Here is a 72089-nt window from a genome sequence, read left to right on the forward strand (position 1 = left end):
AGAATGCTTTTAGTCTTCTTAATAGCAGCATCAGAAGCTAGAAAATAATGGAGCAACATGTTCCAAATCTGAAGGGGAAATTGTTTCCAAATGAGAATTCTATACCCAGCCAATCACTTAAGTATAATAAAGAATAAAATATTTTTTTTCTAGAAGAGATAACTCCAAGCAGATAAAATTTATAGAATACTTGGTTTGCTTTAATGTAACTACAGGGAGTGGTCAAGGATGATTTAGCTACATAAAACCACAATACAACTCAGAAAAGAATTATTAACTCCAGAAAAAAATAAACATTATGCCAGAACAGAAAATTTATCATAGTACACATATATGGCTATGCTATGAATAGCATAGATAGATAGATAGATAGATAGATAGATAGATAGATAGATAGATATAGTCATAAAAAATGTAAGGGGTGAATATTGATCTAACTCACCAAAATGATCCAATTATTTGGGGAGCATTGAGTAGAGGGGAGGATATACAATGTGTCTGTCTACAGAAAAGCAGTGAAAGGAGAAATTAGAGAATGCTTAAATCCCCCCCAAATGGAGAGGTAATCGAATAAGCATGTTAGAGTTCTGAAAGCCAGTAGCAAAAGAAATATCTACAAGAATTTAAAGTAACTATCTACGAAGAACACAGCGCAGGGCACTGGAGGCAGGAGAATGCTAGGATTCATAATAAGCCTTAGGAAATGACTTGACCCTTTAAGCAGTATGCATGCTAAAAGTTTAAACTTAACATTCAATTCTTTAAAATCTCCACATAAACCCCATACCAGGGTCGGGGTGCACTGGGAGGAGTCTTCTCCAATACCCCCTGGAGCTTACACCTCTTTCCCACATTCCAATGTCCTGTTGCTGCCTGTGAATTCTGATCACATATCCTTTTTAGAGAGGCATTTAGATCACTGATTAGCTTAGTCAAGTGGCTCTTGCTGGGGCTACAGGAGGTATTCTATTACCTTTCATTAAATGTCAGTTTGATTAGCTTAACTGTGAGGGCAATGCTATTATGGCCTTTGTCTCCAGATTCTCAGGGGAAGGTCTTCTCTGGGATCGAAAGACTTGGACCCTCTAACTCCACCTTGGGTGATTCTGGGCAAGTTATGTAACCTCTCAACTGTAAAAGAAAATATAGTATCAAGGCTGCCTCATCTGAAATGAAATAATAAAGTTCGTAGCCTGGGGTCTACACACACAGAGTTCTGAATATAATCGTCTAGTTCCTGCCACTCTAAGGGCACACCATATGGAGAACCCTATGACAGCCACAGCCTGGTCAGGATCAACACAGGGCTGTCCACAACAATGTCCACAAGAGGGCACTATTGCAACTCCTCCTTTACTAGATTGAGAAGCTAAGACTGAGGTTATAAATAATCTAAGATCATACAATTGAACAGAAAGTTAGGAATCCAGCCAGGACACTTCCTCCTGGTCCCTAAATAGTTATAATTTCTTTGTTATGGCAGCCAGCCTCAAAGACAGCTGCCAATGACCCTATACACTAGTGTTCACATCTTGTATTACCTCCTCCACACTAAAGAAGGCTGACTTTGATAACCAATAGGATATTGCAGAAATGACACGTGACCTATGAGGCTAGGTCATAAAAGACACATGGTTTCTGTGTTGTCCTCACAAATCATTTGCTATGAGCAAAGTCAGCCACCATGTGTGAGGACACATGGCAAGAAACAGAAACAGCCCTGGCTGGTTTGGCTCAGTGGATAGAGCGTCAGCCTGTAGACTCAAGGGTCCCAGGTTCAATTCTGGTCAAGGGCATGTACCTGGGTTGCGGCACACCCCCTGCAGGCTTGATCGCCCCCAACTGCCCTCCCTTGCAGGCCTGGTCCCTCCCAACTGCACTCCCCTGCTGGCCTGATCACCCACAACTTCCCTCCCTTGCAGACCTAATCCTCCCAACTGCCCTCCCCTGCTGGCCATCTTGTGGTGGCCATCTTGTGTCCACATGGGGGCAGCCATCTTGTGTGTTGGAGTGATGGTCAATTTGCATATTACTCTTTTATTAGATAGGATAGAGGCCTTGTGCACGGGTGCGGGCCGGCTGGTTTGCCCTGAAGAGTGTCTTGGATCAGGGTGGGGGTTCCCTTGGGGTATGGGGTGGCCTGGGCGAGGGGCCTGTGGTGGTTTGCAGGCCAGCCACGCCCCCCTGGGACCCAAGCGGAGGCCTTGGTATCTGGGATTTATTTATCTTCTATAATTGAAACTTTGTAGCCTTGAGCGGAGGCCAAGGCAGGCCAGAGAGGGCGGAAAGTTTGGCTTCCTCCATCGCCAGGGAAACCCAAGCCTCCTGCTCGCTCCGTGGCCGCAGCCATCTTGGTTGGGTTAATTTGCATACTCACTCCTGATTGGCTGGTGGGCATGGTTTGTGGGTATAGCAGAGTGATGGTTAATTAGCATATTACTTTTTTATTAGATAGGATTTGTCCTAAGGAAAGGTGGAGATATATACATCAAAGGCCAGGGTTAGTCTACAGAATCCATTGTCAGAATGGGGAATTGCCTTTGGCTGTTCAGGTGTTTGGCCAACAAGAGGCAATAACATGTAGATTAAGATGCTCGAGCTGTCTGGCAGCAAACAATCATCCTTTTCAGGTTTGGGGAAATGCCTCCATCCATTCCCAACAGGTGACAACATATGTGACTCAGCCCTTGTTGAGTCCCCAAGTTCCATCAACCTTTCAATGAAACTCTTGCAATCATGACATGCTGGAATTGGCTTCTGGCACCCATGAACCAAGAGGTCACTGGTTTGATTCCCAGTCAGGGTACATGCTGGGGTTTCCAGCTTGATCCTCATAGGGGGCATGCAGGAGGCAGCTGATTGATGATGTTTCTCTGTCACTATCCCTCTCCCTTCCTCTCTAAAGATCAGTAAAAACATATTTTTTAAAAGTGAATGTCTATTGCTATTTAAATCACTTCGATTTGAGGACATTTGTCATACAGCAATAAATAATATAGTTTCCATTATAAGCAGTAGTTTCTCCGAGAAATGTGCACCTTCTACTTTCTTCTTCTGAATTCCAGGCTTCTATTTCCAAAATGGATTCATAAATCCATTTTTCAGTAGTTCCCTAAATTTGTTGTGAGACATCAATCAAGAGAAGTTACAGCAATAATCTGATCACCCCACGGCCTTCCCCCAGCTGCCCCAGGCTTTCATTCTGTCCCCAGGCAATTTCCTCACAGTAGAGTCAGGTCTAAAGCCTGAGATAAGGTTGGCTGGGCAGAGTGACTGTCACAGACTCCGTATCTGATCTGTCCTCCGAGGAATATGTTCCGATCCGAGATGCACCTCATTGAAATATTGCATCCTGAAATGATGGGGTCATAGCACTTGAATATACTCCTATTTATTTAGGCTAGATCCCATGCTTCTCTCTTTAAATGCTGCTACCATCCTCCTCTCTCATGACGTATTGACCTTATTACTTGGAAACCAAAAGCACAGACGCTGGTTGTTACAATAATCATACTTAGCCTTCTTTAAAAAATGTATGTATGGCCCTGGCTGGTTTAGCTCAGTGATTAGAGCGTTGATACTCCAATAAATTTAATTTTTTTAGAAAAAGGAACTGGCTGCCCTGGCTGGTTTGGCTCAATGGTTAGAATGTCAGCCTGTGGACCAAAGGGTCCGGGGTTCGAGTCTGGTCAAGGGCACACACCTGGGTTGCAGGTTCCCCAGGCCCTATAGGAGCATGGGCCGAAGGCAACCAATTGATGTGTCTCTCTCTCATTTCCATGTTTCTCTCTCCCCCTCCTCCCTCCTTTCCACTCTCTCTGGAAACCAATGGGAAAAAAATATCCTCAGGAAAGGATTTTAAAAAAGAAGAAAAAGGAACAGGCTATGCTTGAAGCACAGTTAGGCCAAAGTTTATAGTCATTATGCCATTGGCCTACCAGCTCAGTAACTCCCCTTGTGACATTTCAGCCCCAACATCTTAAAGGCTCGGGAAAATGATTCCAGCAGAGCAGTTACGGATTCATTATGGCTTCCCTCACATTACCACATGCTGCGGACTTTTCGGGTTGCCAGAAAAGGTCTGTCAGCAAAGACAGACTCAATACGGAATGAAAATTGAAGTTTAATTCAGCCTGGGAGGAAAAAAAGATTAACCAGGAAACAGGAGATTAAGCCCGGGGGCCACATCTCAGGGGTGAGTGGGGCTGACTGTTCTGTGTTCATTAGAAACAATTAAGCGCTGTCTGCCCCAGGATTGCAGGGAGGAGGCTCACTTCTAAGACCGAACAGGCCCAGGGACATGGGCAGGGCCTGACCTCTCATGGCTTCTCAGGAAAGGGTTGGACCTGAATAAGCAGATATCTGGCTTTACAGAGGGCGTGAGGAGGCTGAGGAGGCCAACCTGGTGTTATTTATTATTTTCCATTTACAGTACTTCCGAGGCAAGAGTGCTTTGCATTTTTACTAGTTTCTCTTAAACAGGCAATACTCACGAGATGAATTCTAGAAAGAGAAAGAAGTGGGCAGGCCTCACATTCTAAAACCTGGTGTCAGACCCTTTAGAAAAGGTGTGCGTACAAATTGGTAGTTATAATCACAGGGATGTAAAGTACAGCATGGGGAATATAGTCAATAATATTGTAACAACCCTGTATGGTGCCATGTGGGTACTGGAAATATCAGGGGGAACACTTTGTAAAGTATATGATTGTCTACCACTATGCTGTACACCTGAAACTAATACAAAATAATATTGAATGTAAACTGTAATTAAAAAATGAAATTAAAAAGAGCATGCACAAATAATTAAGTGCCCACAGACAAGAAATGGTGTGCAATAGAGACTAGAGGTGGAGCTGGAACTGGAGCTGGGGCAGAAGCTGGAAGTTTGAGTCTAGTGAGGTCCTTGCAACCACCGCCAGTTTAAAGTGGACTGACAGGAGTGATGACTAAGCACAGAACAGAACAGCTACTGCCCAGGATCCGGTGCTGTGTTGAGCACAGTAAGTGCAGTAAGTCTTTCCAGTCGTCTATGGAGGAGGATGGATCTGCGACCTTTATTTTACAGGAATTAGAGCGATTCCTCCCGGCCTGCTTCCACAGGCAGAGGCTATGCTGCAAACAAATCTATTTTCTTGTATCAGCTGACTCTTTTGGTAGAGACAGGAGACTCAGCACTGATCAGACTGCATAGTTTGAGAGAGAATCGAAGACACAAGAGAACGGAAGGACCTTGTCATCGCTGGCCAGGATAGAAACGCTATCTCCCAGTATTTTTTAGTCATACCAAGCAGCCAATAGAATATTTGTAAGCTTTATTAGTGGGCAGTGTACTAGAGATTCCGACTAGCTCTAGATGCGGCTACAGTTTCTTAATAGTGCTTCTCTCATACCTCCACATCTACTTGAGAAAAACAGCAATGATCTGATGGCACTGTCACCAGGTTTGGGGACACAACTAAGCATTCTGATCCTATATCCTCATCTGTTAAATGGGTAATTCTACTTACTCTACAGGACCACTGAGATGCGCAAACAAAACAATATTTGTGGAATAACTTCAGCTGTGGAAGTGTTGGTGCTATTCTTAGAGGGAAATGGCTCTCCTCTTTCCCCCAGAGAAACTGCCCCATCTTAAGCCATCTTTAGTTTCTCGTTCTCTCTCAGATGGGGATTTCAAGGGATGCATGAATCATCAGCACTGCCTTTGCTTCCTTTTATTCCTCTTTCTCCTTTTTTTTTTTTTTGCATGAAAACAAGTGGTTGCACCTTACATAGCATCTTATTTGGGAATTTCCCATAAATAGCCTGAGTGAGGAGTCCGGAAGGCAAGGCTTCAATACACAAGTGAGGAAATGGACAAAGTGAGGCAGGGAAGAGGAAAGTTCAAGGAAAGAGTGCATTTTCTCTTTTTTAAATATATTTTTATTGATTTCAGAGAAGGGAGAGGGAGAGAGAGATAGAAACATCGATGATGAAAGAGAATCCTTGATCGGCTGCCTACTGCATGCCCCACACTGGGGATCGAGCCCGCAACCAGGGCATGTGCCCTAACCGGGAATTGAACCCTGACCTCCTGGTCCATAGGTTGATGCTCAACCACTGAGCCACACCAGCCAGGCCTTTGTCATCATTTTAAAGATGATTCAATCAGAGCTTTTTTTTCATTAGGTTTGGTCTATCAGAATTCAGAGCCAGACCCCTTACCCTTTACACTATTAGTTAAGGCTGATCAATGCTAAATGACAATAATGCATGCAGTAAACATGATCAGGTGTATTAAGTGTGTCTGCCTCATTCAATTAGGTGTGAGGTCACCTGGAACACAGCGCCCTTTGTATCATCAATTCATGTGGAATCGCAGCTCCGTCGATCCCTCAGGGCTGCCTGAGATCTCTGCCAGAAAGTGTGCCATGAATCATAGGCATGTTTTACGAGGTGCAGTCATTTGCTTCCATCCAGTGGGGATTAGAGTCTTATTGGAACAGTCTTACAGTCTTCCAGCTAAACCAGCTCCAAGCCCAATTCTCATTCCATGATCCTATTAACAGACCTTGATATGGTGCTGAAACCGGCCTGTCACTCGGCAATTAATCTTTCTACCTCCTTCTGAGCCTGGGCCAGTTCCTTTAAAGAATAGAAAGTTGTTCATGTCACCGGAGTCTTCTTGCTTAATCAGCTATGCTGTACGTGGACCATAAGACCTCACTTTCTTCATCTATCCACACTGCATTTCAGATGAGGGCAGAGATATTTTTTCTCCTCTGAAATGTTCCCTCCTGTCCATGTCCTGCCGAACAGAGGCTATGCAAGAAGCACCCAGTTTGCTGCTTGGTTTTCATGGAAAAGAAACCCAGAAAGTGGATTTTATTTTCCCACCACTTATTTCTTAAGCTACACATATCCGTTTGTATATTTTTATTCCCATAAAAAAGGTTTTAAAATTGGAATTAAATGCACTAAAATAATAAAGGAGATTTTTCTGAGTCAACGAGATTATGGATATTTTCGCTTTTCTCTACATTTAAAAATATTTTCTAGTTTTTCTGCAACGTACATAAATGCTATTTCTTATCTGAGAAAAATAAACTCCACTTATCAAAGAAGGAAAGAAAAGCAGACTGTCAAAAAATATCTGCCAGAAATAGCCTTTTCCTTTCTATGGAGAGCTTTATGTTATGATAAAAGTTGATTTGAAATATACCGGTTATGGCCATCTAATTGCATGCCAAATGGAAATTTAAGGTATCATATAATGCCTGAAGAATCTAGAAATGCTGTATTATTGTTTGCCGTAAGTCCTTCCAATGCTTTAAAAGACAGCTTTTATAATCCCCAGTTTGGAAATAAGCTAACAAACAACAAAAATACAATGACTTTGGGGAAGACACAATGACCCACAAAAAAGATGGCAAAAAGTTGCTTGCCATTTCACAGCCTCCATTTAGAAGCAATTAAGCATCTGGCCTTGTGCTTTTGTTTGTGATGTCAAATACGGGAGGTGGGGGGAATTATATGTGAAACAGACAACAAACAGCCTCAGCTTGATTCTGTGCAGGCATTCAAGGGAACCACTCCACTAGATGGGCATCCTTAGAGAAGTCCGATATTGGAGAACCTCTATGATGAGATCTGACCTTCTGCAAGTTACATCAGCCTCCCTGGGTTTCAGTGTCCTCAACTGTAAAATAAGGGCTTGAGAGAAATGACCTCTAAGGAGCCTCCGAGTATGAAAATCTTATGACTGAAGCCTGAACAACATACAGGAGGACCGATCTTACGATAAAATCAATGGTGACGATAACAGCACTGAGTATTCCACAACATTTTAATCTATTACAAGGCTATTTCATTCATGTTCATCTTATCCTAAGCAGCTTCTATTTGTGTGTAGGAATAAAAATATCATTATACCTATCTTGGGAATGAGAAAACTGAATCGAAGTGGGTATTGACATAATGCAAAAGAAAGTATGGAACGACAGTGTGTTCTGAAAACATAGGACCTGGCATTACACAGCTGTGAGCTCCTGAGCTTTCTGGTTTCCAAGGTTTTGGGGGTTTTTTGTTTTGTTTTGTTTCTTTACCCCAGGACATTTTTTTCATTGATTTCTAGAGTGGGAGAGAGAGGGAGGGAGTGAGAGAGAAACATCGACATGTGCCACCGCAGCTGGGCGACTCCAATTTTCAAACGGAAAAAAAGGGGCTGCCCATCTGCTCAGGCTGATATGCTCCATCTCCCGCCTTGACTGAAACTTCAGCCTGCAGAGGGAACATTTCAAGAAAACGCAGGAGCAGTGAATCATTGGCCCAATCAAGGCCTCAGGCTGGGACCTTGCTCTTGCTGTCAGTCCTTGGCCTGTAAATGAGTCTTATCGGACAATATTAGCCTTTCAGCGTCCATTGTTCATTTATTCCCCCTTTTTTGGACCACAGCTTTCACAAAATTGACTTTAATTGATTCTTTTAACTGGCTTTTGTAGGATGAGAAAGTGCAAAATTCCACATAGAGTAACAAGAGAGGTGGTCTGTCTCAGGAAAGCATTAGAATAGAGAGGGAGCCCAGCCGCCGTGGCCAGCGGTTGAGTGTCGACCTAAGAACCTGGAGGTCACAGTTTGATTCGTGGTCAGGGCACATGCCTGGCTGTGGGCTCCATCCCCAGTGTGGGGTGTGCAGGAGGCAGCCGATCCATGATTCTCTCTCACCATTGGTGTTTCTATCTCTCTTCCTCTCCCTTCCTCTCTGAAAAAAAATTAAAATCTTTTTATTTATTTTAAAAAAAGAATAGAGAGGGAGAAGGGAGACCATGAGAGATTCAGAGTGGGCACTTGCCTTTCATTTAAAGACCCCCCAGAATATGCACTCACTTATCACAATGAGTTAGGGGAAAATATCTCATCTCCATGTGAACCACCTGATAAAGTATTTAAGTGGCTAGAACAGGGGGTGGTGTGTACACTGTAAGATACCAACACAGGGTGGGGGAAAGGGAGGTTTACAGTATGAGTACAGGAGACACCGTTTATCCTTGTGTCTTTATTACTTATTAAATACGATTTTCCATACAAACAACTGTAAATCTACTTTGGCCCTACCGTGCATATAGGAGGTTCGAGTTACTTTTTTTCATTTGTTCACCCTATGAGTTCTCTTGCTTAGCTCATCAATCCTGCCTTAAAAGTTAAGACTCCATATAAGCTCCTGTTTGAGAAAGGAAAATGTGAAACTAGAAAGATGCCTCCCTTTGAAAAGCGAACTTGTTTTAATAAAAGGTAGATCATAAAGCAAAAAAAAAAAAGTTAAGACTCCAGCCAGGCCTGTGTGGCACAGTGGTTGAGCGTCAACCTATGACCCAGGAGGTCAACCTTCGACCTATGAACCAGGAGGTCACGGTTCCATTCTGGGTCAGGACACATACCGAGGTTGCGGGCTCGATCCCCAGTAGGGGGCGTGCAGGAGGCAGCTGATCCATGATTCTCTCTCGTCATTTGATGTTTCTATCGCTCCCTCTCCCTTCCTCTCTGAAATTAATAAAATATATTTTTTAAGTATTTATGAGACAGCCCTAAACAAAAGAAGCCCCTTTTCCCTGCCCGAACCGAGCCCCTACCAGTGATGGGCAACCTTTTGAGCTCGGTGTGTCAAACTTCGCCAAAAAACTGAGCATAACTCGGGTAGTGTGTCACTTTGAGGAAAAAACTAACTCCAAGACTCTATTCGCAAATGTTTCATCCTCAGGAGCAGCAAATGTTTCATCCTCGGCACGCGGCCGCGTGTCATCAGAAGTGGCTACGCGTGTCAGTGCTGACACGCGTGTCATAGGTTCGCCATCACCGCACGGTCTGACATGGGCCCCTGGAGTCTAGTCAGGGACCCAGTCTCAGGGGCAGTGGCCCCGCCCACAGAACAATGACTTGCGGCCCAAACTTCCCTTCATTGGACCAACCCCGCACAGGTGACAGGCGCCACCTGCTGCTTCCGGTCCAAGGAGGGCCACTTCCTCCTTACGCACCAATTCCAAGTGCGGTTCACTCACTGCTTTTCAGTTCAACACTTGAGGGGGGTCCAAGATGGCGGAGGGGGGGGCGGGGAGGGAGGAGAGGAGGATGCTGAGCAGAACCAAGTCCCCGAGCACAGGGAGCCGTCACCCGGAGAGACAACAGCGCGGAGTGAGGCTCCGACCACAAACGAGGGAAGAGACCACAGAGAAGCTGGGCCCCGGAGCTGCGGGAAGCGGCCGGCCCCTCCACCTCCATGGCGGCCGCCCTCTCCTGGGCCGCGGCCTACCTGCAGGGTCCCCTCGGCTGTCCCCGCCACACGGCCTGGAGCCTCGGGCCTCGGAGCACAGGGAGCAGGCGGAACCACAGGCGTCACCACAGCCGCGGCCTCGCGGACGAGAGCCCTCCTGTCAGGCTCGTGCCCAGACGCCCAGAGCGCATGCTCGGCTCCTCCTGTCAGGCTCGTGCCCTGGCGCCCAGAGCGCATGCTCAGTTCCTGTGGCTGGCTGTGCGCCCCAGAGCGCATGCTCGGCTCCTCCTCTCAGGCGCGTGCCCAGGCGCCCAGAGCGCATGCTCTGCTCCTCCCATCAGGCTCATGTCCAGGCATCCAGAGCGCATGCTCGGCTCCACGCGGATCCCACCACCACCTGGAGCACAGAGCCACGTGGAGGTCGCTTCTACAGGGTCACTTTCGGGTGCAACACACCAGAGAGAGAGAGACTGCACAGAGAAGACTGGGGAGTGCGCGAGACCCTCCAGGGTTAGAGGGGCTGGTGACCTCTGTGGTTTGCGTCCCACCACCTATTTAGGGTGAGCGAGAGCTCTATCCGGGTGCTCTGGCCTGCCTGCAAGGTCACTGCTCTGTATTTCCGGACACATCGCTGGAGCCGTGTGTGTAGCCCATGCATTCATTAAAGATTTATTTGGGAAAATAAATAAATAAATAAATAATGGAATTATTTAGCAAATTTGTCTATATGGCTTCTTCGTCACATTTATAAAGCCACACATTCAGTCCTCCATATGACTGAAACTTATAGACCACAGAATAAACTTGGGGAAGGGGAAAGGCAGGACCTGGACCTGGATGCTGTGTGTCATTGCCCTGGACGAAACCTGCAGATGGCACAGTCACACTAATATAACATGGAGCGCTTTATTGCCTTTCTAGGATGCTTGCTTGTCTTCTCAGAGAAGAGAAGGTTTACACTCAAGAGCTTTATGCCCTGAGATACTCCCTGCCATCCCTCAGCAGGTGGCAATGCTCTGATACCCACAGGACACCAGCCCAGGTAAGTGATGCTCAGCCAGGAGGCCTTAAACTGCCCCATGAAATAGTTTACCTCACCCAGATGGTGCAACTCAGTGGTTGAGCATCAACCTATGAACCAGGAGGTCATGGTTTGATTCCTAGTCAGGGCACATGCCCAGGTTGTGGGCTTGGTTTCCAGTGGTGTATGTGCAGGAGGCAGCCAATCGGTGATTCTCTCTCATTATTGATGTTTCTCTCTCTCTCCCTCTCTCCCTCTTCTCTCTCTGAAATCAACAAAAAAAATAACAATATTCACCAGTTTCACTGGTGAGTGGATCAGCAGAGTACCTCACCGTGTCCTGCTAAAAGTGTCCAATCAACTGACCTCCTCTAGCATTGGCAATTAATGAAGATGTAAATTAAAAAGCAAAAGACCTGGAGGATATTTCACTCCGAACCTCATCATTTATAGATGTAGAAACTGAGGCCCCAAGTCAAGTGACTCCTCCTCATGATCCTTCCTCGGGTTATCTCTCCCCAAAGCTGTGGCATCCTTGGGAGCCCGGGCAGACCCAGAAAAGCTGTGGCTGGCACAGATTAAAGGAGGACAATGAGAATCTTCGTGCTGCTCAGCCTGTCCTCCCCAGTTCAACCCGGCAGTTCCAAGGAAGGGTTTTTTTTTTCTTATGTGGCCACAGAGACCCCCACAGTGCCAGCTAAACCAAACACCCCTGTACAGCCAATTCCCAGGTTACCGTAGAATTGTGGCATTCAGTCACTGCTCCTCGAATCTTGTGTAACTAAAGATAACTCTGCTTTGTTTGACAAAAATGCATCTGGAGTACAGAATCTTTAAAGAGAATGTGCCCAGATGGTCGTAATATTTAAGGAAATACTGTTTCCCAGTTAGGGAATGAGTAACCCCCTCTATTTTCATTGGTATGATTTTTCAAACCCCCTTCTTGGCTGTATATGGTTCAAGTTGTCAGGGGAGTTTCATGATGTAGTCATGGTAACCGTGAAGCCTCACTGTGCTACTCACCACCACCCCGCCAAGCGCTGTATGCACACACGTGCGCATGCACTCACGCACACAGACACACAGACACACACCACACTTTACCCACAATCCATAATTCACTCAAACTCCACAAACCATTTATATCCTGAAAAGGAGCTTAAAATAAATACCAAAATTATATGAACCTCCACATGTTGTGTTTTTTGTCACTATGTCTAATAACTTTTTTAAATAGATTTTTATTGATTTGAGAGAGGAAGGGAGAAACATTAATGATGAGAGAGAATCATGGATCAGCTGCCTCCTGCAGGCCCCCTACTGGGGATTGAGCCTGCAACCTGGGCACGTGCCCTGACTGGGAATCTAACTGTGACCTCCTGGTTCACAGGTCAATGCTCAACCACTGAGCCACGCCAGCTGGGCTAGGACAGTGTTTAAATATGGTTAATGTCAGCAGCCACCTCCCATATGTGGAAAAGTTCAATTTTTGCACAGACACCTTGTGAGTGAATATGCAACCACCACTCATTTCTGCATCCTTGTTTATAACACTTCATCTTCACAAATCCTCAGGGCACACCCAGAGTGTTTTGCCTATATGCAATTACCCAGCAACAGTAAATGGTGAGGGACCGGTTAAATAAGCATGGGTCAAATGCCAGCTGTCTGCTACGGTGTGCCAGGCGTTTCCACCTGGGCGTTTAATAAATATTTGCTGAATCTGGACAACTGCCCCCGAAGATTAGGAAAGTCTCCCTATTTCAGGCCCAAGCATGTGACAATAGGTTGAAGGACGCCCTGGGCCCTCCAACAAATGTCCTCAGGAATCGTCTCCACATGTAGGTGCATCCTAAAGAATAGAGAGAAAACACTCGGGTGTTTTTGCAAAAGCTGCCTCATCTCCCTTGACTGAAACTGCAAGAGCCCGCTAACCAGCCCTGGAGTACAGGCCTGTGTCCACATTTCCAAGGTAGCTGCTGCCCTCTAGTGTGTATAAAGCAAAATGCATACCTGGCCGAATCTAAATCCGACCTCAAGTTTTTCAATGAAGGATGTCTCGGCAGCCTTCGTAGGTCCTTGGAAACCACTACTAGACGAGGATGCTGCACTGGTGTTGACAAGTCCTTCTCCTACGGTGTCTATTCAGCCAGTTCACACTGGCACCTCCATACCTGTTAAAACACTGAAGTGCTTCCATATCAATTGGCAAAGAGGCCCTACTCTAAATTCCCTGAATACCCCCCACACACACACACTCAACCAGGACCCTCCCCCCAGTCCCCAGTGCTCTCCACCATCCAATAGCCTAACCCATCGTGCTCAGCAAAGCAGGGCCTCCAAGACCCTCTCCCAGAGCTGTGGCTGCACTGTTGGGTCAGCATTCAGATCAATCCAGTGATGAAGTATTTTGAATGTGACATGTTCATTGCTCCTCACCATTTAACTAGGGCAGCACTTTTCAACCTTGCTCATCTCACGGCACACGTAAACTAATTACTGAAACTCTGAAACACACTAAATATATACACTGAGTGGCCAGATGATGATGATCTCTGAACACATAATAATCTGGCCACTCAGTGTATATCCTATATAATAAAAGGCTAATATGCAAATTGTCCCCTCGACTAGGAGTTTGACCAGCAGGCAGTTTGGCCAACCGCCCATGTCCCCTCCCCCTGGCCAGGCTGGCCGGACCCCACCCATGCACGAATTCATGCACTGGGCCTCATACACACACACACACACACACACACACACACACACAGAGAGAGAGTGGCCAGATTATTATGCGTTCAGAGATCATAATAATCTGGCCACTCGTGTGTGTGTGTGTGTGTGTGTGTGTGTGTATACATATATATAAATGATTCGTTCACAACGGATGGCTATTGTTGTATTGGCTGTCGTCATTTTTTTAAAATATCTTTTTTTTATTATTATTAATGATTTCAGAGAGAGGAGGGGAAAGAGAGAGAGAGAGAGAGAGAGATAGAAACATCAATGATGAGACTAATTGATCGGCTCCCTCCTGCATGCCCCCCAATATGTATCAAACCCACAACCCGGGCATGTGCCCTGACCGGGGATTGAACGGTGACATCCTGGCTCATAGGTCAGTGCTCGCTCAACCACTGAGCCATGCGGGCCGGGCGGCTGTTGCCATTTTTAAATTTGGCAATCTAAGGGAAAAGAGGGAAGTGGAAGGTAAGAGCAGGTCACATTGTCTCATTATCCAAAGACCCTGTGGGGGGCGCCGTAGTAGGACATCAGTGAGGAATAAGTCCCGAGTTATAGAGAGAGCATCATTGTAAGCCTCTGCTTCGAGGACTACGTGTCACCTGGGACACGTCATTTAACCTCCCAAGATCCCCATCTGCAAAACAAAGTGAAAGGAAAGGATTCCTGATGCTCCTCCCAGCTGATCCTATCAACGTGGGAACCCAGAAGACCTCAGAATCGGAAAAGAATCTCTAGCCTCAGTGCTTAAAGGTTTGTTTACAATCGTTTTTATTATTTTTTTAATGAGCGCACACAAGGTACCAGGAGACCTTAGGCACGGAGGGGTCTGTGCACCACGGCCTCAGGCCCATGTGCTAAACACTTCACAAGTTGACACAACCCCTCGCGCGAATTATTTTCAATGGGACAAAAGATGGAAAATCGGCATCGGGAAGTGCCACAATACCGTGGAGACCCTTAAAAGTAACCACCCCCAAACTGGGCGTCCTCAAGTCCATCATGAACTGGGTACAGATTTGCTGGACGAGAGGAGAACCTCATCCCTTTCATTCTCCACAATTCCATTTCTCTGGGAAGAACAGGAATGCTGTACCTTCCCCGCCATCCCCCACCCCCTGCCCTGCCGCAGAGACTGTAGTTAAAGAAGCATGTGTCTCAGCAGTAGTGGCAGCATTTGAGAGGTGGGCACGTGCCCGACAATCCTTCGTGGGGACACGCAGGGATGTGATGACAATTGCCCTTGGTTGTTTAGGTGGTTGGTATACGGAGCCGGAAAGAGAGTGCAGAAGTTAGCGCTCGGACATCAAAGGGAGCTCACCCCAAAATTATTGCAGCCACCCCGAAAAAGCAATCACGTTTTAGATTTACAAGATCCACCTTAAGGAGGAATGCAGCCTCGAACGGCCTTGTGAATTCCTCATGTGCTAGCTGCTCATCGAATCCCGCTATCCCGTTGGAGAACAATGCTCTGAGGGCTGTAGTCGCCCCAGGTGGACGTGGCTCTCTTGTAGGACACTAGCCACTGCATTTCACATCCTAAGAATGTGGCAAGTATATTACAGCTATATTACATTGGGCCTCTCTGGATCGACATAGCACTCCTTGTTAGGGGCCGTCTATAAAGCACTGGAAGAAACATTAACCCACAGTGGCACATGTATATAGTTGGGAGTATCAGGATGGCAAATCAGAGTCGATGTGTCTTCGCTGTACAGAAAAAAACAAAGGTAAATAGAGAGGTGGGACCCAAGAGAAGCAGAGGAAATGTTTTAACCATTAAAACCGATCTCGGCTTGAGGGTAGAAAGGTGCCCTCGACCCTCAGTCACTCCAAAGAACCACAGTAAGACGGCCCCCAGCTGTTGTGGGACCCGAGCGCCTCCCGAAACCTGTGATTTCTCACACGGGGAGCCATCATCACTCGGTATAAGATTTTTGGAGACTGCTGGTCGGGAAAGTGGCACCTTGCAGTGCTGAGAGTCTTGCTTATCACCTCAAAGCATGAGTTCTTCAGGCAGCCGCTCACTGCCAGTGGCTCAAGTCCATAGCTCACTGCCCCTCCAGGCAGGGCAGTGCTCATGGATACATCAGCCTTTTCTCTGTAGTCCATTGCTGACCCCTGCCAACGTTGTTTGTCCTACGCTCCTCACCCCACTCCCACCCCCAATTCATATTCCAAACTGGGTCTCAGGAAAGAGTCCCCTTAGCGCCCTCAAGGAAATCGTATTTGACATCCACGACACTCCCTACTCCCATGTCAATGGCATCTGCTTCAAAAGTCCTGGACCGAATAAACCCAAGAACTTATATACTTATAGGCATAGCCCATGGACACGGGCAATAAGGTAGTGAAGACCTGGAGGGGTGGGGAGGGGCTGGGAAGAGGGGGGCCAACTGGGGGGAAATGGGAGATGGGAAAAAAAAAAAAAAAGTCCTGGACCGAAACACAAAGCATAGATTTCTCATGGGACCAAATCTGGATCGTGTCTTGCTGCTAAAAGGAACAGGGAGAATTTGCACTTTGGAGCGCTGTGGGGACACTTCCCTTCTCCCTCCATCCCGCGTGTTGTCTACCGTGTTTGATGCTCACCCACAGACACCAGAGGCCACTGAGCACGTCCCATGTTGTTCTGGGGGAGCAGCAAAGTCAAATGCCAGGACCGCAGAAAGTGAGCTGGAGTTTCACAAGCGGCCTGTGTGAGAGAGGCAAGCATCCGCCTACCTAGAAGAAGAGACGGGCCTAGATTCCATGAACTGTGCGATGTGGGTCTGCGGAGCGCACCTCCCCACAGCAAGCTGAATGGCTATAAGAAGTTGTGCTTGCATTGCATTCCATCGGACCCAGTTCCCTGGGACCTCAGTGACCGAGTCCTCCCAAAATATGGCTATATTTGCTGGCAAATGTTTGCAGATACCATTTCTGCAAATGAAACCCAAATAGAGTATGTACAAAGTTAGTTCACAGAATACCTATCCCATTAGGTCTCTTTGACTAGATCAAAAAGGGATAAATATCTTTCTTAAATGCATCGCCTAATTGTCCTGAAAAGCTCAGGACACTTGGGGTAGGGAGTAGGTTTCTATAGATAATGCTCAAATATTTGTTGTTCTATATCAGCGTATCTTCCCCGCGATTGTGCCAATTTTCAAATGGAAAATATGATAGGTGATTCTTTTCAATGCAAAAAAAATATATGTATCCTGTACTTGGAGCCCAATATTTATGCGATGACGCTAACGTCTTGCCCAGTCAATGTGTTAGGTCACTGGGCTCCGAAGAACTTTATGAAGGAGCTTGAGTGTCCTCACGCTCAAATCCACCTTCAAGTGCAAAGACATCCTTGCACCTCTTGCTTAGCACGCACCCCCCCGGGAGGGTGTTACTCCTCCTCCCCTGCCTTGGGCTGGGGCGACCTAGAACCAAGCACACATTTCCATGATTACCAGGGCAGCTCAGGACACCCCAAACCAGTCACCTGAGTCACCAATATCTTAAAGCTGAGATGGGTCCTAGACTAGGGGTCGTCGCAAAATCAACATCTCCTCCGGGGGCTTCCAAAGTCCTCAGGGCGGTGACGGACAGGAAGTGTGGATGCCCTGAGGGTCCCCCGGAAAGGTTCTTCCGACGTTTCCTCTCCCCTCGGCTGGTTCACATCAGCACCTGCTCCCGGGTCTCGGGCAGCCGCAGAGCAATCAGGCCGCCCCCAACGAGAGACGTGGCAGCCAGAAGGATGGGGACCACTTTGGTGATCCCAACAAAGGAAGCAAAGATAGTGTTTCCCAGGATGGCTCCAAATTTGCATAATCCATTGAGGATGCCAAAGGCGGTTGCCCTGTAAAAGAAGGAGAAAGTGCATGCTGACAGACAGGAACTAGACTTCATTCGATGAGTAGGACTGCGTTCTTTCGCTTCCTCGCTGTGGGGGAAGGTGTAGTGAAGGTGTGGGAGGGAATTTTCTCCCTTGAATATAAAAGTAACACATTCTCATTTTAGTCAAATTTGGAAATACAGACTAGCATGAAGATGCAGGGACATATAACCCCCGCCACTGAAAAGCGACCATCGCTATTAACATTTTGGAGTATTTCCTTCAAACTTGTTTGTTTGTTTGATTTTTTCCTTTTCAGACCACAAGTTAATTAAGAATGTGGCTCTATATTTATACTTTAAATTCTTCTTTATATTTTCTTTTCTGAAACTGTACTACCCTTACAATCCCTAGCCCCCAATTCCAGTCTTTTGTTTTCAGAATATTCTTGGATATTTTTACAATTTTCTTTTCCAAATAAGGTCTAGATTAATTTTCTCAAGTTCCTGGGGGTGGGGGTAGGAGATCTCATAGAATTTTGAATGGGATCTCTTTTTTTAATATGTATTTATTGATTTCAGAGAGAGGAAGGGAGGAGAGATAGAAACATCGATGATAAGAATCACGGATTGGCTGCCTCATGCACGCCCTCTACTGGGGACTGAGCCTGCAACCTGAGCACCTGTCCTGATGGGGAATGGAACCGCGCCCTCCCAGGTCGTAGGTTGATGCTCAACCACTGAGCCATACTGGCTAGGCTGAATGGACTCTGAAGTTAGAAAAAAATCTAAAGAAAATTTGACATTTCTGTATGATTAAATCTTCTTAGAATTCAATAAGGTATTTCCTGATACACATTTAAGTCTTCTTTTATATCTCTCAGTAAAATTTTATGGTTCTCTCCACATAAGTGTTTCACCTTTCTCATCAAATTGATTCCTAGATATTTTATGATTTCTGCTGTTATGAAATGGATTTCAATTTTATTTTTAATTGTTTAATATATTTTAAAGTCCATATACATTATTAACTTAGTTCTATTACTGACCATCTTACCATATTATTGTATTGTTCCTAGTAGCCTCTTCAGTTAATTCTCCTGAGGTTCCTAGATGTGAAATCACTTCCCATGCAAATCATGATCATTTCTCTTCCCCTTAATTTTTGTAAGACTTAGGCGTTCCCATAGTAACGTATATGCCAGTACCTCCATCACCAATTTAGGGTTTTTTTGCAGAATTTCAGTGACCTGCCTTCCCCACCACGTCACAGTCCTTTTTGACCACAGGTCCCCTTTATCTGGTATTCTTAAAATTCCCAGTTCCTCCTCTGTGAGGAGAAAGCTGCTTTGTCTCGATGCCTTTACACCAGGTCTCTCCTCACGTGGCTTGTGCAAAATAAACGTACACCCTGGGCAACCCACCACATTCTCTGCAAATGCCCCAAACCATCACCCTCATCCCACCTTATCTCCCTCTGCCTCTCCCTGTCCTGTGTTTACCTAGTTCCTCCCCTTTTCACTCTATCTCCCACGGGAAGGCGTGTTCTCACCTCTTTTTTATTGCATGATGCATACGGTATTGCCCACCTAGTTTCTCTCCTGGGCATGGTTCCCATGCACCCTTTGCATCTTGCCATTCGCCCCACCCTCGTAAGCCTTAGCCTGCCCACTTCCAGGCCTACGCCAGCCCCCACACAGGGGAAACTCAAAAACCTAAGAAACGTTCGGTCCATGCGCTCCAGGAAGATCAAGGTGGACCCAGGCAGGATCGGGGCAGGTGGACTTCTAGCTGAAGTCCACACAATCCCAGGAGGAGCCCGGGGAGGGGGGGGGGAACTGACCTATGGGTGGTGGGGTACAGCTCCACGGTGACCACATCCAGAGCGTTCCAGGCCGCGATGCTGGCCCCGCAGAACAGGCACTGCCAGCCGATCATCGCAGACTCGCTGTTGCCGAAAAACAGGAAGAAGCAGCAGGCAGCGGAAATCAGCATGGAGCCCCCTGTGGAGGGAGGGAGGGCAAGGCCCAAAGAGACGTGAAGCCTGTGGCTCAGACGAAATTGTTACCCACACCCGTTGGCCCATCTCCCATCCTCACAGGTACACTGGAAGTAACAGGCTACCTCAAGTAAAAAGCCCATCTGGCCCAGCCGGTGTGGCTCAGAGGTCGGCCTAGGAACCAGGAGGTCGCAGGTTCGATTCCTGGTCAGGACACATGCCTGGGTTGCAGGCTCCATCTCCAGTAGGGGGTGTGCAAGAGGCAGTCGATCAATGATTCTCTCTCATCACTGATGTTTCTCTCCCTCTCTCCCTCTCCCTTCCTCTCTGAAGCCAATTTTGCTCGCTCAGTGGTGAGAGCATCGGCCACTGAGGTTCGATTTCAGGTCAAGGGCACGTATCTCTGTCGCAGGTTCAATCCCTGGCCCTGGTTGGGGCACAAGTGGGGGCAACCAACTGATGTTGTCTCTCTCACATCAATATTTCTCTTTCTCTCTCTGTCTCTCCTCCTCCCGCCTCCCTTCCACTCGCTCTAAAAGAGAAAAAAGAGCATTTTACATATTTTTCTGACAACCTCACAGAGGATGCAGAGTGGGTATATTTAATATCCCTATTGAAGTGCTAATATAATAAGTGACTATCGCAGAATTGCTCAGTCAGGAAATGGAGATGAGACTGGGCCATGGGAATGGAGCCTGGACATGGGTTCTGTCACCAGGTCAGCCTAAGGGAAGAACTTGGAAACTGTCACTCCGGGTGTCGCCCCAGCCCAGGACAACTGGGGACCAGGCCAAGGGGGTGGTTAGGGAACAGTCTGTTATATGCCAGACCTTCTTCTGGATGCTTGAGGTACCTCATTATCAAAAAGCCCTTCTCATGGAACTTACATTCTCGTGAGAACATACCTGTGAATGGGCTACAGAAGGGAACCCTGCTTATTCTGCATGTAAGCCCATCCCAGTGGTCGGCAAACTCATGAGTCAACAGAGCCAAATATCAACAGTACAACGACTGAAATTTCTTTTGAGAACCAAATTTTTTAAACTTAAACTATATAGGTAGGTACATGGTGATTAACTTAATTAGGGTACTCCTAAGCTGGCCTTTGCTAAAAAACTCAAGGGGCCAAAGAGCCACGTGTGGCTCGCGAGCCGCCGTTTGCCGACCACTGGCCCATCCCATTTCCAGTCAAGAGACTAGAGGTGTCAGACCACCTCCACGGGACCCTGGGATTTTGCCGACGTGCCTCCCGGACTCCACACCGGCAGATCCCGTCTGACCTGTGTGGTTTCCTGTGCAAGGTTTCTTTTAAGAAAATGAAAAAAAAAAAATGCCACCACACGCCTTAAGTCACGGCCTCGGCCCTGACAACTCACCGATCATCTTGAGCCTCCCGATCCTGTCCATGAGCAGGGCGGAGATGATGTTCCCAGGCAGGACAGACAGGCTGCCCAGGAAGCTGACCAGGTAAATCAGGAAGTCGTTGTCTTGCTCCAAGTCCATGTGGCAGCCTTCCTTCTGCTCCAGGAAGGACGAGTTGATAAAGCGACAGTCGATGAACTTATGCTCGTAGAGGTCTGGGGAGAGAAGGAAACCTTGGGCTCGTGTAAAGTGGAGTAGGGCCAGCCATGAAGACAGAAGTGAAGCAGTCCAGAGACGGAAGACGCTGACGTCGCCTTGCCGTACTAGCCGTCAGCAGCTGTGCGTCACTGCAGGTTGCCCAGGACCAAACCAGAGAGGGTCGGACCTGCATTACCACCATTTGTCCACCATCCAGGACTGAAATATCATTGCTGACATGTGCACATAAGGAACCGTTTGACATTGAAATTGGGTCTCAAAAGAACTGTTGGCCCAGAAAGAAACTCACTACAGACTGATTCATTTGCCTGTCAGCATAACCATTATTGCTTGTCTCATTTTCGGTTCTTATAAGTCAAGTGTATTTCTAGTAGCACATGATCTCACTCATCTAGGGGAAATGATGAACAACATAGACTGATGAACAAGAACAAACCCAGAAACAAGGAGGAATGGATCAGACTGTCGGGCCTCAGAGGGAGGGTAGGGGAGGGTGGGAATATAGGGGAGAGATCAACCAAAGGACTTGTGTGCATGCATATGAGCCTAACCAGTGGTTAAGGACCACAGGGGGTGAGGGCATGCATGGGGAGGGGTGTGGGATGGGAATGGGGGGATGAGGACAAATATGTGATACCTTAATCAATAAAGAAAATTTTAAAAATAAAATAAAAATAAGCATAATGCAAATTTAAATAAATAAAGTGGAGTAGGGATGGGGTGGGGGGGTCAGGGCAGAGGCAGGGATGAAGTAGGGCTCCTTCCATGGGCGACCTGCACCAGCCTCTAGCCACCAGACAGTCTCTAAGTCAAGGTGGCGCTCGCCAAGGTATGGGTGAAGCAAAAATCCTCTACAAATGCAATGAGCTGTTCCACTCTGATCGGCGAGGGCAAATGAAACAGGCATTCACTGCGAGGCTTGTGTAAATACATCCTCTCTCGAGCCACGTGGCAGTCCTCTGAGGCTACCCAGCTTACAAAAGCCAAGGACAAGGCAGCACACTCGGAGGTCCCGGATCTCTCTCTTGCTTCAACAGTGTTTGGACGGAACAGACCCAGGGACGCCCCTTCTTCCAGCTTCCGGCCACTCTCCTGCATCTCATCCAGTCACCACCTTCAGAACCACCTCCGGGACCAGCCAACACACTGGTTTTTGGTTTTTTTTTCTACCATAACTCTTCATTGCTGAACAACCATGAGCTCCCAAATTCGTCAGAATGATCCCGCCGAGGTGGAGGCTGCGGTCAACCGCCTGGCCAACCTGCATCGGCGGGCCTCCCACACCTACCTCTCTCTGGGCTACTATTTCGACCGCGACAACGTGGCTCTGGAGGGTGTGGGCCGCTTCTTCCGCGAGTTGGCGGAGAAGAAGCGCGAGGGCGCTGAGCATCGCTTAAAGCTGCAAGACAAGCGTGGCGACCGCATTCTCTTCTAGGACGTACAGAAACCTCCCAGGATGACTGGGCCAAAACTCAGGATGCCACGGAGGCTGCCCTGGCCTTGGAGAAGAGCCTGAGCCAGGCCCTTTTGGAGCTGGAGGCCCTGGCTTCTACCCGTACAGACCCTCATCTCTGCGACTTCCTGGAGAACTACTTCCTGGATGAGGGGGTGAAACTGATAAAGAAGAGGGCGACCACCTGACTAACATCCGCAGGCTGGCCGCCCCACAGGCGGGGCTGGGCGAGTATCTCTCTGAAAGGCTCACCCTCAAGCACGACCAGGAGCCTTTGGAGCCCAGAGGCCTTTCGGGGGCCCCCCTGCCTCCCCCTGGTGTCTCTGGCTTTTACCTGAGCCTCTTCCCGAAACTACTAGCCATTCTTTTAACCACCCTGGAGCCCACTCCCATGCATTGGATCAAATGAAACAGTAAAGCTTTTTGCAGCAAAAAATAAAAATAAAAGCCAACGACAAAAAAATTAGATCCAGTGAGTCGACCACCCCAGAGCCCATATAGAAACCTGAACGTTCTTCAAAATAAAGATAATTTGGTCAGTAGCTTTCGGGGTGGGGTGCAGGGGCCAGAGCAGGGGAGATGAATGGGAGAGCACAGAGGATTTTTAGTGTTTGCAGGAATCCCCCTGTTAAGAATATGCAAACATTGCCCCACTGGTGTGACTCAGTGGTTAGAGCGTTGGCCTGCCCAGGGAAAGGTTGCGGGTTCAATTCCGAGTCAAGGGCACGTATCTCAGTTGCAGGTTCCATCCCAAGACCCAGTCGAAGCACATGTGGGAGGCAACCAATCAACGTGTGAAAAGGTATGCCACATTTTAATCACAAATAAGAATGCATAGAACTCATTATTATTTTACAAGTGATAAGACAGGTGCAGATCAATGAAATGCCTTGGTAAAGACTGTGCAACTCACCTGTGCTGTACCTGGGGCGGGAACCATTTCTCCGCCCTAAGGCTCAGCCTGGGTATCTGTGAATACTTTACTGCTCCTAAAGCTTATGACTATTTTGGTTCTTAGACAAGACTAGTCCACCCCCATGACAATTTCCCCGCTCTGCCCCCAGTCTTACCTGTGTTATAGAAGATGGTGGATTCAATGGTGCAGTTTTTGAAATAGGTATCCGTGGATGTAACATCTTCAAAATAGCACTCATCAAAGAACGTGTCTTCAAAGAGAACATGCTTGAAGTACATCTTTGTGAACCTGTGGAAAGACATTTATTCCTGAGAGATCCCTCAGGGGGAAAAGGAGACTTGAGAGCAAAATGAAAACCACAGAAAAGCATAAAAAGGGAGAACTACAAACCAAAAGGTACTGAAATATGATTTTCAGCCCAAACTAGTTCATCACACCTCCCCCCCATTTTTTTGTTGTTAATCCTCACCCAAGGATTTTTCCACTGATTTTTAGAGAGAGTGGAAGAGAGAGGGAAAGACAGAGAGAAACATCAATGTGAGAGAAACACATCAACTGGTTGCCTCCTACACATACACTGACCAGGGCCCGGGCTAGGGAGGAGCCTGCAACCAAGGTGCCCTTGACCAGAATCGAACCCGGGACCCTTTGGTCCACTGGCCAACACTCTATCCACTGAGCCAAACCAGCTAGGGCTAGTTCCCCCTTCATAGCTGCTGGTTTATGGATGAGGGAAGCCCAGGAGTGTAGAAGCTGGTGTCAGTGCAGGGACCTATGGGGTTACCCCATCAGCCTGATGGTTCCCAAGTGCAGGTTTGTGGACGTCTGCATTGGACTCATAGAAATGTGAACCGCGTGAAACGAAAATACTGGTAGCAGCTCAATTTATGAGGAGCTTTCAAAACATGCAGGTCCCTCAGCTGGTCTTAGTAGGTTTAAAAACAAGTGATTTAAGGCCTGGCCAGTTTGGGCTCAGTGGACAGACCATCAGCCCATGGACTGAAGGGTTGCAGGTTCGATTCCAGTCAAGGGAATGTACCTCAGTTGCAGGCTCGATCTCTTGTGTGGAAGACAACAAATTGATGTGTCTCTCTCACATCAATGTTTCTCTCTCTGTCTCTCTCACATCGATATTTCTCTCTCTGTCTCTCCCCTTCCCTTCCACTCTCTCTCTAAAAAAAAAAAAAATTCAATGAAAAAATATCCTCCGATGAGGATTAACAACAACAACAAAAACAAACAAACAAGAGATTTGTGAGAATCTTCATTTTTAAAATCATCCCAACTAAGATGTGGGGAAACAGGCACTTTCATTCACATTGTTAATAGAATATAATTGGTGCAGCCTATTTGAAAAGCAGTTTTGCAAAATTTTTAGTGCACAATCCCTCTGTCCTAGGAAAAACCACCTCTACGAATGAATCCTACATGTACTTGGTCATGCATTCACAGAGATACATTTGCTGCCCGGCAGGTGTGGCTCAGTGGTTGAGCATTGACCTATGAACCGGGAGGTCACGGTTCAATTCCCAGGCAGGGCACATGCCTGGGTTTTGGGCTCAGTCCCCAGTAGGGTGTGTGTAGAAGGCAGCTGATCAATAATTCGCTCTCATTATTGATGTTTCTATTTCTCTCTCCGTCTCCATTCCTCTCTGAAATCAATAAAAATATATTTTAAAACAAGGTGTGGGGTCTCAGGAAAGATGGTTGTCGCTCTGATGGACGCTCATCAGTCAAATGCCTCCATCCTTGGACGGATCAGATACCACAAGTGATGAGGGATGACAGGAAGCCAACACGACACAGGCAGGGCCTCCCGGGGAATTAGAGGGTCTCTGGCCGCCGTGGGAAGGTGTGGGACCACAATATTCTTGGAGCTCATTCCCCGGCCATGAATTCCTATCTGTCCAATGGCTCTCTCCCAAGAACAGTCCCCTGGACCAGTGGTCGGCAAATTCATGAGTCCACAGAGCCAAATACCAACAGCACAACGATTGAAATTTCTTTGGAGAGCCACATTTTTTAAACGTAAACTTCCTCTAATGCCACTTCTTCAACATAGACTCGCCCAGGCCGTGGTATTTTGTGGAAGAGCCACACTCAAGGGGCCAAAGAGCCGCATGTGGCTCGCGAGCCGCGGTTTGCCGACCACGGATCTGGGCCATCAGCTGATCTAGGGACTGTCTGAGTCTCTCACATACTTGTCATTCACAAGCTTGCCATGCTGGTGGATCTGGTTTTCCATCGTGAAGTTGATGGTGGCACCGAACACGTGCTCGCCGAAAAACACCTTCATCTTGGACTTGTATTCTTCCTCTTGGAAGTACCGGATCATGTCGGGGAACCAAACGGTCAGGCCGTAGTAACTGGAGCAGAGAAGACAAAACACGTGAGCAAATATTATTATCTCGCAAGAAGGATCTGCATTCCTGATTCGAGGGAGATAACACTCCTTTTAAATGTACTATTATCGTTCACTAGTAGAAACTCTCATCCAAGCATGTCAAACTCAAAGGCTAACACGGGCCAAATCAATGAGGCATGCAGCCCGCGGGTCGCGAGTTTGACATGGGTTGCTCTAATCATGTAACACATCATAGTAACAGATCTAAGGGGAGAAATTCATTACCATCTCCATAAATGCAGAAAAGGCATTTGATGAAAAACAACATTCATTCCTGGTGAAAAATACCAATAGATTGGGACAAATGAAATGAACAGTCCAGCCCACTGGGTTGGCTCAGTGGATAGATCGTAGGCCCGAAGCCTGAAGGGTCCCGAGTTCGGTTCCAGTCAAGGGCACATACCTCAACTGGTTGCAGGCTCGATCCCCATCCCTGGTTGGGACGCATGTGAGAGGCAACCAATCGATGTGTCTCTCTTACATCGTTTCTCTCTGTCTCTCCCCGTCCCTTCCACTCTCCATAACATGTAAGAAAATGCATCTCTCAGCTCAAAAGGGTTGAGTTTTACTTAATGGGGAAACACTAAAGACATTCCCACTAACGTCAGAAACATGACTAGGACACCCATTATCACCACTACTATTGAACACTATAGTGTAGGTCTTAGCCAATCAGTTAGACAGGAGAAAGAACATAAAAATGTAAAAAGGCGAAAGGTCAAACAACTATTTGTAGATTATACTGATTTATACCTAGAAAATTCAAAATAACCAACTCAAACAAATGGTTATGAGTCATAAAAAAAAAAAAACACATACTCAATCCCACTCATAATAAGAAAAATGCAAATGAAAACCATACTGTGTTACCATTCTCGCCTACCAGATTGTCAAAACCTCAAAGATTGCCAAACACCCTGTTGGGGAGGCTGTGGGGAAGCAGGTGGTCTCAGACATTGCTGAGTAAAGGATAAAATTGTGCAACACCATATGGAGGACCATGGGTCAATGTCTAAAGAAATTACTGATGTGTTTCCCCTCTTTGACTCCATAATCCCATTTCTAGGAATCTAATCCACTGATAGAGTTGCACAATACACAGTAGCCTCCAGACAGTGAGTCACTGTGGCAGTATTTGCAATAGGAGAAGTCTGAAACCCCCCCAAGCGTGGAGCAATGTATCCCCGGCTGGATAAAGTGAGGTACTTCTCTGTGGAGGGCTGTAAGGATTGAGGAAAATCTCAATTTACTGGTCTGAGAGATCTCCAGAATATATTGTTGAGTACCTGAAGCAGATGCAACAATGTAGTCCTTTGAATAGGAAAATGAGGATGGCCCTGCTGGTGTGGCTCAGCAGTTGAACATTAACCTATGGTATAAACCGGGGGGTCATGGTTTGATTCCCAGTCAGGGCACCTGCCCGAGTTGTGGGCTTGATCCCCAATAGGGGGTGTGCAGGAGGCAGCCAGTTAATGATTCTCTCATCATTGATGTTTCTATCTCTATCTCTCTCTCTGAAATCAATATATACACATACACACACACTAATATATATATACATACACACACACTAATAAAAGAGTAAGATGCAAATTGATCATACCTTCATGACGCCCACCAGCCAATCAGGAGTGAGTATGCAAATTAACCCAAGAGAGATGGTGGGATAATTTGCATACACAGGCAACGAGCGGGTGGGGGCGGGATGCTTGCATCGTCATCAAGGCGACGACACAGGGTTACGCACCAACCCAGCCACTCCGGGCCTCTGGGCAGCGTGGGAAGGCCGAGAGGCGGCTCCAGGCCAGAGCGAAAAGGCTGCTGGCTCCAGCCCAAGCGAAGGTGGTGCCGGCAGCCAGAGTAAGGAAGGCCCATTCTTGCACGAATCTTCATGCATCGTGCCTCTAGTGTGTGTGTGTGTGTGTGTGTGTGTGTGTGTGTGTGTGTGTGTATTTATTTATTTATTTATTTTTAAGGGGAGGCTTAGGGAGAGGGACCTTGGGACAGAATGCCAAGAGCAGCACAGGTATCCTGCCATCACCAGGAAAACTGGCCTGAGGCTGAAATTCCCCCTGTGGCCTGCCTCCCTATGGAATTCCAGTGATAGGAGTAAAAAAATTATCTATAGACGCTACTCGAGTACCTTTCCTGTTATTTGTGGCTGAACGCATCCAGTCCTATTCAGACTCCTCGAGTTAGAACTAATCACAATCCTCAGTTTAGAGATGAAGACCGTGAAGCTCAGAGAAATTAGCGCATTTAGTAAGAACGTACCTTAAAGCCATAGTGAACCAGACCACGGCCAGAATCAGCGTGTTCATCCTGTAAGGCCCCAGCAGGCAGTACTGAGCATTATCCCAGACCTGAAACCCACACCAGACGACAGGAGGTTAAAGGCAGGAACGGTGACTCAGCGGAACTCATTTCTAAGGGTTCCTAACGAATGGCCTAGGCCCGTGGTCGGCAAACCGCGGCTCGCAGGCCACATGCGGCTCTTTGGCCCCTTGAGTGTGGCTCTTCCACAAAATACCACGGCCTGGGCGAGTTTATTTTGAAGAAGTGGTGTTAGAAGAAGTTTAAGTTTAAAAATGTGGCTCTCCAAAGAAATTTCAATCGTTGTCCTGTTGGTATTTGGCTCTGTGGACTAATGAGTTTGCCGACCACTGGCCTAGGAAGCCATGGAGTGAATGGGCAATGTTGTCTCCCACGAGCGGCAATCCTATTCCAAGGAAAACCTTTCTCTTCTCACTGGCTGGCCTCGCACTCTAACAGTCCCACAGCGTCTTCCCTGGAAACACAACAATATCCCATGCGTGTGATCAAAAGCACACTGAGTGGGCCCTGGCCGGTTTCGCTCAGTGGTTAGAGCATCGGCCCGCAGACTGAAGGTTCTCGGGTTTGATTCTGGTCAAGGACACCAGAATCCTTGGTTGTAGGCCCAATCCCCAGCCCCGTTCAGGGTGCATGCGGGAGGCAACCAATCGATGTGTCTCTCACATCAATGTTTCTCTCTCTGTCTCTCCCCTTCCCTTCTACTCTCTCTAAAAATGAATGGGAAAATATACTCAATGTGAGGATTAACACCCCCCCCGCCCCCCAAAAAATGCACAGAATGGGGATTTCAGGCACTGAATACGCTTGAGTGCTGAGTTCTGCTCCCTGCCTGCAGGAATGGGTTGTTACTCCAAACATTAAAGGACCATGCACCAAGATCACCAGTCTCAGCAGACTCGCCATCGGCTGCCTCGGTGCTCAACAGCTGGCTTGCCTGTAGGAGCCACTTTTCTGCAGAAATGGCCTGGCCCTTTACGAAGACTTTCTCAGACATCACTAGCAAACTTCGGGGGGGTGGGGGGTGAAGGTGGGGGGCATTTATTTCACTCACTCCTTTCTTCTGGTGGATTAGAGAGAAGATGCTAGAGAGAAGGGTGTTTACTCAGACGACACATTTTACCTACATTCAAAAATCTCTGCCTTGGGGAGGAAGAGCAGAGAAAAACTATTGTATAAGAGAGTATGTGGCCCTGACCGGTTTGGCTCAGTGGATAGAGCGTCGGCCTGCAGACTGAAGGGACCCGGGTTCGATTCGGGTCAAGGGCATGTACCTTGGTTGCGGGCACATCCCCAGTGGGGGGTATGCAGGAGGCAGCTGATCGATGTTTCTCTCTCATCGATGTTTCTAACTCTCTATCTCTCTCCCTTCCTCTCCGTAAAAAAATCAATAAAATATTTTTTTTTAAAAAAAAAAAAAGAGAGAGAGAGAGTATGTGGCTCAAGGACTCACAGCAAGTGAGAGGTGGTCATGGGCTCGGACCCAAAGGCCCCCATGCAGGGATGCTTCCTCCCTATCACACTGTCTTGGGTTGATGGGGATGTTCAAGACTTCTACTTTCTCCACTGAGGTGACAGCTTTCCACAGAGCCCCGCCTCTCAGCCACCACCTGTCCCCAGTCATACCTGCTTGAACGTGGTCTTGAATCTGACCAGGCAGCGCTGGTACCAAGTTCCTGTTGCGTTTTGGATCTCAAAGAACTCATCCATTTGCTTGGGGGTCTTGATGTGGGAAACCTGTAAAGCAAAGATGAGCTAGAGAGTCTTACCCCTACTCTGTACCAGACTTTTCCATTTGCGGATTCGTGGAACTGGCTTTATTAATGTGGTGAGGGCCCGAGGAGCCTGTGGTGACCCTCAGTTCAGTGAGGCTTAAGAAAAGGTGTGCACAGCATTGCTTTGGGATATTTATCCCACTGCAGACAAAAATGAATCAGTCGTATCCCTCGGTCAAGCCTTGAAGTTAATGGGTAATAATTCACTAAATTCCCATGTATATCTGATTTTCCCACAGTAGGGTTGACTCTACCTTGAAATTCACAAGTCTATCCTCAGTGGTTATTAACATCACAGGAGTCTAGAACCCATGTAGGCAATAGTGTGTGTGTGTGTGTGTGTGTGTGTGTGTGTGTGTGTGTGTGTAAGTGTGTGTGTAATGGGGAAGTGGGGTTGGCTATGTAGGACATTTTAAAAACACGACAGAACAACCCTAGCCAGTTTTGCTCAGTGATTAGAGCATTGGCCCATGGACTGGTTCTGGGTTCAGATTCTGGTTAAGGGCACAGACCTCAGTTGCAGGCTCCATCCCCAGCCCAGTCGGGGTACCTGTGGGAGGCAACCAATTGATGTGTCTCTCTCACATCTATGTTTCTCTCTCTGTATCTCTCCCCGTCCCTTCCACAATCTCTAAAAAAAGAAAAAAAATCAATGGAAAAATATCCTCAGATGAGGATAAAATAAAAAGCATGCTTATGACCCTAGCTGGTTTGGCTTAGTGGAGAGAGCATTGGCCTGTGGACTGAGGGGTCCCAGGTTCGATTCCGGCCAAGGGCACATGCCTGGATTGCAGGCTCAATCTCCAGTGGGGGTTGTGCAGGAGGCAGCCAATCAATGATTCTCTGTCATCATTGATCTCTCTCTCTCTCTCTTTCTCTCTCTCTCTCTCTCTACCCCTCTCCCTTCCTCTCTGAAAGCAATAAAAACTATTTTTTTAAAAACATGCTTGTGGCCCTAACTGGTTTGGCTCAGTGGATAGAGCGTCGGCCTGGGGACTCAAGGGTCCAAGGTTCGATCCCGGTCAAGGGCATGTACCTTGGTTGCGGGCACATACCCAGTAGGGAGTATGCAGGAGGCAGCTGATCAATGTTTCTCTCTCATCGATGTTTCTAACTCTCTATCCCTCTCCCTTTCTCTCTGTAAAAAAATCAATAACAGATATTTTTTAAATAAATAAAAGGCATGCTGATGAACACTTGAGGCAACATATAGAATACTCATGAGAACTCTTAAGTAACACGTATTTGTGAATACATGCAATTATGTTATCCCCTCATGAATACAGCTAGTTTTATCTTTCATTATTATTGGTACTGAAAAGGACATCCATCAAAATGCAGAGAACTTATTATGATAAGAATGTCAGGGGTCTTACTCATCATAGACAAATTCTCTGGGATGTGTTTACATAACATTATTTTTCATCAAACCAAACCGGAAAAGGGGAGAGAAGCCCCTGTTGCTGGCATAGGCGACCCCTCCACTCACCGTGAACACCTTCTCCGGGGTCCCCTTAGCTCTCATGTTGGTGTCATGGACTTGCTTGAGAATCATCCAGGCTTCGTCGTGTTTGCCCATCTGGTAAACCAAGGAAAGACAGGTGAGAAGCCCTTTGCCGATGAGTGCCGACACCTGAGTTTGAGGCGGACGGGATGTGGACTTGTGACTACATAGGGCCTTGTGAACGGATGAGGACACGTTTCTGTCCCCAGCGCACGGTGGAAGGATTATAAGGTTGTGCCTTCACGATGTGAACGCTCAGTATTAACATCATTTTGCACTGCAGCTGCTGGAGCTATAAGGTTGAATGGACTCCTGGGTGGAGGTAATTTAGTCACTGACAGGATAAAGCAAAGATGCCCTAACCGGTTTGGCTCAGTGGATAGAGCGTCGGCCTGCGGACGCAAGGGTCCCAGGTTCAATTCCAGTCAAGGGCGTGTACCTTGGTTGTGCTTGGCTGTGGGCACATACCCAGTAGGAAGTGTGCAGGAGGCGGCTGATCGATGTTTCTCTCTCATTGATGTTTCTAACTCTCTATCCCTCTCCCTTCCTCTCTGTAAAAAATCAATAAAATATTTTTTTTTAAAGGGAAAGACACAGCATGGCATGAGTTGCACTGTATGCTGAAGTCCTAACCCCCAGGACCTCACAGTGTGACCTTTTTGGAAAAAGGATTGCAGCAGATGTAATTAGGATGAGGTCACTCTGGAGTAGGCAGGCCTCTAGTCCATAGGACTGGGTCTTTATAAGAAGACAGCGTGTGACGACACAGACACACACAGGGAAGACACGTGTGATGACAAAGGCAGGGACCGGTGTGGTAGAGCTTCGAACCAAGTAAAAGAGGTGAGGAAGGATTCCCTTGGGGGCTCCAGAGGGAGTGTGGTCCCGCCCACACCTTGACTTTGGACTTGCAGCCTCCAGAGGCTGAGACAACGAGTGTCCGTTCCTCTGAGCCACTCAGTTTGTGCTCCTTCGTTACAGCAGCTCCAGCACACTAATACACAGCAAAGGGTAACTTTTTTTTTAGCCTTTTAAATTTTATTGTTTAAAGTATTACAAATAATAGTACATATGTATCCTTTTTTTTCCCCATTGACCTTCCCCCGGCCACCCCTACCCCCCGGCACCTGCCCTTACCACCCCCCCCGCCCCGTGTCTTGTGTCCATTGCTTATGCTTATATGCATGCATACAAGTAAAGGGTAACTTTTGAGATACCCCTGGTTAAAAACACTCCCTGCTGCCCGGCCGGTGTGGCTCAGTGGTTGAGCATCGACCTATGAACCAGGGGGTCACAGTTCGATTCCTGGCCAGAGCACATGCCCGGGTTGCGGGCTCCATCCCCAGTGGGGGGTGTGCAGGACGCAGCCGATCCATGATTCTCTCTCATCATTGATGTTTCTCTCTCTCTCTCTCTCTCCCTCTCTTCCTCTCTCTGAAATCAATAAAAATATATATATTTTTTAAAAACCCACTCCCTGCTGCATCTGTCTCCTGGTCAGTGGGAAATTTCACTCTGAAGAAAGGTCAAGGAGGAGGCCCACAGGCGGACTCAGACTTGGGGCTGCAAGAGCCTGTGAGTCCTACCGCCCCTCTGCCAGCCCAACCACATCTGACCCCTGCACGCAGAAGACCCCGAGGTGGGAGGCTCCCGGGACTCATCTCTCGGGACCCCGGGAGCTGCCTTTGGGTGCGGAGGGGTCCTGCCTGGCTAAGCGTCCTGAAGCGACAAGCTTCACCACCGATCTCCCCGGGAGAACCGTCACGCGGCTTTGCAGAGCCTCATTATGGGGACCCAGAGAGACTGAGGGGCGGAAGCCACTCAGGAGGCCCCCCGCCCCTTTGCCCAGCGCGTGGTGAGCTCCTGAGCCCCCATGCCTAGGCAGTCCATGAATCCAGGGCGAGCCACCATCACAGACGGCAAGCGAGGACGAGGGTCTAAGGGGCTGAGAACGCACAGCCGGCTCCGGGCGCTGTCCCACCGCCGCTCTGACGTGGGGCCGGGGCGCTGACTCACCTCCAGCAGAAACCGTGGGCTCTCGGGCATGAACCTCAGGGCCACCAAGGACACGGTGCAGGGCAGCGCGCAGACGATGACAAACACCCTCCAGCTGTGGTAGTGGTAGTGGGTGCCCATGCTGAAGCCCCAGCCTGCCAAGAGGAGATGAGAGGGTGCCACTCTCTCTGAGTGACCTTCAGGCACTGGTTCTGTGACGGCAGGCACAAGGGCATCGCCCGGGAAGGAGATTCAAATGCCCCCCCCCCCCCCCAGAAAGCAGGCTCAAGTGCAGACTCCCTGCTGACCCCCGAAAGCTCTGAGCCCCGAGTCCGGGGTGAGCGCTGGAAGTCTGCATCCTGACAACCCCCTCGTGGGCCTGGCCTGACGTTTACAGGGCCTCGGGTGAGAGCGCAAACAGAGGCCACATCCCATATTTCTATACATCTATTGAAAAAAAATTTTTTAATATATTTTTATCGATTTCAGAGAGGAAAAGAGAGGGAGAGGGAGGGAGAAACGTCAATGATGAGAGAGAATATCCATCTAATAAAAGAGTAATATGCAGATTGACCATCACTCCAACACACAAGATGGCTGCCCCCATGTGGACACAAGATGCAGTTGGGAGGGACTAGGCCTGCAAGGGAGGGCAGTTGGGGTTGATCAAGCCTGAAGGGAAGGGCAGTTAGGGGTGACCAAGCTGGCAGAGGAGGGAAGTTGGGGGCGACCAGGCCTGCAGGGAAGGGCAGTTGGGAGAAACCTAGGCCTGCAGGGGAGAACAGTTGGGGGGGACCAGGCCAGCAGGGGAGGTCAGTTAGGGGTAACCAATCCTGCAGTGGAGGGCAGTTAGGGGCAATCAGGCTGGCAGGGGAGCAGTTAGGCATCTATCAGGCTGGCAGGGGAGTGGTTAGGGGGTGATCAGGCTGGTAGGCAGAAGCGGTTAGGGGCAATCAGGAAGGCAGGCAGGCGAGTAGTTGGGAGCCAGCAGTCCTGGATTGTGAGAGGGATGTCCCAGATTGGAGAGGGTGCAGGCTGGGCTGAGGGACACCCCACCTCCCGTGCATGAATTTCGTGCACCGGGCCTCTAGTATATATATAAAAGATATGCCTGGAGCCTCCACTAGCTCAGAACACGCACAGAACCACGTTTAAAACAAGGACACCAAGCCCTAACCAGTTTGTTCAGTGGTTAGAGCATGGGCTTGCGGACTGAAGGGTCCCGGGTTTGATTACCTCAAGAACACTTAACTTGATTGCAGGCTCAATCCCTGGCCCCAGTTGGAGTGCGTGAGAGAGGCAACCGGTGGATGTGTCTCTCTCACATCGATGTTTCTCTCTCTGTCTCTCCCCCTCCCTTTTACTCCCTCTAAAAATCAATGGGAAAAAAAAACATCCTTGGGTGAGGATTAACAACAACAACAAACAACAACAACAACAAAATGAGAGAGGTGTTGGTTAGCTTCAGGAGCAAGATGTCTGCTATCCCCCTCACTCTGCAGGTCCTAAATCACGGCAAAGCCTACACCCATCATGGGTGGTTTTCTGGAAATGATTCTGAAGGATGCTGATGGTATTTGTCACCCAGGACACTCAAAAGACCTAATCAAATTCAAAACTGCTGCCTTCTCCCTACTTTACTCTTCACAAAACCAACGGTGAACGTTAACATTGCCAGGTCTCTGACAATGTTATTATACGGATAATAAAATTGTCCTGGCTGACACCGAGACCTTGTCCTAAGAGCTGCTCTTGAACCCTGGCTGGTTTGGCTCAGTGGACAGAGCGTCGCCCTGCGGACAGAAGGGTCCCAGGTTCGATTCCGGTCGAGGGCACATGCCCGGGGTTGCGGGCTCGATCCCCAGTAGGGGGCGTGCAGGAGGCAGCCAATCAATGATTCTCTCTCATCATGGATGTTTCTATCCCTCTCTTCCTTTCCCCTCCTCTCTGAAATCAATACAAATATATTAAAAAACAACAACAACAACAACAAAAAGAGCTGCTCTTGTCTACAAGAGTCCTGCATAGAGGCTGGGGATGGTGAGGCCGCATCAGGATTCAAGGTCATGCCAGGGGCATGACCTTGGCCAAGTCACCAACTTCTCTTGGCTTCTGTTGCGTCATTTGTAAAATGGAATTACCCCAGCCTCACTTGTTCAGGACACCACGGCTGAAGGAGATTACAGGTGAAATTCTTTCAAATAAAAAAAGAAGGAAAAAAGAAAAGGAAAGGCGAGAATTAGGGAGGAGGAAGGGGATGTGGGAGAGAGGGAGGGAGGACAGACTGTATTATTTCCTGAAACACATGTCCTGAAATTAGCAAACGTGCCTCCAGCGTTGGAAGTTCTTTAGGAAGATCTCGGTCATACACAGGAACTGCGTGTGAGCATGGGAAACAAGGCTGAGGACAGGAGATGGGGTTTGGATGCAGGTGCCATAGCAACAAGGGCCCCCGGGGGATTGAAGCCAGCACGCTCACCATAGTGCGGAATGATGCTCCAAGCCATGGCAGACGCATAGATGCCCCCGGTCATCCAGAAGATGCCCAGCCAACTGAGGTGCTCCCCGCGCTTCTCCCGAGACAAGAATTCAGAGAAATAGGCAAACACGATGGGCAGAGCTCCACCAATACTGCAGGGGGAGGGGGAGGGGGGAGGGGAGAGAGATGCCAGAAGGAAAGAATCAAGTCACGCACTAAAAATGGTCACAGCAGAAACCAAGCGGCCTCTACCCCACCTGTAGGCTCTGTGGTGAAAGAACCAAGTGGATTTTTAAAAAATATATTTTATTGATTTTTTACAGAGAGGAAGAGAGAGGGATAGAGAGCTAGAAACATCGATCAGCTGCCTCTTGCACACCCCCTACTGGGGATGTGCCTGCAACCAAGGTACATGCCCTTGACCGGAATCGAACCCGGGACCCTTCAGTCTGCAGGCCGATGCTCTATCCACTGAGCCAAACCGGTTTCGGCAGAACCAAGTGGATTTGAAAGACGGGCGGAGGCCCTAGCCAGTTTGGCTCAATGGATAGAGCATTAGCCTGCGAACAGAAGGGTCCTGGTTTGATTTCTGGTCAAGAGCACGGACCTCGGTTGCAGGCTCCTCCCCGGCCCCGGACATGGTCGGGCGCGTGCAAGAGGCAACCAATCGATGTGTTTCTCTCACACCAATATTTCTCTCTGTGTCTTTCCCTCTCGCTTCCACTTTCTCTAAAAAATCAATGGAAAAATAACCTCGGGTGAGGATTTTTTTTTTTTTTTAAAGAAAAGAAAGAAAGACTGGCAGAGACAGGGTCGTGTTATACTGACCTTAACTGAGGGTAACTTTCTAAGGGTAACTTCAATACAGTATCTTGGAAGTCAGACAAAAACCCAGTCAGTCCCGGGATTTTTTTGGAGGTACCACCCAGAGCTGGAGTTCCAGGAAGAACCGACCATTGTTCCAGGAGGGTCCAGCTGAAGCTCCGAGACTACATACCCGATGCCTGAGATGAGTCGGCAGAAGAGGAAGGCTCCATAACCCTGCACGAAGGAGGAGATGGAGGCGAAGGAGGCGTTGAGGGCCAGAGACATGCTGAGGACTCTCTTTCTCCCCAGCTTATCCGCCAGGCCCCCCAGGACAAAGGCCCCCGACATCATTCCCAGGTAGACTATCATCCCTGTTGGGAAAGGGAGGGGAGGGGATGGAGAGAGAAGACAAAACATTAGAGACCAGGCAATGTTTTGGAAAACCCAACGCCCCTTTTATTTTTTTAATTTTGTTAAATCTTTATTGTTGGAAGTATTACATAGGTCCTCCGTTTCCCCCCATTAACCTCTTCCAGGCTGCTCCCATCCTTCCCCCAACCCCAGGCCCTCACCAGCCCATTGTCCGTGTCCACAGGTTATGCACACATGCATACAAGTTCACTGGTTGTTCTCTTCCCACCCACCCTCCCCTGCCTTCCCTCTGAGGTTCAACAGTCTGTTCCTGCTTCTATGACTCTGGGTCTATTTTTGATCATCAGTTTATTTGGTTCATTAGTTTCCACCGATGAGTGAGATCCTGTGATACTTATCTTTCTCTTACTGGCTTATTTCTTTTTTTAAAAAAATATATTTTATTGATTTTCTACAGAGAGGAAGAGAGAGGGATAGAGAGTTAGAAACATCAATGAGAGAGAAACATCGATCAGCTGCCTCCTGCACACCCCCTACTGGGGATGCGCCCGCAACCAAGGTACATGCCCCCGACCGGAATCGAACCCGGGACCCCTCAGTCCGCAGGCCGACGCTCTACCCACTGTGCCAAACCGGTTTCGGCTGACTGGCTTATTTCGCTCAGCATAATACTCTCGAGGTCCATCCATGCTGTTGCAAATGGTAAGAGTCCCTTCTTTTTTATTGCCGCACAGTATTCCAATGTGTAAATGTACGATAGTTTTTTTTTTATTCACTCATCTGCTGATGGGCACGTAGGCTGTTTCCCAGACTTAGCTATTGTAAATTGTGTTGCTCTGAACATAGGGGTGCATATATTCTTTCTGACTGGTGTTTCAGGTTTCTTAGGATATATTCCTAGAAGTGGGATGACTGGGTCAAATGGGCGTTCCATTTTTAGTTTTTTGAGGAAACTCTATACTGTTTTCCACAGTGGCTGCACCCCACCAGCAGAGTACTAGGGTTCCCTTTTCTCCATAACCTCATCAACACTTGTCGTTGGTTGATTTGTTGATGATAGCCATTCTGACAGGTGTGAGGGGATAGCTCATTGTCGTTTTGATTTGCATCTCTCAGATGATCAGTGACTTTGAGCATTTTTTCATATGTCTCTTGGTCTTCTGTATGTCCACTTTGGAGAAGTGTCTATTTAGGTCCTTTGCCCATATTTTAATTGGATTGTCTTCCTTTTGTTAAGTTGTATGAGTTCCCTATATATTTTGGAGATTAACCCCTTATCAGATGCATCATTGGCAAATATGTTCTCCCATGTAATGGGCCCTCTTATTATTTTGATGGTCGTTTATTTTGCAGTACAGAAGCTTTTTATTTTCATGTTTATTTTCTCCTTAGTTTCAATTGTCCTAGAAGATGCATCAGTAAACATATTTCTATGAGAGATGTCTGAGATTTTTGGTGCCTATGCTTTCTTCTAGGACTTTTATGGTTTCATGGCTTACATTTAAGTATTTTATCCATTTTGAGTTTACTTTTGTGTATGGTGTAAGTTGGTGGTCTGGTTTCATTTTTTTGCATGTACCTGTCCAATTTTCCCAACACCTATTGAAGAGACTGTCTCTGCTCCTATGTATGCTCTTGCCTCCTTTGTCAATACTAATTGAGCGTAGCAGCTCGGGTCATTTCTGGGGTATCTGTTCTGTTCCATTGATCTATATGTCTGTTCTTGTACCAGTACCAGAATGTTTTGAGTATAGTGGCTTTGTAGTATAACTTGATATCTCATATTGTGATTCCTCCAACTTTGTTCTTCGTTCTTAAGATTACTGCAGCTTGCCCTAACTGGTTTGGCTCAGTGGATAGAGCGTCGACCTGTGGACTGAAGAATCCCAGGTTCGATTATGGTCAAGGGCATGTACCTTGGTTGCAGGCACATCCCCAGTATGTGCAGGAGGCAGCTGATCAATTTCTCTCTCATCAGTGTTTCTAACTCTCTATCCCTCTACCTTCCTCTCTATTAAAAATCAATAAAATATATATTTTTTAAAAAAGATTGCTGCAGCTATTCAAGGTCTTTTTGGTTCCATATAAATTTTTGAAGTGTTTGTTCTAGATCTGTGAAATATGCCATTGGTATTTTAATAGGGATTGCATTGAATCTACATATTGCTTTGGGTAATATGGACATTTTAAAGATGTTGATTCTATCAATCTCTGAACATGGTATATTCTTCCACTTGTTTATATCTTCCTCTATCTCTTTTTTCAATGTCCTGTAGTTTTCAGAGTACAGGTATTTTACCTCCTTGGTTAAGTTTATTCCTAAGTATCTTAATTTTTTTGTTGCAATGGTAAATGGGATTGTTGTTTTTTGTTTTTGTTTTGTTTTGTTTTAGTTTCTCTTTCTGAGAGTTCATTATTGGTGTATAAAATGTTATGGATTTTGGGGAGTTAATTTTGTATCCTACTATGTTTCCAAATTCATTTATTAAATCTAGTAGTTTTATTATGAATTCTTTAGAGTTTTCTATGTACAGAATCATGTCATCTGCAAATAATGAGAGTTTTATCCCCTCCTTTCCAATTTGGATACCTTTTATTTCTTCTTGTCTGATCACTATGGCCAGTGTCTGTTATGATCTTTATTATTTCCTTCCTTCTTCTTGTTCTGGGCTTTTCTTCTTCTCTTTCTAATTTTTTAAGTTGTAGTTTTAGACAACTTATTACCAGTTTTTCTTATTATTTTTAGGTAGTCCTGTACTGCTATGAACTTCCTTCTCAGTATTACTTTCACTGTGTCCCACAGATTTTGGATTGTTGTATGTTCATTTTCATTTGTTTCCAGGATGTTTTTTATTTCTTCTTTTCTCTCTTTGGTGACCCATTCATTGTTTAATAGCATGCTATTTAGCATCCATGTATTTGATTGTTTTTGATAGCTAATTTCTAAATTCATGCCATTATGGTCTGAGAAGATGCATGATATGATTTCAACCTTCTTGAATTTGTAGAGACTTAGTTTGTGTCCTAACATGTGGTCTATATTTGAAAATGTCCCATGTGCACTTGAGAAGAATGTAAATTCTATAACTTTGGGGTAGAATGTTCTGAAGATGTCAATTAGTTCCATCTGTTCAAGGGTATCATTTAGGATTGCTGTTTCCTTGTTGATACTTTGCCTAGAAGATTTAGCCAGTAATGTTATTATGGTATTAAAGTCCCCTACCATGATGATATTGCTGTCCATCTCTCCCTTGATATCCTCCAGAAGTTTTTTATTTTTTAATATATTCGTACGCTCCTGTATTTGGGTACATATGTGTTTGCCAGAGTTATAGCCCCTTGTTGTATCAATCCCTTTAAGTATTATGAAGTGGCCTTCCTTATCTCTTGTTATGGCCTTCACTTTGAGGTCTATTTTGTCAGATATAAGTATTGCTACCCCAGCTTTTTTTTTTAAATCATTTCTATTTGCCTGAAACATTTTTTTGCCATCTCTTCACTTTCAGTCTGTGTGAGTTCTTTGTTCTAAGATGGGTCTCTTGTAGACAGCATATATATGGATCATGTTTCCTTATCCATTCAGCTACCCTATGTCTTTTGAGTGGAGCATTTAATCCATTTACATTTAAGGTTATTATTGATAGGTACTTGTTTTTTGCCTTTTTTATTCTTTATGCCTATATTCATTTTCCTCTTTCTATTTCTTTTTTTTGTAACAGTCCCTTTAGCATTTCTTGCATTGCTGGCTTAGTGGTAATAAACTCCCTTAGTCTTTTTTTGTCTGCAAAGCTCCTGATTTCCCCTTCAATTTTGAATGATAGCCTTGCTGGATAGAGTATTCTTGGATTCAGTCCCTTGCTTTGCATCAGTTTGTATACTTCATTCCATTCCCTTCTGACCTGATGTGTGTCTGTTGAGAAATTAGTTGATAGTCTAATGGGAGAACCCTTGTAGGTAACTTTCTGTCTCTCTCTGGCAGCCTTTGAGATTCTTACTTTGTTGCTGACATTTGGCAATTTAATTACAATGTGTCTTGGTGTCTGTCTTTTTGGGTTCATTTTATTTGGGACTCTCTGTGCTTCTTGGACTTGTGCGACTTTTTTCTTCCCAAAGTCAGGGACATTTTCTGTCATTATTTCTTCAGACAGGTTTTCTATTCATTGCTCAGCTTCCTCTTCTTCTGGCACCCCTATTAGGCAAATGTTGTTTCATTTCAAGTTATCCCAAAGCTCCCTCAGTCTCTCCTCCTGCTTTTTAATTTTTTTTCCAGTTGCTGCTCTGCTTGGATGCTTTTTTCTACCTTGTTTCCTAATCCGCTGATTAGGTCCTCATCTTCTTCTAGTCTACTGTTGAAACTTTCCATTGTCTTCTTTATTGCAGCTATGTCATTCTTCATTTTCTCTTGATTCTTACACATGTTGGTTAATTTCTTACCCAGACCTTTGAGCATCCTTATAACCATTACTCTGAAAGCTGTAGAAAAGCGTTTGAAAAACACTTAGAATTCACTGCTAAACTGCTGCAAACTGTGTATAAAAGTGTTTGAAAACAGTTAGAATTCACTGTTTAAAGAGCTGGAAAACTGTGTAGAGCCGTGTTTGAAGACACTCAGAATTCACGTTTAACAGAGCTGTCAGTTGTGTAGGAAAGTATTTGAAAACACTTAGGATTCATTCTTACTGCATTGGGTTTCAGTAACCTGCTTCACCACAGTTGTAATTACTAAATGATACATATCCTAATTGTGTGATAAATGCTCCAGCAAGCTCCCCAAGTGAATGAAATTATATTACAGTATTTCACAGAAGTTAACAGCTTTCCACACACTGGGCTAACCTATGTATTCCTTCAAAGTGTGGACCATCTTACCAGTAGATAAAGCATGTATTTACTCTATGATAACACATAAACAATATATTCATAAACACTACTAGCTAACTCTGTCTGAAACACTCTCATTTTCACGTTTTAAAAAGCTACGCATTGCGTAAGAAAGTGTTTCAAAACACGTAGACTCCTCGTTTTAAAGAGAGGGCATTGTGTAGAAAAGTGTTTGAAAACACTGTATTCTTGATTTAAGAGGTGCTTATTGTTTAAGAAAGTGGAAGCACTTGGGATTCTTGGTTTAAGGAGTGTGTTTTGTGCATGAAAGTGTTTGGGAACAGTAATAATTACTGTTTTAAAAAGTGCTCATTGTTTAGGAAAGTGTTTGAAAACCTTATTGCACCTAATCCCTCACTATCATGCTGTTCTCAGAATTTCCACAAGAGGGCTCTGTTGCACCTAATCCCATACTAAGGTGCTGTTCTAAAAAAGAAAAAAATATCCTGGGATGAGGATTAAAAATAAACAAACAAACAATAACCAAAAAACTACTAAAATTGTGTTGGTGTTTAAAAGCACCAGTTGACAGCCTTGCTTCTCAAATCATTTTTTCTGGTTGTGTATATTCAATGCCTTTTCCCTCCAAGGGTAATTCTTTATGCAGATTTAAAAATTTTTATCCTAATTTTATTTGTAATGACTCTACATCAGAGGCCAGCAAACTACAGCCTATAGGATAAATACTACCCATTGTCTTTTTCTGTAAATAAAGTTTTATTAGAACACAGGTACACCCACTTGTTTACATATTGTCTAAGGCTGCTTTTGTGCTACAGAGGCAGAGTTGATTAGTGGTGACAGAGACCATCTGGGCCCACAACGCCTACAATATTTACTATCTGGGCCTTTAGAAAACATGTTTGCCACCACTGCTGAAAAGCAAGTACTGGGGACCAGAATAGCACAGGTATTTCATAGCCTGTCATAAGTCTCTGTGTTTGTTAATACCTGCTCTATGTAAGCGCATTGAGAGGCAAGGATTGTGTCTGTCTAGTTCCTTATTTTTTCCCCAGGGGCTGAACACAGAGATGAGCACATGGAATACATGTAGCAAATATCTGTTGAATGAATACACTAAGTTGCTAGATAGATTTTTAGTTCTTGGGGGCCATTACGTAGGTTTCAGTCTTGAGTCAGAACCTGACTCCTAGTAAGCTTTCAATAACTGTATGTTTGCTAAAAGATCCACTGCATAGCCTCTACATTTGGAGAACTAATGGGTTTTGCAGGACATTTATTGACCAGGACAAATCCTTATCCATATTCTGATGAATCTCTTCTCTGCCACATTCCTTTCTCAAATTTCACAAAATCCTCCCTGCATCAAGACCTGATGGATGACACTGGCTCTGAGGGCGCTCGCCTCATTGATTTGCAAAGCTGGGCCTCCACCCTACAGAATCCATCTGTGCTTAACCACGTGACTCTCAACAGCCTGTAGGGCTCCGTGGGTGTGCTCGGCCCAGCATCTATTCCCAACACATGTGGGCATTGGGCCTACTCACACTTGCATACAAAGAGAAACCAGCAGCAGAGTGGATTCTGGAAGGACACAGAGGAAAGCACAGAGTGGAAGAGATCTTGGCCTGCCACTCACAAAACGTATTTGTCACTTAGATATGGAAAATGGTTTACTATGAAGAAGAGAGAGCCCGACCAGCATGGCTCAGTGGTTGAGCATTGACCTATGAACCAGGAAGTCACGGTTTGATTCCCGGTCAGGACACATGCCCATTGCAGACTCAATCCCCAGTAAGGGGCATGCAGGAGGCAGCCAATCAATGATTCTCTCTCATCATTGATGTTTCTGTCTCTCTCTCCCTCTCCCTTCCTCTCTGAAATGAATAAAAATATATACATTAATATGAAGGAGAGGGAACTCAGACTCTCAAGGAGGGCACAAGATTTGGAAAAAGAACTAAGAGCTTGCCCTAGCCAGTTCTGCTCAGTGGGTAGAGCACTGGCCCGAGGACTGAAGGGTCCCGGGCTTGATTCTAATCAAGGGCACATATGGGAGACAACCAATTGATGTCTCTCTCTCTCTCACACATCCATGTTTCTCTCTGTGTGTCTCTTCCTCTCCTGTCCACTCTCTCTAAAAATCAATGGAAAAATATCCTCGGGTGTGGATTAACAACAACAACAAAAAAAGAACTAAGAGCTTGAGTATCAAACAAAACTGAGTAGAATTCCAAGCTCCAATACTCATCAGCTGTCTAAATGTGAGCCAATTAATTAATTTCTCTAAGATAAAAAACACCTTCATGGAAAATTGGTTGTCAAATGATGATGCTGAAAGGATATTATGACAGATTTAAGGTGCCTAACACTGACAGGTGCTACAAAAATTTACTGTTCTTTCCCCTTCATATTTTAATGCCAGGAAGAGAATGATCTTTGGAAATTTCCACTTACCAAGCATTCCTTTCTTGGAACTGGACAGACACATGTCCTTCTCTGCACTAGGCAGGGCAAAACTCACCACAAACACCTCCACCCCATCAGCCATCAGGGCCAAACCCAAGACGAAGAAGAGGATCCACTGGAAACGCCCGTGGCCACACTCGTCCATGATGGTCTCATACTGATGAGCCAACTGCTCCTCATCTTCCATCCTTTCAGCCATCAGGTCTGCCTGGCCCCGAAGGTCATCCTCCCTGGAGGATGCCATCTTGGACTTCTTGGTCTTGACATCATCCGGGTGAGGGATGCCCTGGTACTCCCCCTCATAGATCTCATCCTCCTCGTCATGGCCTTCGGTAACATCACTCTGTGCATCCTCCTCCGGGTTGGACTCATTGCCGGGATAGTAGCCATCAGTGTGGGCATAGCCCTCATAGTTGTCCTGATATTTGTAAGCATCCATTCCTTGGTTCCGCAACTGCCTGGTCACCTCTCAAGCTATACCTTGTACACTGTTGTCTCTACGTTCGGGCTGTTTCAATAACCATCATCCATCCTATGTGCAGAGGCTTAAATGTAGAATGTGTTTGTATGACTTCTTAGGTAAAAAGAGCAGATTTGTGCAAGGCAAACTTAAGTATCCTTTTGCACTCACTGTCTATTGGAAGTCTGAAAATTTTCAAATTCTGGTCTGTCTCAGAGACCCAGAGATGTTGTGTGTTGGGGGCAGGGGGTGTTGATTAGAAAAGGGTCCAGCTGGGTTCCTCAACAAGATGCTGGCAGGAACTGGCAGCTTGCTGACTGGCCTGATTCGTTCTGTTACTGAAGGCTATGGCCTGAAGTACAAAGAGAAAGAGAAGAGGATTACAAACTGCTAAAATTCTAACAAACACTCTCAGAATTAAATATATTTACTAATGCCAGTGCTTCGTGTGGAAGGTGTAGGAAATCTTGATGAGACATTCAGATTCATGGTGAATGGATGAGGACTGAATCAGTGAGACAAAGAATAAGGGGAGAAATAACAGGGTCAGAAAAGTCCTTTGAAGTGTTGATTCACCCATAAAAGGGGTCAAATCTTGTATAAGAATGAAACAGCCCGGCCAGTGTAGCTCAGTAATTGAGTGTCAACCTATGAACCAGGAGATCATGGTTTGATTCCTGATCAGAGCACTTGCCCAAGTTAGGGGCTGGATTCCCAAAAGGGGGCGTGCAGGAGGCAGGCGATCAATGATTCTCTCTCATCATTAATGTTTCTCTCTCTCCCTTTCCCTTCTTCTCGGAAATCAATAAAAAATATATATATTTTTTAAAAAATCAAAATAAATTTGATTTTTGTTTTTGTTTTTTCTGAAATGTCTTTGAGTTAACATTCCACTGGATGGACAGAACATCTGTTTCAAAGGAAGGCTCTGGGGACAGGATAGAATAATTTCCAATATCAGATCTCTTTTAAAATGAAAGAAACTTTTATGAATATGTATTGTTATCAAAGTGGACCCAGAATAATTTTATTATACTGACATTAATAGATCCAGTGTATATATGTCTGTTCTCTTGGGTAGATTTATGCAAAATAGTCTGAGAAATCTTAAGACACCGTGGTGACATTTTGACTTTGAGCTTTCAAGCAAAGATGTGAGGAGATGAAAGGTATTTGCTTCTGACTGCTTGAATTTTGAATAAAGTGGTGAAGGTCAGATAGATAAGTTGGGTGCCAATGATAAAATGGAACATATGGCTTTGAAGTAGCGAATAAGTCATGAGTCGGCACTTTTCAAGCTCACAAAGAAGCACCTGACCAGCAGTGGAAAAAAACAAGCTAAAGAAGAGAGAAACTGGGGAACAAAAAGTCGTGGGGTGATGGATCAGAAGTCAGTGTAGGCTCCAAGAGCAGGACCTTGGGGAAAACGTGAAGAGAAAGGGATATTTTTTTTAAAGATAAAATATGTCTATTTTTTAAATAATTCTTTATTGTTGACATATTATTACATATGTCCCCTTTCCCTCCCCCCTTTGGCCCCCTCCAGCCTGCCCCTGCCCCAGGCCCTCACCACCCATTGTCTGTGTCCATGGGCCATGCATATATGCATACAAGATAGAGAAAGGGGTATTTTAGAGAGCATTACCAAAGCCAATTTCCTCCCCCCTCCCCCCAAAAGAAAAAACCTAACCCTAACATTAACATGAACAGTAATACTAACCCATCAAATCTCACAATATCTGACATCCATTGCTCATGATGCCCAGGTAAGGTGCTAATAGGTAGCATTTATTGAAAAGTCACTATGTGCCAAGCATTGTGCTAAGCATTTTACGAGCACATTTATTCTTTAATTCTTAAGCTTTGGAGGTGGGAATCACTATCATCCCCATTTTTCACATGAGAAAACAAAAGCGCTGAAAAACTTAAACAACTTGCTGAAGGACATGTAGCAAATCAACGAGGGTGCCCAGGGACAAACCCGGAAATGTGACTCAGCACCCATGCGCTTCACTACAAAACTGTACTTTGGTATCCACAATGGGATAAATTGCTTGAAAGTTGAACAAAAATTTTCATACAGTTCAACCTAATATACTTTTAGATTTAAGGTCTTAAAAATGCCTATAATGTAAATATACATTTACTAGAGGCCCAGTGCATGAAATTCATGCACTGGGGGGGGCGGGGTCCCTCAGCCTGGCCTGCACCCTCTGGCAGTCCAGGAGCCCTCGGGGGATGTCCAACTGACGGCTTAGGCCCACTCCCCGCAGTCGGACATCCTTAGCACTGCCGCAGAGGCAGGAGAGGCTCCTGCCACTGCCGCTGTACTCGCCAGCCGTGAGCCCGTCTTCTGCATTGAGCATCTTCCCCTGGTGGTCAGTGTGCATTATAGCGACTGGTCGCTCCACCATTCGGTCAATTTGCATATTAGCCTTTTGTTATACAGGCTACCTCTCTCTCTGTCTCTAATGTGCAGCCCCACTTCCTTCAATAGTAAAATCTCATATCATGAACCATTCAGGTTCTCACCAAGCCTTTCCTTGCTTAGAACCGACATCACAGGGTTGTCCCACAACCGTGGGGATAAGAATCCTGTAGCATCAGGGACTGTCTTAACCTAGGTAGTGTTTTCTTCCTTTAAGCACTGCTTCTGAGTAGCCTAAGGCTTTTTTTTAAGTTTTATTTTAGCTCCTTATCTTTAAATAATGACTCACCCAATTAACCAATTACATAAATAACGGACAAGTGGAATAATCCATTTGACGACCACCTTGAGGTTGTTACTTCTCTGAGTAGAGGAGTTGTCATCTGTCACTTTTTCCATGTGGGAGCTATGGTTGAACATTTATTGGGTTATTTTTAAAGTAATGCAAGAAAATTCGTAGCATCTGGTCTCTTAGAACCAGAAAGAATTTAGTTCAAGCTGGATTATAAGTCTCTGCAATCCATATCGAGAGAGAGAGAGAGAGAGAGAGAGAGAGAGAGAGAGAGAGAGAGAGAGCCAGAGAGAGACAGAGAGAGAGAGAAAGAAAGAGAGAGAAGTGTGTATATATGTATATTTACATTATAGGCATTTTTAAGACCTTAAATAAACACTGAAATTTTGCACTTCTTTCATTTTGAAATACTTACACATCTCAAATGTAAGACTGTCTAGAACCACGTATGACTGGCCTTCTGATTTTAAAAATGCATTCAAACTAAAAACACACTGACACTTCAAAATAAATTCAATCGAGAGAAGCAGGCTTGTATAGGACAGAGGAGGCGGCTTCTCCTAGGGTTGATTTAAAGCAAATTCAAGTCCCTCCTTCTGGAAACCTCTCATGTCATGTGACCATCCATCTAAGAGCCATGGTGAGGGAAGACCTGCTGTGCCTCGCGTCCTGCGCGAAATGTAGCGCCTCCCCTTGTGGCTGGCACACAGCAAGCGCTCAATTAATATTTGCTGAGTGTATGCAACACACGAATAACTGAATACAAGGGACCTCAACGAGCTCGAAATCTAGACGTTCCTATTTCAAGAGTCTGGAACAAGATGATGCAACCTGAATCAGTTCCATCGATGATGATAGCACTGCTGATGCGGAAGGCCCTGCCCACGAACTGGATTCCCTTGGGGGCCGGTCAGCTTTGGTGATTCTGAGCCACCACACTGAGCGATACGCCCGGCTGGGCCATCTCTAACGTGTGTGCCACTGACCGCAGGGGCATCACGTAAGACGGGTCAACACGGAGTCATAGCTGGATAAACTCGTCCAACTGCCTGTTCTCAGAGGACAGGAGCGTCTCTTTGGGTCTTTCATTTTAAGGAGTTCCTCTACCACCTTTAAAAATGCCATTTGTGCCCTAACCGGTTTGGCTCAGTGGATAGAGCATCGGCCTGTGGACTGAAGGGTCCCAGGTTCGATTCCGGTCAAGGGCATGGACCTTGGTTGCGGGCACATCCCCAGTAGGAGGTGTGCAGGAGGCAGCTGATGGATGTTTCTCTCTCATCGATGTTTCTAACTCTCTCCCTCTCCCTTCCTCTCTGCAAAAAATCAATAAAATATATATTTTTTTAAAATGCCATTTGTGAAGGGGGAAAGCCACAATTCTGTTAGGTATCAGTTAACCACGAACCAGACTCAGAGAATACAGAGCGGTCAAGTTTGGAAACCGTCACGGAGAATTATCATTCATCTGTATATCCAGAGGCATAGTTCTCCAAAACTCTCCACCCAATATAGTAGATTCCACCGTAGGTTGTTTCCTTGCTTTCAAGAATGTCATCTAGCCCTCGCTGGTTTGGCTCAGTGGATAGAACATTGACCTATGGACTGAATGGTCCCAGGTTTGATTCTGGTCGATGGCACATGCCTGGGTTGCAGAATCAGTCCTCAGTGTAGGGTGTGCAGGAGGCAGCCGATCAATGATTCTCTGTCATCATCGATGTTTCTATCTCTCTCTCCATCTCCCTTCCTCTCTGAAATTAATATATATATATATATATATATTTTTTTTTAAAGCAATAGGCATGGGGCATGACTACCCACCATGGCCTGCCCAGTTAGGAATTTATGATCAGATCACCCTGTGGAGCTATTCTCCCTTCCTCTCTGAAATCAATAAAAAAATATATTAAAAAGAGCATGTCTTCTGGCCTTCCCCATAGACTCAGTTCTACCATTGAATCACTTTTATTGCACTTCACAATCACTTGGCTGTGCAACCGCCCAGACATTCATCCAGAGGACAAAGGAAATGAAAGCCCAGCCCCAGAGCTGCGTGAATGGCAATGAGCAAAGAGACCAAAGACGTAAAGAAGCCACATCCACATTCGCTTGTGATTAACAGGAAAAACAGAGCGGGAGGAAAATGACTGTTTGCCAAGGACAGGATGGAACTCAAATTGAATTTTCCTCCTGGCCTTTGAAAATGTTGACGTTTTCATCTGCTCATCATTTCAACATGTCTTATTTTCACAACTTGCTTAACACCCTAGATAACTGCTTGCCCCCCCTCCCAAAAAAAAACAACACACACACACACAAAAAAAAAAAAAAACCACCACACAATACCATCAGGACTTATTTAATTGCTGGTCTTATTAAGAAGATACTATATTGCCTGACCTGTGAACCAGAAGGTCACGGTTCGATTTCCAGTCAGGGCAATCAGATTGCTATTTTGGAAAGACAATTCAAAGAGGGGGTGGATCGAGGAGGCAATGATATCTTCAGTCATCTCCATTTTTTAAAAATATTTTATTGATTTTTTTACAGAGAGGAAGGGAGAGGGGTAGAGAGTTTGAAACATCGATGAGAGAGAAACATCGATCAGCTGCCTCCTGCACCACCCCCTAGTGGGGATGTGCCCGCAACCAAGGTACATGCCCTTGACCGGAATTGAACCTGGGACCCTTCAGTCTGCAGGCTAACGCTCTATCCACTGAGCCAAACCGGTTAGGGCCATCTCCATTTTTGATCCATGGAGCAAGGTAGATTCACAAATAGCCAAGCACTTTATTTTTTTATGTTTTTATTTTTTTATAATATGCTTTTATCTATTTCAGAGAGAGGGGAAGGGGAAGGAAGAGAAAGAAACATTGATGAGAGAGAGAAATATCCATCAGTTGCCTCCTTCATGTCCCCCACTGGGGATCCAGCCTGCAACCTGGGTCCTAACTGGGAATCGAACCCGCAACCTCTTGGTGCATGGGACGATGCTCCACCAACTGAGCCAGACCAGCCAGGGCAACACCCAAGCACTTGAAAACACTCACAGGAACATGGCTAATTCACCGAGTTTTGTCAAAATGCCCAGAGAAAAGAGAGCACGCAAAACCACGAAACTGGTCTGTGTGGGTGAAGCACAGGATTTTTCGTGAGAGCAAGAGATTGCTCTCAGGAAAGCCGCAGCAATCCATGTACATCAAGAGGAGAGATGATGGCCATTTAAGCGGACTCTGTGTGCTTTATGACTGTAGGCACAGCCTCTGAGCCTATTCCCAGCACATGCTCGGGGAAAATTAGCTGCCAACTTGATACACGACCCGAACCAGCAGACCAGGGCAGTGGAAAGCATCTGACATCAACTGCAATCTATTGCACAGAGCTAGGCTGTTGCCAGAGTTACTGCAGTGGCAGAAAAGGCAGCCCAGCCAAGATATTCAAGACCCCATATGCTACCAGCCTAGGTCTCCCACCACCTCAAAAGTCCAAACAACCTGGCTGGTGTGGCTCAGTGGTTGAGCATTGACCCAGGAACCAAGAGGTCACTGGTTTGATTCCCGATTCCTGGTCAGGGGGCAGCCGATCGATGATGTTTCTCTCTTATCGATGTTTCTCAATCTCTCTCTCTCTCTCTCTCTAAAAATCAATAAAAAATATTTTTTTAAAAAGTCTAAACACCCAATGTGTCTGTGCTCAGAAATAATGATACAAAGTTACTACCGTGGCCCAGTTGGCGTGGCTCAGTGGTTGATCATCCGCCTATGAACCAGGAGGTCACGGTTCGATTCCGTGGTCAGGGCACATGCCCAGGTTGCAGGCTCCATCCGCAGCGTGGGGCGTGCAGGAGGCAGCGAATCAATGATTCTCTCTCATCATTGATGTTTCTCTCTCCCTCCCTCTCCCGTGCTCTCTGAAATCAATAAAAATATTTTTCCTTTTTTTTATTGTTTAAAGTATTACATGTAGTAGTACATATATCTCCTTTTTTTCCCCATTGACCTTCCCCCAGAATAAAAAAAAATTTAATATATTTTATTGATTTTTTACAGAGAAGAAGGGAGAGGGATAGAGTCAGAAACATCAATCAGCTGCCTCCTGCACGCCCCCTACTGGGGAAGTGCCCGCAACCAACATACATGCCCTTGACGGGAATCGAACCTGGGACCCTTTAGTCCACAAGCCGACGCTCTATCCACTGAGCCAAACCGGTTAGGGCAATAAAAATATTTTTTAATGTTATTCTTGTGAACTGCTTACTATGTGCTTTACACGACGTGCACAGTGGCATGAAAACTCAGACCTGAGTGATTTCAGTGGACAAATCCCTTGCACTGTACCCATCATCCCCAAAGCCCCACACCACGCCCTGAGCAACCTGGGGACCACTCTTTGCACCCTAGAGCCTGGTAGACTTGATCAAGCGCAATTCGTTGTGTGCTGCTCTTCCATGTGAATATATCCCAGAGCCAACTGCTACATCTGCTCAAGCTCTAGGCGCCTTCCATGAAAACCCGTCCTATTCATCACAGCTTCAGGGAAAACAGTAACCTCCTGGATGCACATTAATTAACACAGCAGAAATAGGCTTGAGGTGTTCATTATAGTGGCTTCCTAGTTTAAAAACAAAAACAAAACTAGGAACAGGCCAGCTGCCAAAGAAGACTCAGCATCACAGAATAAAGAAGAGAAAAGTAGCCCTAACCGGTTTGGCTCAGTGGATAGAGCGTTGGCCTGCAGACTCAAGGGTCCCAGGTTCGATTCCGGTCAAGGGCATGTACCTTGGTTGCGGGCACATATCCAGTGGGGGGTGTGCAGGAGGCAGCTGATGGATGTTTCTCTCTCATCGATGTTTCTAACTCTCTATCCCTCTCCCTTCCTCTCTGTAAAAAAATCAATAAAATATATATTTTTAAATAGAGAGAGAGAGAAGTAGAGAAGGACAGCATCTCTCTCTCTCTGGTGTCTTTGCCTGAGAGACACTCCTCTGCTGAGAAGCAAAAGGTTTAGTGGCCTTGGAGCTGGCCACGGGTCAGAAACTCTCTCTCTCGGCCTTGCCCACGTTACAGCTCCCTAAGGACAGGCCCTTCGCCATCAGAAAAGATGTGCGCATCAATTATTAAGTAGGGCTTATATCGGGGAAATGCATGCCATGTTCCTAGCATTCAACATTTTTTTCATTATTTATCGCCAGTTCCATCTATTTGGGAAAGAATGAGTGGGTGCTTTTGTTGTTGTTGTTAATTCTCAACCGGGGATATATTTCCATTGATTTTTAGAGAGAGAAGAAAGGGAGAGCAGGAGAGAGAAACTTCAATGTGAGCGAGGCATTGATTGGTTGCCTTTTGCGCGTGACTTGACCAGAGCTAGGGATTGAACCTGCAACCCAGGTATGTGCCCTTGAACAGGAATCGAACCCATGACTCTGGTCCACAGGCCAACACTCTAACCACTGGGAAAAAAAAAAAAAACACTGACCAGGGCTAGTCGATGCTTTAAAAAAAAATCCATGAAAGCTTCAACTCAAGAACTCGAGAAATCTCGGGCGTGTATTCACCAAGGCCAGAAAATATACATTTACCACCCAAATCTGAGTTTTCTTTTTCTGCTTAAAGCATGCCAAGGAAACGTGTATGTAAGCATACTATATCCCCAAACCACCTCAGCCCTTGTGTTTACCATTCCATTTTCTAAACTGAATATATCAGCTAAGAATCTCATCTTGGTCCCTCTGGCCAGTTCCTGCCTGTGTATGTCATTACCCAGCGTGTCCAAGTGACATGTGTGTGGTCTGCTGGCATCGTCAGGAAGTACGACTGGAGCCCTAGCCGGTCTGGCTCAGTGGGTAGAGCGTCGGCCTTTGGACTGAAGGGTCCCCGGTTCGATTCCGGCCAAGGGCACGTGCCTGGGTTTCGGGCTCCATCCCCAGTGTGGGGTGTGCAGGAGGCAGCCCATCAATGATTTCTCTCATCACGGATGTTTCTATCTCTCTTTCCCTCTCCCTTCCTCTCAGAAATCAATCTAATCTAATAATAGAGAAACAGGCAAATTTGCTGGGACGCCATAACGTCACGACCGATCTACAAGCGGCATAGAGCTACAGGAAGGCGGGGCAGCGGGCAGAGAGCTAAAGGAGGGTGGCGGTGGAGAGCTACCAGTGGCAGTGGGTGGGGTGGCCAGCTGAGGCAAGCGGCAGTGAGTCGTGCGCAGGGCTACTAGTAAAAATGTATTTAAAAAAAAAAAAGAAGAAGTACTACTGGAGTAAATGACATTTTTCATTACAAAGAGATATGCAACCAGATATTTTACAAGCAGCTCCAAGAACTCTATCTTGTCCAAGAAGGAAATATAAACAATGTCGCCAGTTGTCACTGCCCACGTGAATAGAACACATTGGCTTTGAAGAACACAAGACCAGAAAGAGCGTGACTCTGTCCCACAACAGAAGACAGAATTTATAGACTCGGGTGACGGAGGGGACTTGAATAGCAACCAAGCCTGGGTGTGCTTTAGAATCGTCTGGGGATGTCTCTGACAGGCCTCGGGGCCATCTCAGACAAGCCGATCGTCTCTAATAAGACCCAGGCATCCGAATTTCAACACGCCTTCTCCACGTGCTTCTGACGGACAGCCCTGTTTGGGAACCTCCCATCCAGATCGGAAGACCCACAACAAGGTAGCCACCCAAGTGGTCCCACAGTTTTGCCTCGATGCCTCCCGTGAGAGTGAGCCAACCCAGCCTGTCCCTGGGCAGCGCTAACTGTGGGGAACTCCCAACCACTGGCCCTCTCTGACATGTAAGGACGGGAAGGCTTGTCTGCAATGATGAGGCAGCATATTTTTGTTGCGTTCACCTAAGAAACCGTATAAAGAAAGATTCAGCCCTGGGTGGGGTGGCTCAGTGGTTAGAGCGCCAGCCTGTGCACCAGAGGGTCCGTGGTTCCATTCCCGTCAAGGGCACATACCTGGGTTGCAGGTCTGTTCCTGCCCTCGGGGGCACGTCTGGAAGGCAGCCAATTGATGTGTCTCTGTCACATTGATGTTTCTCTCTCTGTCTCTTTCCCCTGTCTCTCTCCCCCTCCTCCCTCCCTTCCACTCTCTGTAAAAAACAAAAAACAAAAAAATCAATGGGAAATATATCCTCACTCCTCAGGTGAGGAGAGAGAAAGGAAGAAAGAAGGAAGGAAGGAAGGAAGGAAGGAAGGAAGGAAGGAAGGAAGGAAGGAAGGAAGGAAAAGAGGGAGAGAAGTAATGTAGAGTCATACCGAATTACAGACTACGAAAATATAAGAATATATCCTAAACTTTATTTTTATCAGAAATGGGTTTGTAGTGAATTAGATTAGAATAAGAGTGGAACTAAATACCATTTTAAATATATCTATTTTGTATTGATTTCAGAGGGAGAGAGAATCATTGATCAGCTGCCTCCTGCACACCCGCTACTGGGGATCAAGCCCACAAGCCAGGCATGTGCCCTGACCAGGAATCGAACCGCAACCTCCTGGTTCATAGGTCAATGCTCACCTACTGAGCCATGCCAGATGGGTGGTAAGAGGGAACTATTCTATTTATTTTGCCAATAACTGTAATTGTCTTGAGGGCTCATACTCCCAACATACTCCTTTCTATGTGTGTGATCTATCTACCATCAGGCACGGTACGTATTTATGAAACGACCTGACCCCAAGGATCTCACATTCACTGTCACGGTGACTCTTTTCTACCCCTGTTTGAAAAACAGCTGAACAAGCTTGCACTTGACAACATAACATTCTCACATTCAATTAGGTGGTGGGTGGGTGGAGGGTTCCAGACCCTGAGCCACTCCCTTGCTCCGACTCCGTGCAGGGGGGGGGGGGGGGGGGAATCCCCACCTCCAAGCTGCAAAGTTAATTTTCAAGGAAAGAACAGAACAGCTTTTGCATTCTGACACTACCTCCTGCTCTCACGTCCCACCTTCTCAGAGAACAGCCTCTGAGGATGACTCACTGGTGCGAGAGGATGAAACAGCTCCGGGGAGGGGCCGGCGATCTCTGCCAGATACAGCTCAGGGCTGGCGATGGGTTCTGTCCCCAGAGGGTGGAAACCCACGTTCTGCCCAATCTCAGGTTGGCTTGGAGCCCCTTGGGATCAACCTGAGGAAGATAAGTGCTCACAGCTGTTGGGCTCCTTTGTCCCCACGGAATGTGCGCGAATACCTGGGGGATGCTTTTCTCTGCAGAGCTCCAGATGTCATTATTCCCTCTTTCCTCCCAAGACTCCTCACAGTCCATAAATTACATGTCATTTCAAGGCTTAGGAAGAGGGAGAGAAGAGAAAAGCTCAAAGAACTGCTCCTGACTCCGTTAAGCTTGGCGGAGGGAACAAAGAAATCCTGGTTAACCCCCCTGGGACTATTTCTGCACCCCAATATGCAGGAGTCAAAATCTGAACTTTGCTTCTAAAAGCATCGTGCGGGAGCCCAGCCGAAGGCTTCGGCTAAATGCCTCCCTCCTTCTTCCCCTCCCCCTACCCAGCCTCCCCTCTGGCGTCTCAGCTCCCGCCCCATCCACACACCCTTCTGGGCTGTCCTTGGGTCCATCCTGTGTCTGTTATTCCTCTGGGGTATTTATTTTATTTCTCATCCAAGAGACTATTTGTTCCAAGAGAGAGAGAGAGAGAGAGAGAGAGAGAGAGAGAGAGAGAGAGAGAGAGCTTTTCTTGCCCTCGTCTGTTTGTCTCAATGGATAGAGCATCGGCCTGCAGACTGAAGGGTCGTGGGTTCCATTCCGGTCAGGGCATGTGCCTCAGTTGGAGGCGTGTGGGAGGAAACCTGTCGATGTGTCTTTCTCACATCGATGTTTCTCTCCCTCTGTTTCTCCTCCTTCCTTTCACTCTCTAAAAATCAATGGAAAAAAATATCCTCAGGTGAAGACTAACACACACACACACAGAGAGAGAGAGAGAGAGAGAGAGAGAGAGAGAGAGAGAGAGAGAGAGAGAGAGAGAGAGCTTTTCTTGTCTTTTTTCTAAAATGAGGACAGGGTGGACCATCTGCTTTCTAAACACCCACTGAGCCTTTCTGCCAGAGGATGCGAGAACTGCTGGACAGCGCCGTGGACATGCAGGTCTGGAGAACAGCGTGTCTCCCCGGCAGCCTCAACAGAGGGCACCGCCTAATGAGCTTCTTCTGCAATGGCCTCTCCAAGGGCGCGGCACATCTGTTTCCTGCCTGGCCTCTGCCCCTTAGTGAGAACATCCCAGAAAAGCTTACATCCACCGCCCACACTCCCCACACCATCTCTTCCACAGTTGTTTTTTTTTTTCCCCTAAAGAGAAAGTCGAGCCCTAGCCGGTTTGGCTCAGTGGATAGAGCGTCAGCCTGGGGACTCAAGGGTCCCAGGTTCGATTCCGGTCAAGGGCATGTACCTTGGTTGCAGGTGCATCCCCAGTAGGGAGTGTGCAGGAGGCAGCTGATCGATGTTTCTAACTTCTAACTCTCTATCCCTCTCCCTTCTTCTCTGTAAAAAATCAATAAAATATATTAATTAACAGAGAGAGAAAGTCGAGCATCCACCTTGAAGTCCTAACCGCCCCCAGTGCCTCAGAATGGGACTCTATTTGGAGATGGAGCCTTTAAACAAACAGGGGGTTATGTTCAATGAGGACCTTAGGGCTGCCCCCCACCCAATCTAACGGAAGTGCTTCTGAGAAGAGATTCGGGGACACGAAGGGACACCAGGGGTGTGCGCACCCAGAGGGATGGCCACGTGAAGAGGCGTCAACAGGGCGCCATCTGCAAGCCAAGGAGAGAGGCCTCAGAGGCAAACCCACCCGCTGGCACCTTGATGTTGGACCTCTCGCCTCCCGAAATAGAAGAGCCAACCTCTGTTAAGCCACTGTAGTCTGTGGTCTTTGGTTGTGTGAGCCCTAGGAAACGAATACGCTCTCAAGAACAGATATTTTTGGCATCTCTGGACATCAGAAAGCTGTCGCACGACTTAAAAGAAGTCCCTGATCCCTCTGTGGGCCTGAAAAATCTCTGTTTTGCGGGGTGAGGATGCTCGTTTTTCCCACCAGGACTTGGCTGCTCGGCCTGACATTCAATGGAGGGTTTCTCACCTCCGGAGGAAGGAGATGCATTGGCTCCACGGTCCCACGAGAGTCCCCCCCCCCCCGCCCCACCAAGAGTCCTGCGTGGACGGACAGTCATGCATCCTTGCCTTGCAGAGGAAATGCCACTGGCAGATACGAAAAAACTGTAAAATCACAAATGGCAGATTCGTGACTTCCCTGAGGGAATAAATAGCAGGGACAGATGGGCCCTGAAACTGGGAGGTTTCGTGTAAATCTTAATAAATAACATTTTGATAACTTAATGGATGTGATAAGAATAGCAAACCAGTCCCAGCAAGCCGAAACACGGTTTGCCCACCACGATGATTTTCCCATCAGGAGGGGCACGAGGTTACGTGGGTAAATTATTTCCCGGGGATTTACTAGTTCATCATCTCCTCTGAACTGGCAAAGCTGAACGCCTGGCAATGGGGTGGCTTTCAGAGCAACACAATGCACCCCTTTTCCCCCCATGCACATCTTCTGGGCACCTCTCTGGGCCACAGTTCTCTACATGGGCATGGGGAATTTCCAGGTAAAGGGGTAACATAGACTTTTAGGGGACACAGAGTAAGAATGCTCAGAGATGCCCTAGCTGGTTTGGCTCAGTGGATAGAGCATCAGCCTGCGGACTGAAGGGTCCCAGGTTTGATTCCAGCCAAGGGCACATGCCTGGGTTGCGGGCTTTATCCCCAGTGGGGGATGTGCAGGAGGCAGCCAATCCATGATTCTCTCTCATCATGGATGTTTCTATCTCTCTTTCCCTCTCCCTTCCTCTCTGAAATCAATAAAGATATATAATTTTTTAAAAAAGAAATACCTAACTACTTTAAGTAGTTACATCCAAGTAATAAGTACGTATGTCCTAACAACTTAATAGCTATTTGGAAAAAAAAAAGAATGCTCAGAGGTCAGGACTGTCTCCCCCGGAGATTGCTTATCCAGCAAATCCAGCCTATTCCCAGTTTCTCTCTCCTTGCTCATCTCTGGAGACCTTCAGAGAGGACATCCCTGAGAGAGAGAAGAGAGCACTGGATGGCGAGTCCAAAGGCCTGGATGGCAACCACGCACCAACTCTGAGTGGCTTCGCTTTTCTGCAAGGCGGGAATAATACTTCCTACCACGCAGGCATTTGTTGGAAAGAGCAAACGCAGCCTACTCCTTAGAAAATGGTAGGCAAACTAATGGCATTCGACACATGCAAATCGCTCCCAATTGTGTCCCCCAAATAGCACCGTGTGCACAGAGGCCCATGAGCAGATACTGCATGGATCTTGACTTTCCAGGTTATTCCTAGTCAACAAATGCTGGTTCTCTGGTTTTATGGCCCTCCCTCCAGCTCTTATTTCAATATATGTGTTGGAAAGTGCAGGACGAGCCCTGCTGGTGTGGCTCAGTGGTTGAGCACCTACCTATGAACCACGAGGTCACAGTTCGTTTCCCAGTCGGGGCACATGCCCGGGTTGTGGGCTCGGTCCCCAGTGTGGGATGTGCAAGAGGCAGCCAATCAATGATTCTCTATTCTCAGTGTTGTTTCTCTCTCTTTCTCCCTCTCCCTTCCTTCTCAAACCAATAAATATATATATTTTTTAAAAGTACAGGATGAAGAACAGACAAAAGGCTGGAGAAGATGAGGCCCAGATGCAAAATATCTTAACTGGGACATCCATTTTTGTGCAATGACTCAGGGAGACAAAACATGCAACTAGAAGCAGCAGAAAGGATGGAGAGGGAGCAGAGCCAGTTCTTCAGGAAGTGTGCTGGCAGAGAGCAAGCAGGGGATGCTGCCCCAGTGGCCCACAGGCATTAGGATGGAGCTTAAGTCAGCCCAGCAGGAGAAATCAGAGCTGTTAAAGACGATTCCGACGGGGAAGTGAATCCCAGGCACTCTTGCTTCCCCAACTGAATCCCCAGGAGGATGACTAGGGACCCTTATCTGTGAGCATCATGATGTAAGTCTTAACCCTTTGTACTCGCTTGCTTTTTTCTCGATTCCTTTATTCTAATGCTAACTGTGTCGAGTCACACTCGACATCCGAGTGCAAAAGATTAACAGAGGGAGAAAGGACATATTTGATCAACTGCTCCTCTGATTCAGGCTCTATGCTTGTCTTACCTGCATCCACAACACACCTGGCCAAATGGGAAATACATATCTAGGACCTGACATAGTGGGCGTTTGCCCAGTGGGGACTGGATAGATACTGGGAATATAGTCTTTGTAGTCAGACTCCTGGAGACAATCACAAGCGTTACTTTAAAAAATAGGATTGCTATAAATAGATGCTTCCTTGAGGTGGGTGCAGAAGGGTAGGGAGTGGCATAGAGGAACTGATCCCAATTGGAATGGGGACCCACGTGGTTCAAGAGAGCTGATGTTCTGCTCTCATTTGCTTCTACGTTGGTGTTGTTGTTAATCCTCACTCAAAGATATTTTTTCCATTGATTTTTAGAGAGAGTGGAAGGGAGAGGAGAGACAGAAAGAGAGAAACATCGACGTGAGAGAGAGAGAGACATCGATCGGTTGCCTCCCGCACCCACCCAGACCAGGGAGGGGGATCAACCTGCAACCCAGGTACATGCCCTTGACCGGAATCAAAACCTGGACCCTTCAGTCCACCGGCCGATGCTCTGACCGCTGAGCCAAACTGCCCTGGGCATCATTTGCTTCTATTTTTAAGTCAACTCCTCTCTCTCTTCCCTTCCAGTTCGTGGTGAAGCCCTGTTGGGTTCACCCAGCTGCTGAGTCCATCTTCAACAAGCCAAGAAAAATATAAAACAGTAAAATTTTAAGAGAATATAATGGACATGAAAGACATGAATAAAAACAGAATCTACCCAAGAGCTGTAATTCTAGAAGAAAAATAAAAACAATAGAAATCAAAATTGAAGGTTTACTCCCTCACTGGGTTTCAACCCTTGGCTACAAATTACAAGCACCGACAGTTTCTTTAACAAATCTCATTTCCCAACCCCATCTCTATAGAGTTTTGGCTTTAAATACTCACTAATTGCACCAATAAATTTGGGTAATTTCAAATCCCCCTGCAAATGCAAGGCTTCGAATAAGTCTCAATTTGCGTATTATATTCGTTTACAACAACCAGAGCCAGGAGGGAAATTTGTCACTTGCTAAATTCAGGCAGGTCACCAAGCGGCCCAGATTTCAGCGTGAGAACAAATGAATTCTCACCATAGCGTTGTACTCGCATCTCAAATGATAATACCTCCGGCACCGATTACCTCCTTTCCCCATCCACTTGAGCCACGTAATCCTACCCGGAGAGTGAAGGGATTGTCAAATTAGGGAAAGATGCATCTTTTTTTAAAGATAGCTCTTATTACCCTTGGGAAAAGCTTGTTCCCCCAGAAATGCCAACCTTTTGCTCATTGCCACACTATGCTCGGTGCCACCGTTTTATGTATGTATTTTGGACCCCGGTTTAGTCTAAAAAAGTGGACTAACTTGGCCGAGCATCCTGCAGAGGATTCCATCTGCTGCCTGCCAGACAGAAGCTGGGGATTAAGAGTAAAAGCTGGAGCCCCAAGCGCATCAGCCAGCATGCCACCCCCACCCCCAGGTACGGCCTCCTGCAGAGAGGGTTCATCAAATAGAGCTGAAAGTTTGGGAGGCCATCAAATACAGCTGAAGGGAGGAGCAAAGGAGCTATAAGAGAAGTCAGGCCCTAGCCAGTTTGGCTAAGTGGATAGAGTATTGGCCAGTGGACCGAAGGGTCCCAGGTTTGATTGCAATCAAGGGCATGTACCTTGGCTGCAGGCTCCTCCATGGCCCGGGCCCTGGTCTGCACACATGCAGAAGGCAACCAATTGATGTGTTTCTCTCACATCGATATTTCTCTCTGTCTTTCCCTCTCTCTTCCACTCTCTCTAAAAAAACACAATGGAAAAAATACCCTCAGGTGAGGATTTTTTAAAAGAGAGAGAGAGAAGTCAGTCCAGGCTGGTGTGGCTCAGTGGTTGAGCATCAACCTATGAGCCCGGAGGTCATGGTTTGATTCCTAGTCAGGGCATGTGCCTGGGTTTTGGGCTTGATCACCAGTTGAGGGGGGAGGGAGTATAGGAGGCAGCCAATCAATGATTCTCTCTCATCATTGATGTTTCTATCTCCCTCTCCCTTCCTCTCTGAAATCAATCTATAATAATAAAAGCATAATATGCTCATTAGACCAGACAGCCAAATGACCTTCCAGACGAAGCAGCGGCTGCGAGGGCCAAGCCCCTTGCACGAATTTCGTGCATCGGGCCTCTAGTATATATACTAGTATAAAAGCAGAGTGCCTAAGCCATGTTATTTTCAGATTTGCGCTCTGAATGCCCATTCTCAGACAACAGAATAGTCCCATCCTGTTACCTAGTTAACTTGCTTTGATAGATCAAATTATCAGTTCCAATTTTTCTCCCCCAAGTAAAATGATTACATATAATCCACATGCTGGGCCACATAACATTGCAATGCTTTCCACTGTGAGGAGTATACTTCTCATTGATGTTGGGTTTGGCCATGTCTTGACTTTGGGCAGTGAAGGTAGCAAACATGATGTGCACAGAGGCTTTAAATGTGCCAGTATAGTTTGGCATCCTTCATGGCCTCCTATCATTTACCCTGAGAACATGTCCCTGGTAGCTGGATAAGAGACACGTGGAACAGACCTGAACCTGCCCTGCAACATGAAGAAGAAAGTCCCCAGTTGGCTGCGAGATAAATAATGCCTATTGTGGAGCCACTGAGATATTTGGGGCTGCTTGTTACGCAGCATTATGATGATGATGCAGTAATAGCTAACTAATACACTTGCTTGCTATATGCCCAACATTTTGTTTAACACTGAATAAGTCTCAACTTATTTATCTTAACAACTGTCTCATATAGACCATGATTAATATTGCCTTTGTTTTACAGATAAAGAAAAAGAGGTGCGGAACATTTAAGCATATCTGGTAAAGGAATGAGATAAGTTTCCACTCTAATAATGTGATTCCAGAGTCTACACTCTAAGCACCATGGAACATAAAACAGAAGGAGGGAAAGGTACAGCTCTGTGGTCTTCTAAGTCTGTACGGCACTCGGGTGCTGACCTTGGCCTAAGGCCCTGATGGCATTTATGAGCCCTCTCTCAGCACAAGCCTGAGCAGATCCCAGAGGCCATTTTTTCCAGCTCTGTCAGTGTGTGCAAAAGGAATGAGACAGGCCCTAGCCGGTTTGGCTCAGGAGACAGAGTGTCAGCCCACAGACTGAAGGGTCCTGGGTTCAATTCCAGTCAAGGGCACGTACCTGTGTCTCTCTCACATCGCTGTTTCTCTCTCTCTCCCTCCCTTCCTCCCTCTCTAAAAACCAATGGGAAAACATCGCCGGGTGAAGATGAACCACCACAACAGAAAGAATGAGACAGGCTTCCTTTCCAGAATGCATGACCCTTCTCTGAACTTGGAGCAGGGGAAGTCCCAAGGGGAATTCTACCCAAGGAACCACGCCAGCCTTTGTCAAGTGCAGCCAGCCATCCGCCACTCTGCACAGCCCTGCCCAGCACATGTCATTCTCTGCCTATTTTTATTCTCTCTAAGCAAATATCTCTGGATTTTGCTTTTGAATATTATATTATTTCCCAGTTGCCAGCTGCTGGGATTATACAAATAACCTGATAATAGCAAAGCAATATGCTGTCCGGTGTTCAAACACCACCACACAAACAAAGCAGCCAAGGTTGCCAGGTCCCATTCACAGCCTGCAAATGAAGGCCACCCACGCGCTCCCGAGAGCAGAGCAGCAAGCAGTTTAGTCCCAAGATGGATTTTTTTTTTTCTCTCTCTCTCTCTCTTCAACTTCCAAGATGTTCTATGCACAGGGAGAATGCAAAGTGATGTTCTTTGGCAGAATAACTCGTCAGTGCGATGCAACGACTGACGGAGTTGATTTCTCTTTAACCGAAGTTCGTACCCCTGATGGGCAGCAATGGGCCTGATAGGTCTCCAAGTGAGACACAAGCTAGCAATTATGAGGCAAGCGTCATGTCTTCTTTAGTTACCACGCACTCCAATGCCTCCCACAGTGGGCGGTCAAGAAATAATCTGCTGAGCCGAGCCTGTGTGGCTCAGGGGTTGAACGTAGACCCATGAACCAGGAGGTCACTGGTTTGATTCCCGGTCAGGGCACATGCCCAGGTTGCAGGCTCAATCCAGGGGGCATGCAGGAGGCAGCCAATGAATGATTCTCTCTCATCATGGATGTTTCTATCTCTCCCTCTCCTTCCCTCTCCGAAATCAATACAAATATATTTTAAGAAAGGAAATATCTGCTGAGTAAATAGATGTAAAAGGGATTTAAGGAGGAGCAGGGACTCAATCTTTGAACTTCGCATATATTAATCCTTAAAACGGCAAGGTCAGGGCAAGCAAGGACGGGGTTATGAAAATTGGAACCCCTTAGAAATAAAAGGAATGAAAGATGGAGATACAGCTAGACTTTTCAAAGTCTTTGACACCAACAAAGCTAACACTTTGTGCCCTAACCATTTTGGCTCAGTGGATAGAGCGTCGGCCTGCGGACTCAAGGGTCCCAGGTTCGATTCCCGTCAAGGGCATGTACCTTGCTTGCGGGCACATACGCAGTAGGGAGTGTGCAGGAGGCAGCTGGTCGATGTTTCTCTCTCATCGATGTTTCTAACTCTCTATCCCTCTCCCTTCCTCTCTGTAAAAAATCAATAATATATATATTGATTTTAATAATATATATATCCGTGTGGGGTGGACTCTGTGGGCTTTGCCCACCCAGCAACCATGACTCTTTTGTTTGCTAAGAAGTCCTCCGTTTTCCTTAGGGGAACTGCTCTTCCCTCACTCCAGATGGGACTCATAGTTGGGGTGACCTCCAGGAATGGGCCAGGCACATTTCTCCCATTCCAGAATGTGAATCTTATGCTGAGCACACAAATCCAGAAAACAGTTGGGGGACTCAGCCCCTTTGGGGGTGTTTCTAAATAGCCCATCTGTCAGCCAGGGAGCAGGCTGGACTTTTCAGACAGACAGACTGAGACTCCCCAGAAGACACGTGGCATGAACGTCAGTCCTGGAGTGCTCCCACTGAGTCAAACCCCTTTCCTCGAACCCTTCCCTGGAGACGAGCACAGAGCAGAGGGGAGAACTCCAAGGCGGAAACAGGGGTTCTGATCACAAATCTGCCACAGGAAATAAATGACCTCCCCTCCACAGTATTAAGAGGCTGGGATTAAATAACAACAAAGGAGCCCTGTGTGTTGGATCAATAGAAATTGATTCCTGGAAGCCCTGGGCCTTGGCAACGCAGAGCTCACATTGTCAGGGCCCGTGAGGCCTGGAGTTTAAAGCAGTTAATCCCCTCGCTGATGACTGGGACAAAGAGGATTAACCCTCAGACGAGAGTCATCATCCAAATATAGAGCAATCCCAAGCACATTAGAAACGTGAAGCACCCCCGCCTGCTTTGGCAAATTCTTGCTCCGTAAACCCCTTTTGGTGAGCTGATCAATGAACCCTCCAGCACCCCAAGGTCTCCACATTCCTCCACCTTTCTCCCTCGCCAATCCAGGGTTACAGCATTTCTCCTTTGAAATATGCAGGTTTCTTTAAGGTGCTCCAAGTTTAATAAATAACTAACCATGGAGCACCTACTGTGTGCCGGGGACTGTGTTAGACACCAGAGCTACAGTGGTAGACAAGTTCCCAGCTCTCAGGGAGCTTCAGTCCACACCTATGGAGTGCCATGTATGCTGCCAAGTACTAGACAACCGTTCTCTCTTTGATAAATGCCCCTCCATAAGCCCAGGAAGTAGATCTGAGTATGGCCATTTCACAGAGGAGGAAACTGAGGCCACTGGGAAAACAGGAGGCCACCAATCCTGTGATGTGAGGACTGGAGCCCCGCACAGCTTCTCTGCCAGAGACTGGCTGGCACCACCCAGAGAAGAAGAAAAAAAAGTCACCCATCGTGGGGAGTGAGAGGAGAACGTGGCTCAGCATCCCACCACTTCCACATTGCTTCTGACCCTTTCTAATGCACCTCTTCATCGTTCCTCTTTTTTGGTTGTTGTTAATCCTCACCCGAGGATGTTTCTTTCCATTGATCTTTAGACAGAGTAGAAGGGAAGGGGAGAGAGAGAGAGAAACATTGATGTGAGAGACACATCGGTTGTTTGCCTCCCACACGTAACTGAGCCTGCAACGGAGGTACGTGCCCTTGACTGGAATCGAACCCGGGACCCTTCAGTCTGCCGGCCGACACTCTATCCACTGAACCAAACCAGCCCAGGCTCATTGTTCCTCTTGAGTTTATCTTCTATTACTTTAATTTTTAAGTTCCTGCTTTTACATTGCTTTAAGAGTTTGCATTTAGATAATAAAAGTGTAATATGCTAATTAGACCAGACGTCCTTCCAGACGACCTTCTGGATGAAGTTGCGGTGGCAGGGGCTGAGGCAGAGGCAGCAGCTGTGATGGGGGGGAGGGGGCAATCCCCTTGCACGAATTTCGTGCATCGGGCCTCTAGTTAAGCTATAAGGGAAAAAAGTGCAGTAAAGAAATGAGGGATATAAATGCAAGAAACCTATAAGAATAATAAAAGAAAAAAAAAAGAGTTTGCATTTAATCCATGGCCCCTTCACTGACCATAGGTAGGATGCATTCATCACTTATTGCCATTGGGGGAGGGGTGGAACTGAGTCTCTTGCACTCTTCAGGGCCAAGGTCAGGAGTTTCTGACATTGCCGTGACCTCTCCCATCCCATCCTAGGGCCCAGAGCTCTGTCCAGAGCAGGCTATCCCACAAGGCCATTTCCTCTCCCCAGAGCCTACTGCATGCCAGCTGGGCTCCATTCCTCAGTGCCATCTGCTGTCCCCAGGAGCAGGAGGGAAGCCACGGTCAGATTCTGTCCATGCCAGGAGAGCAGCGGCCGCAGGCTAAATAAGAGCAGCCTTCACTGGGCCTGGGTTTTGGGAGCCAGCAGGGGAAATCCTACAGGGTTTTTCAGAGGAAGCTGTTGAGGGGCCTAAGAGGGATTTCATGTGCCTGTAAAAATTAGCTGTGGCAGAAACTGGTGTGGCTCAGTGGATAGAGCGTCGGCCTGCGGACTGAAGGGTCCCAGGTTCGATTCCCGTCAAGGGCATGGACCTTGGTTGCGGGCACATCCCCTGTGGGGGGGGTGCAGGAGGCGGCTGATCGATGTTTCTCTCTCATTGATGTTTCTAGCTCTCTATCCCTTTCCCTTCCTCTCTGTAAAAAATCAATAAAATATATATTTTTTTAAAAAATTAGCTGTGGGTTGCTAAGCATAATGGGAAAGAGAACCCAGGCTCTGTTTTCCTGTTCTCGCTTGACCTCTACCCTCGGATGACCTGATTTGGGGCTCTGCTCTGATCCTCTCTCTCATTAACTTCCTTCTCTAGACTCAGCTCCGTCCTTTGCTGAGGAAGGGAGTTTAGAGTCCTGCTTTGTAAGGTCCCTTCAGCTCTGAAACACTAAGACCCCCTACATTTCAGGTAAGTGCTTCCATTGCCTTGACCTTGTTCTGGATCTGAAAAGGAACCTGCCCAGGAAATATACATGAAAGTAAAACCTGCACACTCAGGGATGGTGGATGGCACATTTATCCAAGGGCAGGTTCTGTTCCTTCTTCTTCGCATCTTTCGTCTGCAGGTTTCTGTCATGGGAAGACCTTGAGCCTGGCCAGTGTTGCTCAGTGGTTGAGCATCGACCCAGGAACCAACCACGTTACCAGTTCAATTCCCGATCAGGGCACATGCCTGGGGTGCGGGCTTGATCCCCAGTAGGGGATGTGCAGGAGGCAGCTGATTCATGAGGTTTCTCCCTCATCCATAGTTCTATCTCCTTATCCCTCTCCCTCCCTCTCTCTCTAAAAATCAATAAAAACATATTTTTTAAAATATATTTTATTGATTTTTACAGAGAGGAAGGGAAGGAAAGAGAGTTAGAAACATTGATGAAAGAGAAACATCGATCAGCTGCCTCCTGCACACCCCCTACTGGGGATGTGCCCGCAAGCAAGGTACATGCCCTTGACCGGAATCGAACCTGGGACCCTTGAGTCCACAGGCTGATGCTCTATCCACTGAGCCAAACCGGTTGGGGCAATAAAAACATATTTTTTAAAAAAAGAAAGAAAGAAAGACCTTGAAAACACACTATCCCTGCTTAGGTGAGTTATAAGAACCCAGAGCTCCTGCCAACATATGTATCATCTGGGGTTGACCCAAGAAGCAGCTCCCGGCTTAAACAGCCAACCTCCAGACCCAGACATCTGTGATTCAAGAAGGCCCCAGAGGTCTGGCAAAATTAACTTCTCTGGCATCTACGCATAGCTGGAAGCAAAAGAAAGGACATAGTTCCAAGTCAAGAAGCAAGAAAGAAACTGAAGAATACTTGAGTGGTATCACTACCACCACCATCATCAGCTTCATCGTCATCACCACCATCATCTTGGAACTGAGGAAACCAAGGCTCACGGATATTAAATAAATTGCTTGTGTTTATACATCCATAAAGTAATGAAGCTTGAGCTCAAACCCAGTTCTGCCTGATAGCACACCCACGACTTCATCCTCTGCCCCCTACATGGTCAGGCTTAGTACCCACACCTAAACATGGAGGCCAGCCGAAACCAGTTTGGCTCAGTGGATAGAGCGTCGGCCTGAGGACTGAAGGGTCCCAGGTTCGATTCCCGTCAAGGGCATGTACCTTGGTTGCGGGCACATCCCCAGTGGGGGGTGTGCAGGAGGCAGCTGGTCGATGTTTCTCTCTCATCGATGTTTCTAACTCTCTATCCTTCTCCCTTCCTCTCTGTAAAAAATCAATAAAATATATTTTTTTAAAAATGGAGGCCAGTTAGCTATCTTTCTCATCCTTCTTTCTGGGTTTCAATCATGTTTTTCCTTGATTGCCCCCACACAGAGGCAACCCCCCACCCACCCTCACAATATCATTGCAAACAAAACTCACACACTCACACTCGCCATATTCAGCCACACTATGGGGAAGAAATGGACAGCACCTCAAGTCTGAGGTTGAAGTCATTCCAGCCCTCCCCTTTTCGTATAAGGTTATATTTGCCTACTTCTCTCCTTTTATAAACAGAAACACATTATTCAAGATGCTATAGATATGGGATTTTTTTCCCCCGTGGCATAAAATTGATTTAAATAAATGTCTCCCTTCTTCAAGATTTTTCCCTGATCCTGCTTACTTTTAAATTAAGAGCAGTACAATAATAAACCAAGAACATCACACCCCTAAATTTCAGCCACCTCTCTCCAGAGGATGTTGTCTCCTTTTTTGAAAGTAGGAGCTATTTTTTGGTTTCCACTCATTTCTCTTTCTTACGTGTCATCACACGTTGCTTTCTGTAAGATATAAGCAATTGGAGGCTTCACATTTAAAGTCTGTTTTTAGACCAGGAGATCCACAGTGAGGCTCCCAGGAGACCTTGGAAAGAAAGGGAATAACTTCAGGGAGTTACACTTCAAGATCCACTGAAGCAAAGATTTGCAGTCACCTCTGGTGATTAAATGGTTCCATTCATTCATTCAATAAAAATTCATTGAGCACATACTATGTGCCAGGCAATATTCTGGGCACTGGTGACATGGTATTGACTTGGCTCATTAAAACAACAAATAAGTAATATGGGAATGTGTGGGAATGACACTCAAATACATACTGGTATCTGTCCTTGCTTCAACTCTGGACTCACATATACAACTATCTACTTAACATCTCCCATTGGATGGCCTATTGAACCCCATAACTGTTCCTTCTCCCTCTCAGTAAAGGGCTACTCCTTCCAGTTGCTCAGGTCAAAATATGTAGAGTCATCTTTGACTCCTTTCTTTCTCTCATAAAGTAGCCTACCAGCAAGTCTTATCTCCTCTATCATCATGTAATATATCCAGAATTTGGCCTTCTCTCACCATCAGCCACTATCCACCCTGGTCCAAACTGCCATCACCTCTCACCTGGAACATTGTAGAGGTCTCATAATTAAACTCCCTGCATTCACTCTTTTTTTATATATATATATTTTATTGATTTTTTACAGAGAGGAAGGGAGAGGGATAGAGAGTTAGAAACATTGATGAGAGAGCAACATCGATCAGCTGCCTCCTGCACACCCCCTAATGGGGATGTGCCCGCAACCAAGGTACATGCCCTTGACCGGAATCAAACCTGGGACCTTTCAGTCCACAGGCCGACGCTCTATCCACTGAGCCAAACCGGTTTCGGCGCTGCATTCACTCTTGACCCCCTAGTGTCTATTCTATTCTAAGGTCTAAAACTCAGTAAGTGATCACTATAAAACATAAATCAGGTAATGATAACCTGTGCTCAAAATTCTCCAATGGGCCTGGCTAGTGTGGCTCAGAGATGATTCGATTCCTGGTCAGGGCATATTATGCGGGCTCAATTCCCAATGTGGGGCGTGCAGGAGGCAGCCAATCAATGATTCTCTCTCATCATTGATGTTTCTCTCTCTCTCTCTCTCTCTCTCTCTCTCTCTCTCTCTCTCCCTCTAACTTCCTCTTTGAAATCAATAAAAATATATTTTTTAAAATTCTCCAATGGCTTCCTATCTCAGAGTAGAAGCCAAAATCTATGCAAGACCCTACCCGACCCTGTATTACCTAGTTCCCTGCTAATTGTCTGATCTCATCTTCTACTACCATGCTCCCCCTCTCTCAGTTAATTCTACATTAGTCTCCTTGCTGTTCTCAGAACATGCCAGTATTCTATGGCCTCAGGGCCTTTGCACTTATTTCTTCTGCCTGGAAGGGTCTTTCCCCCAGATATGCATTATATAAAATGCCCACCCCCCCAACTCTACCCTAATTCCCTACCCCAATTCAACCAGGCATGCCCCATCTTCCTTTCCCTCCTTGATGTTCTTTCATCACCTGACATTACACATTTACTTGCATATTATTTGTCTCCCCCAACTAAAATGAATGCTTCATGAGGATGGATCATGTTATTTTTACCGCTGGATTCCTTGCCTATATATTTAGAAATATATATTTAGAAATATATATATATGTCTAAAGTAGGTCAACCATGAAAACACGGGGAGGTGGGGGGGGGGGGGATGAGTTGCAGGCATTGTCCATTCAAACAGAGCCCAGGAAAAAAAGGAGCCTTATCCAAGGGGACTTTAAATATTAAAGTCCCTATGGTAAAGAGATGGCAAAAATATCCTCACTTCTTCCCCTTCTTGGATCCACGTTCTTTGTAATGTGATGATGTTGCTCCTCCCATCAAGAAGTGGAGTCTACTCCCTATTCCTTCACTCTGGGCTGGCCTTGTGACTGACTTTTGTCAACAGACAAGGATGAGGTGACAGTACGTCTGCTAAAAGCTTGGGCCTCAAATGCCATGCAAGTGTCCGCTCTTTCTTGGACTCTGACCTTACATATGAACATGTTGGGCTCACCTGTTAGAAGATGAGAGACCACATGGAGCAGAGTCAAGTCATCCCAGCCGAGGCTATCCTAAAGCAGCCAGTTCGTAGCCACACCATCAGCAGGCCAAAATCACATGAGCATAGCCAGATGAGATCAACCAAGCGCAACCCAGATCACCTGCCCAGCCAACCCATAGACATGTGAGGAAATATTAAATGGTTGCTGTCTTAAGCCACTAACTTTTGGGGTAGTTTGTTCTGTCGTCCCAATAGCAAGATCACCCATCACGTGTGTGTGATCAGTCCTTAGAGTGGGCATCTGAGCTCTTTGCTCTGATTACATGTTCACCAAGGAAACCTTCTTGTGACATAGTTCTCAGGAAGGGAAGTCTGCAGAAAGGAGACACACCAGCCACGCCACACAGGGCCTCGGCTATTGCAAATCAATAGAATGGCATGGAGGTGAGCAAGGTCACTGTCATGCGACCCACAGAGACAGATCAGGTTCCTGAGGCAGGGAGACTAAAAGCCAGACCTTGGATGAGGTAGATTCACAGAGGTAAATGTTACCTTCTGAGGTGGCTTAGGGGACACCCAGCCCGCCACCCTGG

The 72089-nt window shown here is 46.5% G+C and overlaps 1 protein-coding gene and 1 pseudogene across 4 annotated transcripts; one reads left to right on the forward strand and one right to left on the reverse strand.

Moving 5' to 3' along the window:
* Positions 1-17663: 17663 nt before the first annotated feature.
* On the reverse strand, positions 17664-45280 carry SV2B (synaptic vesicle glycoprotein 2B; the record flags this gene model as incomplete). 3 transcript variants are annotated; one of them, XM_079764257.1, is made up of 12 exons in its annotated part: positions 17664-17847; positions 19666-19825; positions 21198-21398; positions 23926-24059; positions 25973-26137; positions 28450-28538; positions 30133-30243; positions 31771-31860; positions 33802-33935; positions 36260-36411; positions 37257-37437; positions 44738-45280. In XM_079764257.1, 12 exons carry the CDS (start codon positions 45186-45188, stop codon positions 17664-17666), a joined length of 2052 nt encoding a protein of 683 aa, XP_079620383.1. The 3 variants fall into 3 exon arrangements, with proteins under 3 accessions (XP_079620383.1, XP_079620384.1, XP_079620385.1); XM_079764258.1 differs by lacking the exon at positions 21198-21398 and having other exon boundaries at positions 44738-45188; XM_079764259.1 differs by lacking the exons at positions 36260-36411; positions 37257-37437 and having other exon boundaries at positions 44738-45188.
* LOC307095035 (ferritin light chain-like) lies at positions 22598-23896 on the forward strand (annotated as a pseudogene). The gene is made up of 2 exons: positions 22598-23172; positions 23874-23896. The product of its transcript is annotated as a ferritin light chain-like (transcript).
* Positions 45281-72089: the final 26809 nt, after the last annotated feature.

The sequence above is a fragment of the Cnephaeus nilssonii genome (genome assembly GCF_951640355.1).
Source record: "Cnephaeus nilssonii genome assembly, chromosome: 24".
NCBI classification, from domain to species: domain Eukaryota; kingdom Metazoa; phylum Chordata; class Mammalia; order Chiroptera; family Vespertilionidae; genus Cnephaeus; species Cnephaeus nilssonii.